The following is a 50,929-nucleotide window of genomic DNA, read 5'->3' on the forward strand; positions in this document are numbered from 1 at the left end:
TTTTTCCATTTTTCTTGTCCTCTCCTTGGTGATAAAGTGTTGTGTGGCAAGATTTAAGGAGTAGTTGGACAGCTAGCCACTGTGTTTAGGAACTGCTAGTGCATCAAGATGGCTTTCTGTAACAGACAAAGTATTTTGGATAAGACTGTAGCCTACAGAGAAACAAAGGGAGGGGAGAAATATAGCAAGCTTTTGTTTGCTTGTTTACAGTCCGGTCATATCACTTCCATTCCTGGTATGCACTGTACTACTTCCCTCTGCAATGCATAATATGTAGATATGGCAACTTGTAAGGTGGCAAACATGGTAAAATATCAAAGCTGGATGCTATGTAAGGATATGCAGTGCTGTTACAGGTAGTTTGGAGAACCCAGAATCACCTCTCACCCAAATAACACTGTGTTGAGTATCTGATCTGAGTCACAGCTCTACTTGAGCAGCACTCTAGGCGATTTAACCCAGCCTTGTGGGCGTGGTATTATGTAGCTTAAATTGCTGACACTCTCGACAGGCCAGAAGAGATGGCTTGTGTTGCTGGCAGCTTGATGCTGAAAATCCAAGCCTTGATAATGCCATGCCAATATTCTGCATCAAACTCAGGAAGTTGTTCAACTAGTTGTTGCATATTGAAAGGCTGCTTGCCTCAGGATTGTGGTACGATGTACCACATCTCACAATCCACTGTTTAGACCCGCCACTGCTCAGACTTACTGCCAGCCTTGGCTTTTGTCAGTATGTTCGTGCTGTCTTCAGAGAACAGTGAAGAGGTCGCGTTGGAGATGGATGGCGCTTACTTTATTGCAAGATACAATCCAGAACTTCTGATTAGTATTTCAATAACCTCTGCGTAACAAAGTAGCAGAGGTTTGATTTATATTGTGATACTTAATAGCCAAAAGTTAATAATCTTTTAACTGTAATAGTTTGCATGTTAACATAATTTCCTACAGAAGACTAAAAACCTACTTGATTTATTTTTTAACATGGTACTTCTAGTACTCATCAAAAGTCAAATGATAAATGTCTGTTATCATACCTGATGTTTATTTTTCTAGAAGCGCTCTTAATTTAAAGGGCAAATACATGTTTTTGAGATAAGAAAAAAAATTTTCATCCAACAATTACGTTTTGCCAGTGGAGAAACTCATATACTCTTTTCACTGATAACTACTCTTACTGTAACTCATATCATCCACAACTAAAATATGGAAACCTTTTCCCTGAGTCACAAAAGAATAGCTGCTGACTAGCTTCCAGAGAAGTGCTTGTGCCTCATTGACATGGCCGCACAAAGCAAGCGTGCACTGTCTTTATGGTTAAGAATGGGGAGAAGAGGAATTTGTTTCTGCTTCTATTGTTATGTAGTTTAAAATGCTTTTTTTTTTTTTTTCCCTAAACCTTTTATCCCACCCCGTCTGGTGCTGCTTATTAATGACTGAGAAGCTCTACCTTGTGTTATTAACCAACTTTGTCTTCCTCCTTCACTTGCAATGTTTCTTATCTCCTTCTGCCTACCCAGCTGCTACTGAAAACCTTGTTTGAAGAGAGGCTTACCCATCAGAATTGTACAGGATTAAACAGTGTTTGCAACTTCAGAACAGTTTCTTCTGGCAGCTTGATGTGCAGGCAGAGGTGGTTGTTGCAGAGGTGTTAGCTTCAATAGTCTAGTCATCTCTTTCATGAAGACATATATGGCCTGATAAGCTGGAATGAGGAAAAGAGGAGAAAACAGTCTTGAGTTCTTGCTATTGTTTAAAATTACCTTTCATTTTTATTGTGACAAAAAATTCACATAGATTTATTTGGGAGTATGTGAAAAGAGGATCAGCCACTGCATGCAAAAGCAGCAATGACAGAGTCAGTTTAGAGTTAGTGTCTTCTAGAGACAGTGGAACTAAGTCTTACTTTGCATGAAAACCATGTTCCATTATTCAGTTCTGTTTACAGGAATGGTCTTCCCAAACAAAATAAAAAATAAAATAAATAAAAAAAACAAACCAACTCTGTCATGGCTGTTTCTGGCTTACCAATTCCTTGTCTTGCTAAGAAATTGCAAAAGCCACAGAGTGCTTCCACCGCATCTTGAGGAGCGTCTGAGGTACACAGAGTCGGAAAGCACAGGAGCACTATTACAAATGTCTCTTTCCCTGGTTCCTTCTAAATACTTAATTAGACATTGTGGGCTTAAGAAAAGGAAGAGACTGAGAAAGAGGTAGTCTGTAAAGCAGGCAGTTCCTGACCCATTTAACATAAGCAGTTAAGAGTTAAAATTTTAAAAATACCTTTGAAAGGCCAGTCAAGCCACCAAAAAAACCTAGAGGTTTCATTGCCAGAATCAAAACATGTAGTACTCAACTCTGCACTGAGCAGATTCTTGTTTTTTCAGTATGTTTCAAATAGTAGCAAAGGTCTGAGAAGTACGTTCTGTGTTGTGGCCATCTCCACCTTACAGCGGTCCCAAGAACAGGATTCTGTGCTGTGGCAGCAAGAGTTCCCTCAATGGATGGCCTTTGCTTTTTGAAAGAAGTACCTTGTAGGTGGCTGTGTTTACATCACAAGTAAAAGAAGTATGCACTGCTAATAGTCTTTTAGAATATAAAGGCTTCACTAGAGCGGCAAGCCTTTGCATTGCTTATTATAGTCTTCTACTGACTATCTGTAATGTTTTTAAGTTCCCCTTAAACTGCTGCTGTTCATCTGTCCATGCTGGTGCAGTGTAGGTCAAGTCACACCACATCACTGGTTGATGCAGGAGTTGCTGGGCAAGTATTTTTATATGCTTCACTTGTTATTTTTTTTATAGTTCCAGATTTTTTTCTTAACAGCTGTTTAACTGCACTTCATGTAATAAAAGTTAGATCCCTACCAACTACATACTAACATTTTGAAGATCAAACTGTGGGCCTCTGGCATGAGCCCAATCATTCAAGTCATACCGGTTTAGTAGTCCGAGCCACATGCATGGCTGGATGCTGCCCAGTGCCATGCCGATCGGGCGTGCTATGTGTATTTTTTCCAGATAATGGGGGGTGTGGAGCCCTGTTAATTCTTTCTATCCTTCGTCTTCCTGAAAAAACAGTCAGTCTACACCTTAAGGGGGAAAAAAAATCAGGGTGTAGTTACAACTTGTGTTCAACACCTGTGATGGTGGTTTTTTTCCATAGGGCCTGTTATCCCGGTGAGGACATTAAATCAACAGGGCAAGAAATAGAATTCAGAGTATGCAGGCAACTGCACCCACTGTTTACTGTCTTCTGCAGCCTTGAATTGAGAATGATACAAAAGTTTAAGAAACTGTTCTCCTTTATATAAAATTGCTTCAAGGTGTCGAGGAGTATTGTGCTGTACATTTTGGAGCTCAGATACCAGAATAATGAGTATTCTAAACTTTAATAAGAAACAGACTCTTTTAAAAAGCAGTATTGGTTTTTTGCAGCTAACAAAAGAGGGCATCAGCATTCATTCACAGATTCAGAAACAGTCCATTTGTCTCAGCTTTGCCAGGATTGTGAAATTTCATATACTCTGTCATTATTTAAATAATTGGCTTTTTTTGGTTTAATACTAATGGTAAGGAAAATGCAATACTCCTCTAAGCTGTGGGAAGGGTGTTTTTCCAGCACATGGAGAAGAGTGGGAGTGTAAAATCCTTTTAAACTGCTTACGTTTCCTTACAGCTTTAAGTGTTGCTACGTCTCGGTATCTCTTTAAAGATATTTTAGTACTGGCTTCTTGAGAATTGTTGTACAAGAGCAAAAGGAAACTCTTCCCGTGCGCTCCCAGAAGTACACTAGGGGAGGAGGTGGTGTGCAGGACAGAAGTCAGACTGCAGACTGGGGAGGGAAGAACTGTATGTGAAGAGAGGGTGAAGTGCTGTTGAAATGTTAAATTTGGAAAGGCTTGGAATTTATCCAGAAGGCATCAATGAATACTTCTCGTCTAGAATTAATAGTTCTTTCAAGAAATACTAATGTCAAGGAAGAAAAAATTAATAGCCAGAAGAGACTATAGGTAATGAAAGAATACGGTCAACAAAGGGAAAATCGAGAGACAATTTTTAGTTTAAAAAAAAAAAAAAAATAAAATCCAACAACCACAAAACAACCAAACAAAAAAGCACGTACCAAACAAAAACCCCTTCAGGAATTAGTCACTTGTTTTTCTTCAGTGCTCTTTGTATATGACTTCTCTTCCTCTTGCCTAACTGGAAGGTGCAGATGATATGGCAGTGCTAGAAATGAACAGAAGATTCCTCCCCACCCTCTGGCGTGCATACAGCTGGCAAAGTAAATGCCTGAGAGTTGTGTTTAGTCTAGATCATCTCGGCTCTCTCTCTAGCCGATGGAGAGAATGTACTCTGGAAGGTGGTTTACTTCATCTAAAATGTGTCTGGAACGTGCAAGTGAATCCCCAAAGGTGCCTTACTGGTGACGGAGTCTAGAAACTGGGACATGCCCAGTCTGCATAACTAAGCTAGGTGAGGGGAACCCTACCCGAGCTGCTTGCATCTTTTCCAAGCAGCCCGGGAAGAAGCTCTCCTCTGAGTTAATGGGAAGCAGCGTAGCAAAGAGGGGCTATGAGCGGGAGAACGACACAACTGCAATTTTAATTACTGTTTCTTCCTTTTGCTGGGAAGTAAATATTGCTAATGTAGAGGTAGACTGGTTTACATCTGTGGAATGCAGTAGCACAAAATGAAATACTTCAGTGATCACTATCTAGTGAAAAGCTGCATTAGTAGTAGAATAATTCTGAGTCACGATGGCAGAGCTCAGTACATGCTAATGTGAGGTCTTACATGCAACTGATGCCAGACTAGTCTCAATAACAACAGCGATCACACGGAGTACAAAAAAAGGGTTATTTCAGTGCAGTCTTACTAGGTTTTTGAATAAATTTAAATTTACAAATGTCTGGTGCCAAAGACCTTGGTTTATTGATAAATGAGGAGAGTTGTTCATTATGACAACACTCCTCAAATAACACCCACGGTGCAAGTCCAAGAGACTTGTATGAATTATCTTAGATTGCTCTAAAATGAATGAACAGTTAAAAGTGTTTGTGATGCAAAATAAATATGGGAGTTCAGCAGCTGTTCAAATTTATACCCTTCCCAATGGGAAATAACATTCTAGTTGGTTTATATTGAAATTTCTGTTATTTATATAGAAATATTTTATATAGAAATAACATTATAGTTATATTCTACAGAAATAGACAAGTCCTGGACAAAACTTGGGTCCTTTTTTTTTTTGCTTTTGGTATGCTTTTATACAGTAGAATTCAGTTACCATCTTCAAAGAAAGTACTGCTTTTCTTTTTTGACTGTGGAGTACGCACAGCGTAAAGGGTAAAAGTATGTAAATACTGTGGCTTGTGGTTCACTCCTTGTAGTTTTTACCTAGGGAAAAAAAGTGTGTCCTTACATTACAGGGCAGGTGATAAGTAGCAGAAATTCAGAGTAGGAAAGATTACCAGAGATGAATAATAGAGAAATATTTCCACGTGTACTGTCCTTCAGGAGAGGTGTCCAGCAGTAGCATTGAATCTAGCACGTGGGTAGCTGAAGGTGCAGCCGATGATGTTGCTGGTGGCTGAGGGAGCTGAGGAAGCTTTGTGGCTTCTCAGTTCTTTCATAAAACCATACAGGTGATAATGCAAGGGGGTGGAGGGCCATAAAACGTATCCTGTGTGTCAGGCTTTAACATGCCTGTGCATGTCTTCAGTGGCGTACAGTTAAAGCTAGGGTCCCAGAAAACACTTTGCTTCAATAAAAGCTGGGCATTTGGCTGCTTTTGCGTGAACAGAAAGCTCCCCCTTAATGTGCCTTTTGGTACAGTGATGCTTAGCAGAAGCGTGTGCTTTCCTAAGAGATCCGTGTATTCTTAATAGTATGTCTGAAAAGTAACAAAACGTGTCCCTGTGGGAATACCAGGAAGGTGATCCCAGTCACCGGTGATCTGGCAGGTGATCATTATCGCAATATTTCAGTGTGTTTAGAGGGGTCATAGCAATTGGAAGAGCGGTCCTGCTCGTGTAAGGGGCAGGCAGGGCCAGGGCCAGCTCCAACAGGCTTCTTAAGGAGCCGCATGTACCGTGTTGACTGCGGGGTGGAAAACCAGCTCCAAAGGAAAAGCTCGAGTGCTGCAACCTTTGTTGTTTCGGTTGGTCTTCTTCAGCAGGGTGTCCCTGGGGCTCGGGGGGTGGCGGGGCTGCAGCCCACAGCCCAGCACAGCAGCAGTGCCTGCGCAAGGTGCGGTTACTGCTGCACTTACGTGTTGTAGTCGAGTCCCACTCAGTTGTCCTCACACGGGGCACCAGTTGTTGCAGCACAATCAAACTAGCAGGCTGCAACAGGGCTTTACCGTTGTCAGATTCTACTGTCCGTGCTGTAGCACCTTCCTCCAGAGGTCAGACCACACTGCTGCTCCCCCATCTGACCCCCCCCCCCCCCCCCCCTCCCACCATCCTCAGGGCTATTTAACCACTTAGCTGGAACGAGCTACAGCTGCACATCGCCCATGTCAACCAACCCACTGCCTCTGAGGCAAGGCCACAGCTGCACGTTATCAATGCTGATCAACCCACCGCCCTCAGTCCTCTACACTTGGGGGTCTGCCCTCGGCGTGGAGCGGGTGTGCCAGGCCATCTGGGGCAGAGCGGAGCGGCTGCGGGACAATCTCCAGCAGCAGGGGTGTGGTGGGAGAAGCACAATATGCTCATTGTCAGCTCTAGGCAGTTTGCTGAAAATATTTTTTGGGAAGTCAAGAGCCTCGTGATGGTTTCCATTCTGTTGCAAACAGCCGTGCCCTGGGGCTGTGAAGAGGACAAGATAGCGAGGACAGAAGGGTAGTGAAAAGTTCCCTTTGGCTTCCCTTAAATTAATGAGCAAACAGCACAGATGGGATAACTGAGGCATAAGAAGAAATCTAGCTTAAACATTCCCTGTAGAGTGCCTAAAATGAGTCATTCTTTGTGTGGAACAGGACAGCCACCAAAAGGCATTTTCACCTCTTTCGTTACTGTTTTGGGGAGCGCTCTCCGAAGACCGTTCAGGTCTTGCTATAGAAGGGGGCAGCGTCAGTAATTATCAGCCCTGTAACCCTCCAGATGTTGTTTCCATTCTCAAAACAGCACGCTGCTTTTCACACCCCTGCCACCAGCCCAGCGGCCCAGGGTGGAAGGGGCGGGTGCTGGCGTGGGCAGAACCAGGCAAGCCCGGCGTGCTGTGCTGCTCTCAGGCTGGTGGGCGACTCGATATGTGTGACCTGTCCAGATTTCCATAGTCTTGAGGTTGTGATGGAGTCGCCTGGCTTTAAGACTTAACGCTTGTCAGGTGTGGTGATTTTTAACTTCAGACCCAAGGAATTGCTAATAATAGGCTAGTAAGTAACACGCAGTTAACTTTCTCGGGCTGTTCATTAATTTTACTTAAACCACTCACTGTTAAAAGCAGCTTGTTTGCCAGTCTTCAGTCAGATTTCATCCTCCAGTATAATACTATCCAGCTTTTATTTTAAGTGTGTTGTACTGCATACCACTACCTAGGTAGTAAGTCATCCCGGACACATTCCACGTGAATGAGACAGTCTCATTTGCACTGAAAATGGTAACTGTAGTATTACCCCTTTGTCCATCAGCACGTCCTGAAATTAAGTCTTAAATTAGTGTGTGCTATAAGCATGTATGGCCTTTGTGGTAGTGCCCTGTACGTGAACCTCATTTGTGTGTGGAGTCATTGCTACCACCACAGAAAAATCTAGGAAAATTTAAAGAACAGATTATTTTTAAAAGCGACTCATCGCAGAAGTACAATGGAAAGGAACAGGTTACAAAAAAAGCAGAATTGATTTTTACGTAATTAATAGTAGAAATAAAGATAAATTAATTACAGGCAGGTTAATGCTGTCATTTGTAAATCACTCTGTAATCTTTATCCAGATTAAACTGCAGATCTGCCTGGGATTGAAGTTAACAAGATTTGCTCTGGACTTAAAAGCCAATCTTTATTGTCCTGCTGCCTGCTTGTAGGGGTGTCCTGAAAAAAAATTAACATTGTTTTCTCAACAGGAGAAGTGCTAACGGTTCAAGATAGCTTTCCCTTCTGTTTTTCATTCTTACACCCTGGTGTTTGCATCACTCCGTGTATAGCCAGGCAACAGCAGAGTGCTACCTTCAGTCGTAACATACCAAGGAAGGACTAACACGTAATGAACAAGAACTGGCCTTGCATACACCGTACCTGAAGATACGGCAGTGAACAGTCTGGGGACAGTCATTTGAACGGCACTTGAATGTGGTCTCAAACACGTTCCTTTTATAAATTATGTTGCAGACGTTTTAAGAGTTAATTTTTCAAAGAACCAGCTAAAAATTAAGTCTTCCCTCACACAGTAGGTACATTTAAAAAATCTCCTGAAGACAACAATGAAGTGCTTTAAAATACATTCTCCTCTTTTCTTCTGTTAGTGCCCAGTGCATCAAGTTCATCATTTCCTACAGAGTAAAATTATGTTTGAGATCCTGGAACAACTGTGTTCCAAAGATTTCTATTTTAGTAATTCCTTGTGCTCCTCATGTAAAAGGAATTTGCTATTTCCAGATTTTTATGCTGGGATTTTGCATTGGACTTGCAGCTGGAAAGCTGTAGCAAGCCATACCTTGTAATCCACAAGCCTGAAGTAGCAGGTGTCTGTACTCAGACAAAATTACAAATAAAATTTGCATCACCAAGCCTTGAGCTGAATGGCGAAACAACTCCTCACGGGATTATCTAATGTGATCTGAAGACACAGCCTAGACACAAGTAAACTCACCATGAGCAGTGCCATTGAAATTCAGGCATTTTCCTAGACAGTGCTGAGCACTCTGTGCCCAAAGAGTAATGTCATTTAAGCTTGTGAGTAACCCCCTGCACTTCACAGACCTTTTGAACGTGATTTGAGAAGCAAAGGGAAACTGTAGATCTATTTATGTCAAGAGTTTCAACTTTCTCTTTCCGCTTCTTTTTGTGCAGTAGGTTAGGGATGTATGCAGAAGGCCTCGTGGTGTTTGAGGAAGACACTGACTCAGCGAACCGAGTCACTGAATGTAAATGTAGACAACTAACAGTATGTTAGAAGTATGAACAAGCCCACCACCTTACATGGAGTCAGAACTGTGGGGCTCTCAGTTTACTTAACTCACTTTAAAGATTGGGAACTGCAGAACTCGTTAAGAACATGAGAAATTAAATCATCCCAGTTTCCAGTTTAAGGTTTTCCCAAACATTAACACTTAAAAATATATGTGTACTGTTTGCATCTGGAAAGTCTAGTTCTAACAACATTTTTTGACACTTTGAAAAGCAACAGCTGTATGTGCTACAGATACAGCCTCTGTATAAGGACATTATCCACTCCCCACCGACTGCTAAGGAAGGAATCCCATTAAAAGCTCAAGAGGTAATATAATTAAAAAAAAATAATGTTATTGTAGAAGAAAAAAAAAAACAGAAAAGAAAAAGAAGTGCACTGTCTTTACATCTGTGTATTTGCATTCATTGGGGCTGAAAATATTTAAATTATGACCTTCAGTCAGGGGCTTATTGAATCTCTCCCCTTTTAACAGAATATTACAGATGTAATGCACATTTTTGAACAGCTGCCTATGTATTTAGTGGTGGATGTACGCAGTGTAATAATGCATTAACACCTGAGTGGTTCCATTAGCACAGACAGAATGAGACAGGTACCTCAGCGATTCTTCCACCTCACCAACATCTGCGTCAGCAGTGCCTGGGGAGGTACAGACCTCCCTCTCCCTAGCAAAGTAAGAAATTCCTGCACGCCCTCTGCAGTGCCTCACACTGATCAAATGTATTGCATTGAAAGAAGCTGCACAGCCTGATTTAACTCCCATTGCCAGCAGTTTCATGCCATGTATTTTAGGCTTTGTTAGGGTTACTCCTGCTTTCTATTGTGTGGTGCAGAGCAAGGTTTACACAGGCACCTTGTTTCTTTGTTCAGATAGTAGTCAGGTGTTCGGAGGTCTTATCAGGGTAACTGTTAAAAGATTGGTTTTACTATGATATTCCTTTAATTTTTTCCAGTTTCATTTCTTTTACTGATTAAAGATGTGTGTGTATCTTACATGCAGGTAAGAAAAAAGATTGTGATCTAATATTACAAAGACTAATTTTCCTTTTGTGGCTTTAGGGTCATGATGAACAACTAATGCTCACAGATACTAATTGAATGTCCGAAGGGCAGCATCAGATTTTCTGTAGATATTACTTGTCTTGCTTGACTATTTTTTACTTTAGTTTTTCTTCTAATGTGAACATGTCATTATACTACTTTAATTCTGCTCCAGCAGAAGCCTTATTGAATAACCTAAGACCGTAAGTTTTTTCCATCAAATATGTGTTGCTGTTACTGTCATATATCTAGCAGCTTGTGAATCAGCATGGAAGTTACTCATATGCTGTAATTTTCTCTTATCAAAAATTTAACAGGTACCTGTTTAATGTCTTACAAATGCCTTCAAAAAGTCTATTACATAAAGTAATTATTTCAGAGTTTATCAACCAAATTTGTGCTTTGCCCAGATGTATTTGATACAGTTTGCTTCAGATAGGAATTTCTGGGTTCCTGGTGTATCACCTGGTCTTCTCTTTGGCTTCTCAGCGAAATACATCCATTATTAGAAGCCACAGAGACACTGTGGCATTACGCAGAGCTGGAAAGCCTTCGGTTCCTGCCAGCAGCAAACATTACATGACCTGATGTTAGCAGGGTTAGGAGGAAGTCGCATCCATCCCACAGCCTTCCTACAGGAGCAGTGTCTGCCCTCAGTTGTTGATGAGCATTAGTCATGATCCTGTACGCAGCATGTCCCCTACAATTGCTCCTCAGTGCGGACTGCATGGCCTGTAGTTCCCCATGTCATGGCACTCACCCAGTTTAATTATGAGTAAAACATTTTTTTCCAGACTAAACAGAACTTCTTCAGGTTTCAAGCAGTTGTTTAAGTTCAAAATTATTCAGATTATTTTTTAATGAACTCCTTAATAAACTCTCTGCAGATTAACTGGCTCCCTTAATTTGGTGGGGTTTTTTCACGACTGGTTATTTTTTAACAAGCTGTAGTAGATAATGATGGGATATAAAGTATCTCCCCCTTACTGCAATGTATTAATTTTATCTTCCTGCTACTTTCCAAATAAAATGTTAATTTAGTGTAACTCCATTTTCTGCATCATGACTGACAGCTTTACCCTCCCTGCCCACTATCTGATCTGTTCGGCTGTTAGTTTCATCTGTTCCAAGTTTGTATCAGGAACTTCGCCACTTGTCTGTATCACCACAAACAAAAGGGCTTTGATCAATAACTTAAGCTTCTGGCTTTAGGCATAGTCTAACTGCAGCAGTAGGGGCTTATGCCAAAATCAGTATTTTATAATACAAATTAAGCATAATGGGGATTATTAAACTATTGATATTCTCTGTTCAGATGTATGTAGCTCAGTACAGTCAAGTTAATATTGGGGACTTCCACATTATTACACCAAGATTGCAGCAGTGTCCAGCGAGAGCTCGGCCAGACTGGAGCCCGCTTGTGCTAAATGAGGTACAAATGCAGACATTTGCAAACGTGTGCAGTGGCTTAGCCTTACCAATGTGAATATTTGCACTTTTTGTAGTATGGCTGGCTGTGTAGGACTATAAAATTAAGAATGTGTGTCAGGGTTTACAGACCCAGCGACACAACCAGCAACACCTGCAGGTTTGCCAAAACTAGCAGAGCAGCACATGAATTACAAATGTTTTGCCCAAGGCTACGTAAGTTAACATTCGTAGGGTTACAGGAAAAACCTGTTCTGTTGATAGATGAGAATCCAGCTCTTCAGAGGATGTGTTGCGTGTAATCTTAGCCTAATAGCTCTTAGAAAGCAAAATGTTTGCAGCAGCTATACGGCACTTACACCACAGTAGCTCTCAAAGGCATATTTTCTTTCTAGGTTTGGGCATCCTTCCAGATACAACAGAGATGCGAAATGCTACCTATGTAACAAAAGGTTATAGAATAGATTTAGCTTGGAAGGGACCCCTGGAGGTCATCTAGTCCAGCTGCCCTGCTCTGAGCCCAGCCAGCAGGGTCAGGTTGCTCAGGACCGTGTACAGTTGGGTTTTTAATAGCTCCAAGGATGGAGAGTCCACAGCTTCGCTGGGCAACCTCTTTCAGTGTTTGGCTATCATTGCAGTATTTTTTTTTTTCTTACACCTAGTTAGAATTTCTATTGTTCAAACTTGTGTCCTTGCCTTCTCATAGGAAGGTGAAGACAAAAATGTTTTTTCGATAGTCTTCTGAAACAGGACAAATAAAATAAAGCCAAATTAAAAAAAAAAATTGTCTAAACTGAAACAATCAGAAATTCCTTACAACTTATCTGGGAGGTTCTGTTTGCAAGTTTGTCCTTTACTGGAGGACTGATAATTACTATCTATGTCTGGAACAAGACAGAGTTAGTATTACTTCAAACCTTCATCAGCTTAGTTTGCCTTATGATAATTTTAGGCATCAAATTTGCTTACACACCATTTTAACATTAAGTCAATAGAACTACTCAGAGGATGTGAATTACTGAAAGTTTATTTATTTTTCAGGTTTCAAACTGTTGTTTTACTTAGTTCAGGGGCACGATAGGCAAGGATACTCCAGACAGATAGCCCTAAAATCTAGATAACATAGCCGCAGACAGCAAAAATGACAGTCACACTAATGACCCTGCATGGCACTGCCCAGCACTCCAGATTCCTGGGGAACTAGTTCCCGTTTCTCCTCAGCCCAGGCAAGTTTCTTGCCTTTGTCCCACGCTGTATGTGAGCTACTAAGCCCTGTGAAGAACCAGGACGAGGCTACTGGATGAACTAGAAGTCCACTGACGTTTACTTCTAAGTATCGGGCAGCTTGCAGCGATGGTTCGGAGCCGACTGCTGGGCGTCCTGAGAAAAGACTATTGGGCATGCACAGACCAGATCTGCAACTGGGGACACCGTGAGTGTGCAGGTGCAAACGCTGTGCTGCAGCAGGCAGCCTGCATAGCAAACCTGACTTACTCAGGACATACGGGACTGAGCAGGCGATAGGTGCAGCGTGCACATAGAAGCTGTGAGGAGTCTCACCTCTGCCAGACTTCATGCGCTTCTGTCGGGGAAATCACAGAAACACTGCAGTCCTGCTGCAGGGTGCAGTGCAGATGCTGCCTGCTGCTGCTGGATTCAAGCTGGTTCTGATCGGCAAGACCGTGCTTTCACTGTGCTACGGAAGGCAGTATCTGTGGCACCAGTACTGATCATTGCTGTTGAGCATTGACTCTATTTCTCGTATATATTTGTATTATAACGTTCTTGAGAAATGCTGCAAGAATCTTTCTTTTCTCGGCTCTTTACTTCAGTCACTTCTAAATTGCTGGGCTGAAGCCAAGCCAAAATATTCATGTATAAGCTATAGTCAAAGCGCATTCAAACGGGAAAAGATCATTATGAGTTCCTGAGTAGTAAATCCTGAGATTATTTTCTATTTTAACTCATTCTTCATTGCTACATTATTATTAAAAACAGCTTTATTATTAACTAGGAAAAGCACTGGTCTTACTAGGAATTTTCATCCAATCTTGTTGTTCCAGAAATAAATCTTTTGACATCCTTGAGAATATATGCCCACATCCGGAAATAAATGCCAGGAAATCTCCATTTGTACATGCCCACTTGCAAACATTTGACAGCAAGAGCCGCTGAAGATTGTATTCTGGTTCTGCATTACCTTTTCTGTGAGATTTTCTTCTAACAATGAAGAATGTCACCAGCTGAAATCTTCTAGACACTAAGTCCTTCCCAGATCTGGTTTGGTTTACACTGGAACATCTCTTGAGGATGGGCTGATGCCCAAGTTCATACACAGCAGCATCTGCCAAAAGATGTGACAAAGGCTGCCTGACCCCTGTAAGTCGGTATAGAAAAAATAATTGACCTTACAAGGCAGGTATGTGTTAGGAAGTATCCACACATACAGACGTCAGGCTTGAGATGGGTAAAGTCCCTTTGCTCCCACGCACGCTGTCTTGCCTAACAGGCTCCGATCAATGGCTGTCGGTGGTCATGCTGTGCCTAACGGCTTTATGACAGTCGGTAGGGGCAAATCCACCCTCTCCATGGGAATGCAGATCTATCTGTTCCCAGGAGGACACTTCCCTGTTGTGCATTGTGAGACTTGTTTTTTCTTAGTAGGCTCAAGGGCAGAAACTGTGTTAGTCTGCCAAGGCATATGGCTTTGCAGGGCGTGCACGCTGTTTGGTTCTGTGTTTACTAGCAGTTGTGGTTTGGGATGCTAGATCAGAGAGACAGTTCATCATTATGTGAAGGCCTTGCGTATGGAGACTGAACACAGAGCATATGATAAATCTGGCACAGAAGATGAATGGTGCGTTGTAATCCATCAGCACTTAAGGAGCAGCAGAACAAGGCACAGCATGGTAGGTGGGATTGCACTGCCTTGCTGACACGGGATGACCAGTAATGGCTCCACAATGTCTGGAGGATGTCGTGGCTGTAAGGGAGGTACTCCAGTCTTTCAGGGCCATGGTACAAGACTGAAGAAATCCATTCAAGTACTGAAACAGACTCAGCAATTTTACTTGCAGTCCAGTACATTTAGAAGAATCAGGGTAAGGTTGGCCTGTGCATGTGCCACAAAACCAAAATGGCACAAAATCACCTGGATGTCAAGATTGCACAGTCTGTAACTGGAAAACTAGAGGTGGATATTTTTTTGTGGAGCAGAGCCCACATACTGATAGATCCCTTGACCAAACAATGTGCCCTCATAAGAACTATAGACTTACAGTTAAAGCAGGCACTGGAAATCAGAGATGCCATATGTGTTCAAATTCATTCCACGCCTGACAATTCTAATGAGTAATTACTTGCTGCAAATGCATGTGCTGTTTTGTGGATTGTGAACTGTTGTTAGACATGTTGTGCTGATACCTTACAGATTTTAAAGTGCTTCTTTTGCCTTTTGGGGGTTTTGGGTTTTTTGAGCGCTCCTGGGATAATGGCAGTATTAATCTTTACAGAGTACTTTGTGCCTAATTAATTGTAAGGAATTATGTAGCTGAGGGCTTTTATTTTCATTTACAGAATAAAATATCAGTTGAAGTGTAAATCTCTGCAATTGCTGGCTTGGGGACATGGGGATCCCTGTAACTGAACTGCGTAGGTTACTCACTGTTTTCATATACATTAATAATAATAATACGTTGGCACAGCTGCTGCTTCTCGTTTCCTTACAACTAAATGGACAACACCGAGTGTTAAAAACAAGCAATGGTCTGTATTAATTTTGCCAATGTATGCAAGAGGATTAAAATAGTTATGTAGTTAGAAAAGCTGATTGATAGTAACAGTTAATGGTCCTTATCAAAAAGACTGCAACCTGCATGAACAGAAACTGATGAAAAATGCAGGAGTTTCACTTACCTCCTTGTCTCTCCTCATTTCCTTTCCCTTTCACATCTTTACTTGGACATGTGATGCAGGACTGGCTAGAGACTACATGGATGAGAACTGTTTCTCCCCTTTCAATTGCTTGAGCTGTCCGACTCCATGGAATCATTCTCACTCTGCAGTAGCAAAAATGAAAAGGACAGATTAACTCCCTGTTAAGCATCTGCGAAGGAATCTTTGCAGTGAATGGCACATGCCTCTCTCCAGAACAAGACACAGAGGTCTGACCCACGCTGCAGGGAGAGAGGAGCTGTGTACTCATAACACTGTACGGGATCACAGACCTACAAGAAAACATGCTGGAAGTTGCTTAGGGTAGTTGTGAGCCAGTGTTGCTGTCCCTCACCTCGACACTCCTCCTTATTACAACAAACCTTTCCAAGTTCTCTGCTGCGTTCCTTCTGCATTTCTCTACCTCCTGGAACATGGCTTCTTCTTTTGCCTCTGCGCCAGTACCTTCCACAGCTCTCTTCCTGAAGTCCTTTCAGGGTAGCAGCAGTATGCCCAGCTTTCTGGCAGCACAGTTTATCTTGCAGATCTCAGAGCTCCATGCAGAACCCACTCAGCTAGAACTCCTTAACAAACATGCAAGAGAAGGAATCCCTCCAATACTACTTCTGTATGTCAAGATGTAAGGTTAAAACCATCCTTCCTTTTGATATACTATTTATTTGAAGGCTGATGCATAGAAACAGCAAGACAATTTAGCATAACTGAACGCTCTGAGCAACTGTAAAATTACAACATTAGTATTTTCATTTATTTTTCATTAAAGAAATTTCTAACATCCTGTAGCAGATGAGACAATGTGGTATCCTAGGGGTTAGAGCATTTCCCTGGGAAGTGAAAAATCTGAGCTTTAAGCTTTCTTCAGCCTAAAGGATTTGAATCTGTACTTGTCAATAAAATGCCTAATCATGCTGCAAAATCAGTGACAGCACTGGTGTACTCCATCCATCCTGCTGAAGCAGACCCAATGTGCAGCAGAGAGTCCAAGATTAATGGGACCAGGAAGAGAGGACAAGCAATAGGGGACCGGTGCATAGCACAGCGAGATAAGGACTCCCAGCAGTTTGGGTCCTGGGGAGTTTTGTTCTTTGCTTCATTTTTGTATTTGTGTATTTTGGCTTGTGATGCTCAGGCAAGCAGGACTAGCAGCAGAAATCAGGGTTCTTACCCCTTCACTTAGGGCTTACTAATAAAAAAAAAAAACAAACCACACAAAACAAAAAAAAAAAAAACAACCAAAACACATCATCATCTCACCTGTACTTCCGTGTTTATTTGCATTAAAAGTTTAGTGCAACTTTAAATGTTTCTGGCTACACTGAACTGGAATTATGACGGCCTTCCATGTGATACTTAATACCACCGCCTGGCAGGATGAAGCCTTTACTTCGCAAGCTTCAGATTGGAATTTGAAAGAATGTTGCTGATTGCAATCTGTACTGAGCAAAGCAGTTAAGCATGTGCTTTGCTTTCTTTTTGTCAGAATTTGAAATTTTGAAGCAAGAGACTAAAACAAGAAACAAGCTGTCTTCTGACAAGGGAAGGATACAAGTATAAAGATACCCTCAACTCAGTACTGTCATGGTTTAACCCCAGCCCGTAAGTAAGCACCGAGCAGCCACTCGCTCACCCCCCACCCACCCCCCACGGTGGGACGGGGGAGAGAATCACAAAAGTAAAAGTGAGAAAATTCATGGATTGAGATGAAGACAGTTTAATAGGTAAAGCAAAAGCTGCACGCACAAGCAAAGCAAAACAAGGAATTCATCCACCACTCCCCGTGGGCAGGCAGGTGCTCAGCCATCCCCAGGGCAGCAGGGCTCCGTCACACGTAACGGTGACCTGGGAAGACAAACGCCATCGCTCTGAATGGCCTCCCCCTTCCTTCTTCCCCCGGCTTTATATGCTGAGCATGATGCCCCATGGTCTGGCATATCCCTTTGGTCAGCTGGGGCCAGCTGTGCCAGCTGTGTCCCCTGCCAGCTCCTGGTGGGGTGGGGTGAGAGGCAGAAAGGGCCTTGGCTCTGTGCAAGCGCTGCTCGGCCGGTAACGAAAACATCCCTGCGTTATCGACACTGCTTCCAGCGCAAATCCAAAGCACAGCCCCAGCCTAGCTACTATGAAGAAAATTAACTCTACCCCAGCCAAACCCAGCACAAATACACCATACATTTACATCTTTAGTCTCCTCTGAAGTAATACAAACTGCCAAAATTAAATTCAGATAAATGTTTGAGATGCTGTTTTCTCTGTTTTTTCCCTTGGTGTTAGTTTCTGTACTTTGGTGGGCTTTGTGTGAACGCCTGTTCAGTCTCACGCTGGCAATTTCAGCTCCAGGTCCCATGCACCATCATGCCCAACCTTTCCAATACTACATGCATTCCCTGCCAGGAGCAATCTCTATGCAGCTGCAGTCTCTGGTACTGAAGCATTTCAGCACCATGTCTCACTGTCACCAGCTGCAGTACTGAGCCCCCCAAAACATCCACATTTGAACTCTGTGCAGCCTTTTGGCTTGCACCACTGTAAGCTGTCTCAACTCCACAAGGATCAGCGTCATAATGACGTTAGAATAAAAGTACTAGGTCAATGCTGGAAAAGTCCCACATCACAGGACACAAAAGTACTCCCTGTTTCATTTTCTTGGTTGTTGTGCATAACTAGTTTGGAAGTCTTCAGGAAATGAAATGGGTTTAGCTTTTTGCATATAAAATAGCTTTAAAAATAATGATCATTGTATATTATGTGTCTGACTTCTCCTTTAGAATGGAGACCTAAGATGTAACTGATAAACAGTTACGATATTTACTGATTAATCAACACACTTGTAAGAGACTAATAATACCTTAACTGGCCAAGGAGCAAATGTCTAATATTAGCAGTAGTCATTCACAGCCGCATCACTACAAACACAATTCTGAGTTACAATTATATTGTCTGTTACTAGTAGAAGTAATTCATAATTGTATTACTATGAAGAAATATCACATGCAAGCTCTACCACATTACAATTCTATTGCCTTCCCTTCTCCACTTCGTATGAGGGCACAAGCCTATTCCTTGTCAACCCACCTTTGCACACCAAGTCTTTTGGACGCAGACCTGATGAGAGTCCAGCGGGTTGTCCCAAGGCTGTTGTCCAGCACCCTGATGGGCTTGGGGCCACAGGTCATCTTTACCACCGGAGGTGTCCACAATTCTGTGACCCAAATATCACACCCTTCTGTCTTCTCCACTGGATTATTCCTAATGCCTATTATTTTAATTATTTCCGGGGGGGGGGGGGGGGGGGGGGGGGGGCGGGTGGTGTCCTATTAAATTATTTTAATTCCTAGTGTTTATTTTCCTAAGCCCACCTTTTCACCAACCCTGCACATCCCTTTCTCTGCCTAGACTTCTCCCAGACAAATGGGACCCATTTAATGACCTGCTCCTAATTATTTTTTCCTCATTGGTCCCAAGTCTGCTACATCCACCCCCAAATTTGATGTTTCTAACACTATCTAGGCAGTTTTCATACAATATGGTGTTACTCATACTGTTATCTAGATAGTTCCAAGACTGCTTTCAGACCCTTTTGCTCAAGCTGGTTACATTTAATCTATACTATATGCTTTTTGGACAGAATTATGTGACCTTACTTTAGCCTTGACTTCCCTATGAACTCTGTTTAAGCCAAGCAGTTTCTTATTTTTCAAAGAGACAGCTTGCATACCATAGCAACAGAATAACCCATTTTGTGCTCACAGTCTTTGCCCTTGAGCAGTTTCGGTCGCCCTTCTAGTTCCCATGGCCACGTTAGCTGTTTTCTAAGCCCAGTGTTTGAGCAGGGGCTCTTACTCACAGTATGGCCCCGCACATGCCAGTGCTTCCACCCCAGCGCATCCCTGCTCATGGCAAGCAGAGGGTGCATGAGTCGCTCAGAGAATGTCTTGCTCACTATGGGCCTTTCTTAGCACAAGACGATACAAGGAGGAAAGGACATAAAGAAGGAGGCAGAAATCAGTCTCCTGCATCCTGCGCTGCTGACACGGTGGCAGATGACGGCAGTGGGAAAGAGCCCAGGCCACATCAGGTCTTCCTGCAGCAATCCTTTCCTTCCTCTGCCCGGCAGGGAGAAGCTGAAGTAGAAGCAGAAGGGAGAGCGAGCAGCCAGCCTGGCCAGCACCCTGCTGCCACAGGCCAGGCCTGCAGGGTCAGCACCACCTCAGCCACCGGCACAAGCCTCTTGTGCTTGAACACGTAACCAATACTCGGTAGACAGGAAAGGGACCTGGAATCAGTACCCCTTCTCCAATCATTTTAATGAGGCCGGTTGTATAATCTCTTCATACCTTCTCACTTCATCTGAACAAAAGGGAGCAAAATTTGCTTTTGATCACTCACTTCTGCTTGAGAAATAACATACAGCACAGTGAGCTGAAACTTTTTAAGTTCTACTTGAACTGCAGGACTGGGAGGACTAGGGACATAAAAAAGAGGAGGCCTAAGGAAAACACTGGACGGATACTTGTTGAAGATGGTCATTGACTGATAGTGATGAAGAAAAAGTGGAGGTATTCAGTGCTGGTTTTGCCTCAGTCTTTAATAATACTGATAGACCTTGGGTTGCCAGGTCTCCTGAGTCAGAGGACCACAAGTGCAGGAACAGTGACCTTCTGTTTGTGGACACTGAAATTGTAAGGGGCCAGCTGTGTCAGCTGAATGTTCACAAGTCCACGAGGCCTGATGGGATTCATCCCAGAGTTCTGAAGCAGTTGGAGGCTGTTATGGCAAGATCTCAATCATCTGCTAAAGGTCTTGGGTGTCTGGGGACGTCCCTGCTGACTGGAAATTAGCCAGTGGTATTCCAGTCTACACACAGGGCATGAGGGAAGACCCAGGGAACTACAGACCTGTTAGTCTAACCTCAGTTCCTGGAGAAGATTATACTGGGTACTGTTGAAAGGCATTTAAAGAATATTGCACTCACCGGGCACAGTCAATAAGGGTTCACAGAGGGAAAGTCCTCTTTAACTCATTTGATACCCTTCTATCACAAGGTCACTCACCTAGTGGATGAAAGGAAGGCAGATGGATGTAGTTTTCTGGATTTTAGTAAGGGGTTGATACTATCCCTTACAGCATCGCTCTGGACAAGTTGTCCAGCTGTCGGATGAGCGGGTTCATGGTGCACTGGGCGGAGAACTGGCTGAAGGGCAAGGCTCCAAGGGTTGTAGTGAATGGGGCTACATCTGGCTGGTGACCGGTCATCAACCGTGTTCCTCAGAGTTCAATTCTAGGGCCACTTCTGTACCATACATTTGTCAATGATCTGGATGCAGGAGTTGAATGCACCATTAGCAGGTTTGCTGGTGATACCAAACTGGGAGGTACTGTGGGACCTGTGGGACAGGAGGTCTTGTGGAGGGATTTAGATAGGTTGGAGCATTGGGCTATGATTAATGGGATGAAATCTAACGAGTTGAAATGCCATATTCTGCACCTAGGATGGAGTAACACCAGGCACAAGTATAAACTGGGAGAGGAGCAGCTAGAGAGCAGCCCTGCAGAAAGGGAGATGGGGTGCTGGTTGACAGCAAGCTCAACATGAGTCAGCAGTGTGTCCTGGCAGCCAAGAGGGCAAACTGCATCCTGGGGTGCATCAAACACAGCAGAACCAGCTCGTCAAAAGAGGTGATTATCCCGTTGTATTCATCATTGGTGCAGCCTCACCTGGAGTACTATGTGCAGTTCTGGGCCCCACAATTTAAGGAGGATGTGAAGGTCCTTGAACGGGTCCAGAGGGAGGCAACAAAGCTGGTGAAAAGGCTGGAAGGAATGCCCTCTGAGGAGCAGCTAAGGACTTTGGGTAGGCTAGTTTGGAGAAAAGGAGGCTGAGGGGCAACCTCCTTGCTCTCTGCAGTTTTCTGAGGAGAGGAAGCGAGGAGGGAGGTGCTGACCTCTGCTCCCCGGTATCCAGCGACAGGATGTGAGGGACAGCTCAAAGCTGCACCAAGGGGAGGCTTAGGCTGGACATTGGGAAGCATTTCTTTACCGAGAGGGTGGTCAAACACTGGAACAGGCTTCCTAGAGAGGTGGTCGCTGCCCCGTGCCTGTCAGTGCTTAAGAGGCATTTGGACAATGTCCTTAATAACATGCTTTAACTTTTGGTCAGCCCTGATTTGGCTTAGGCAGTTGGACTAGGTGATTGCTGAAACTGGAACAGTCTAGTCTATTCTAAACAAACCCAGAAGAGATCCACTAGCAAAGAGACATGCATTGCTGCAAAAAACATTTCATCAATGTCAGTAATAGTATCACATCTTACTATTAAGAGTCACTTTTTCTTAACAAGGAGCACAGACCCTCCTCTTACTGCCAAAGCTTCGTCTCGGTGCCAGCAGCCACAGCCAGGCTGCATTGCCAGTTGCCGCTTTTCACTCTCATCTGGCATCTCGCTTCACTTTACTGCCAAAACCCTCACCTTAGTGCTAAGACCCACTGTCACAGCTCACTGCCATCTGCCAGTTCCCATTGCCAACCCTACAGAGTCTCATCTCGCTGGGTGCATCTGCAAAGGCATGCCTGCTCTCACCAAAGGCATGACTGCCGCTCACGCAGGCAGACAGCAGTACCTGCAGAGCTGTATCAGCACTAACGGCACACCTAGCCTAGGCAAGAGCATCCATGCAACCATGGCAGTAGCTGGTCTGCGTGAGGGCCACGCTGTCCCCACGCCACTGCTCCATGAGTGATGCAATTCTCAAGGTGGGCTGATGGGATAAAGGCTATATGGATTAGAGTCACAGCCTTGGCTGTGACCCCATAGCTCCCTCCCGGTCATTATCCCAGATGTTATCAGGGAAGCCGCATCCTTTCCATAAAGACATCCAGGGGCACTACATGAAAGATTCATGGTAGCCTGACAGATGTTAAAATCACCAGATCAAAAGGCAGCGGTTCCCAGGTGACTAGGAACTGACAAGGAAAAGGACAGCATGTAGTTGCCCTTGGGGAAATGGCTAAGCTGGGACAAGCTGTAATGCAAGAGACAGTGAGTGGGATTCATGTGTAAACTCTGGACACCTACAATGGGAAATGATTCATCCCATTTTGAAGAGGACATCTGCACTGAGTCACAAGAACTACACCATTACATCTAGTTATTTCTCCTCCTACATGATTCAGGAATAGTGCTCTGCATATCTAGCTCAGATGCCTTCACATTTGAATAGATAAATCTCACCCTGCATCTAGAGGTAGTGTACCCTCTGCTTAGAAGGCAAATTCTAGATGCTATAGGTCTCGTTGTCAAAATTTGCAGTCTCTCACTTTTACTCATTTGCTTTTAAATTTCTGAACTTTCAGAACTTCAGAAAACAAGATTTTAAAAAGCCGTTCACTCTACCTTCAAGAATCAATATATGCTATAACACCAAATGATTTATTCAAGCTGTCTAAAAATAATACTCCTTTTTTGATCTTTTGTTAGAATTAATTAGAATTCATTCACACGACTTTCCACTTTGATCTGTAAATCAATTTCTGACCCTACCAGGAGTTTGTGAAATATTTATTAGCACAGGATTATTATCACAGCCTGATTATTTTCTAGATTATCCAGCAGCATACATGCCAGCATGTTATTGCTGAGAAACTTGGCTATGTTATTTGTCTGTCAATTATGACAGTAATTTTCCTTATCCCGGTCTCTGCCCTACTACAGGTTTCTGTTTACTCATGTTTTGGTCTGACAGTACTCTTCCATCTTGACTGTCTCTTTGGCTTGCTATACAGACATAATCTTGCCAAGCAAGATTACAAAAACATCAAATAATGGTATTATAATGAATCAAGCTTCAAAAGAGAAATTTAAATTACTCATGGATGTCATATTTATTTTAACAACGGAGTGTCTGATTTATGGTTATTTTTCTGTGCCAGTAGGACTCTTTGCATATTAAATGTGGAACTAGATATAATATAGAGGGAATATACAATTGTTGTCTACAAAAGTGTATGTGTCATGGAAAAGATGGATATGGATTGGTCCAAATACCTTCCCATAACTAAGGCACATCAAATTAAATTATGTTTGAAACAAACCGAACAAGGTGGGTTTGACACAATAGGTTGTAAGCTTGTGGAATTCCTTAATAAAAGAGGCTTTGGATGCCAGAATTTTGCACAGTCCCAAGAGGAGGCCAGAAAAAAATACTCTGAGAAGAGACATTTTTGGGGTTTTTACACCATCACAAGCTCAGGAAATTCCCCGAACAAAGCTGGAAGCTGGGGCAGTGTTAGGGAAAAGGCATCAGTACAGGTTGCCTCATTTTTACGCTTCCTTGATTGTCCAGTTAGAGCCACACTTGGAGATATAAGGGACTGGACAGACCTAGGATGGCTGCTGCTACGTTCTTAAAGTTTGTAGATGTTTACACTGAGCTTCCTCAGAAATGGTTACTAGAAGATGGCATTATTTCCTCATGGGAAAACATGAGGAAGCATCTAGAGCCAGCAACTAGATAGCAGACAAGTGGTAAGGACTTAGGCAGGGGAAGATAGGAGGAGAAATACCACAGAAATCCTCTGAAAACAAAAAGCAAGCAGCTAGTTTTGAATTGAGCAATTGGACAGGCAAAAGAGAGGATTCAAAAAGGAGATGACAAAGTGCGGATCAGGAAAATGGCCTTTCAGCAGCATTCTCAATGAGGAGGACAAGACTGTCAACAGCAGATAAAAGCATGGTGAAACAATTACAAAACTGAAAGTCTGAGCAAAAGTTTTTTTAGCAGATTAGCTGTACTGCCTCAGGCTGTCAGTCCACCTTGCTCAGTATCATTCCTCTGGCAGCAGCAATGACAACTGCGGAAGGAATGTTGTTGGAACGGAAAGCCTCTATATTAGGAGATGACAAAATACAGCTATGGCAAGAGAATTTGGTGCATCCATCCCTCACCATAGGTAGGAAGGATTGTTGAGGCTTGAGGCCTGACCCAGCAACTGTCCCCAACCTCTCCTCACATGTGGGAATGACACAGGCATTCCCATTCCATTCCCAAATTCACTGCACCAAGCTCCTCGCTGCTCTGTGTCCTACCTTGCCCTGCCTGCTCTCCTGCCTGGGATAAAGCTGGTTACCGAGAACTGTCTGCTGTGCTACATCACAAGTACCCACTGTACCTGAACAAGGGGGTGAGAAGATGGTCTCTCTTCTCCCTGTCATCTGCCCATAAGACAGATACTGCGTGTTGGCCCTTACAGAGGACCAACATAGCCACAGAGACTACAGAGGGTGAGGAGCAGGAAAAATGAAAGAAGTGATGGTGGCAGCTTCAAGTTTAAGCTCTCCTGCCTTCTCATCCTCAGCAGTCTTCAGGAGCATGTGGCACTGACAGCTTTGAGTCTGCTGCCTGGGATCCTTCATCAGGGCTGCTGCCATCAGGACATCCCTCTTGCCTTGCTCATTACATCCCCGCCTGGATGGAAGGACCCCTGCCAAGAAGTATTATTTAAACCTTGCACTCAATATTTAAACTTGAATAACAAGCAGGACCATCATATTGTTCACAGTGACTGGGGAAAGGGAAATTTACTCATGCTGTGTTGCAGATGACAACTGCAAATCTTTGAGAGAAATGTCAGTAGTATTTGTTTAAGTGCATCTCTGGTTTTCATCTAGAGTACTACTAAATATAAAACGCATAAACAACTTGAGGAGGAACCGTGACCTGAAGCTTTTGTCAGAGTGCCATAGCTGCTGGCTATGATGCAGCATGTATGTCCTTTGATGCTGTGTGGTCCAGCTTTTGCCCAGAGAGTGCTCCACTCCCAGCCCATTCCAGAGATGGACAGCAAGGTCTGGTCACCTCTGTGAAGACACAGGCCTGAACCCCATTAGGCTGAGGCAAGCTGAAAGCTGTCCTTTGCATTCCTGGCAAGCTCTCTGCGCCTCGGGCTGTTTTATCAGGTGTGGCTGACCCCACAGAACTTTAAAAAACAGGCACCCGGACGGGTTTCTAAAGGGAGCACCTGCGTCCTGACGTGCCCGAGGCCCAAGACCTGCAGGGCACAGGCCGCCTGGGCGAGGGTGTCGCCGCCGCTCACCGCTACACCCCGCTCCTCACCAGCGCCCTGGGGCGGGAGGCGCCGCCGCAGCCGGGCCTGCGCTCCGCCGTGCGCGCTGCGGGGCGGCAGGAGGGGGAGCCCGCCCGGCGGCACCCGCTCCTCCGCCTCCGGGTCTCCGCTCCAGGGCCTCCCACCCTCCTCCTCCCCCTCCCCCTCCCCCCGCCCGTCCCGGCGCCCCTCAGCGGGCACTAACGGCCACCAGCGGCCGCCGTCCCCGGGCCGGCCGCGCGCGCCCCGCGAGCCGCGCTGGCGCATGCGCGCTGCCGCCGCGCGGTGGCTCCTGCAGGGACGCGGCCGTCGCCGCCGCCCGGGGCCGCCGCCGCAACGTGTTGCACGGTGCAGCCTCGCATGTGTTGTGCGTGTACCGGCTGCCTGCGGCCGCCTCGGTGCGGCCGCTCCCAGCTCCGCAGGCTCCAGCTGTTCGCTTCAAAACCTTAAAGGACCTCTGCGTTTCCGCAGTTCATTCCGGTGCTGCTCTCGCCTCCTCCTCCCCACGGCTGCTGCAATCCCCTTCTTGAATTGCTCTGCACGTTACTGCTGCTTGGTGCAGGCGGGCACTTCCATGCAAGCGCCAGCCACCCACTGCAATAACAAGCATCAACACATCGTTCGCCTCCCGCTCCAAATCCGGAGCGATTTTCTTACTTGCGGAGGTGCAGGGGCCTTTTTCCGGCAGGAAGGTCCAGTGTAAGTTTATTTGCGGCTTCCGCTGTTACTTACAAGTCATCGGTGTTGCTCACCATCCCCTGGGAACCGAGGGAACCGAAGTTGCCAGGTAAATGCCCTCTTCCTTGTCTGCAGCACTTTGAGGCAGCTCCAATCTGTCTTGTTGCATGGCTGCTTCACCGCTATCTACAGCATGAATTGCAGAGCGGAGGCAGCGTTTAATTGCATAGCTGTCGCCGGGCAGCTCGCGCCGTTGCCCGCCTCTCGTGACATTTCTCCGCCGGGCCCTGGGGAGAGGGAGGCTGCCTCGTACCGCGCAGCTACCGCTGCACTGCTGCTGGGGTGGCGGCTGCCCCGCCGCGCCGTTATCCCGGCCCGCTCGCACCGCTCCCCCCCGGCGCTGCGGGGGGCGGGCGGGGGAGAGCCCCCGCGGGGCTGTCGGCGAGGGCGCCGCGCTCCGGGCCCGGCGGGAGGCCGGGGGTAGCGGCAGGCCCGGCGGGGGCAGGGTCCCGCCGGCCCTAACATGGTGCCGCTGCGGCAGAGGAGCGCGGCCGCGGCCCCGCCGTTACCGCTGTCGGTGTTGTCCCCGCAGGCCGCGCGGGCGCCGCCCGCAGCCAGCCCGCCGCAGCGCGCCGCCCGTCCCCGGGGAGGCCCGGCGGCGTGAGGCCGCCCGCCGCCGCCGCTTATGCAACACATCATCGATAACCACCCCGACATGGCCACCGCGCTGCTGGCGGGCGAGAAGCTGAAGGAGCTCATCCTGCCGGGCCAGCAGGATGACAAGGCGGGCGCGCTGGCGGCTCTGCTCCTCCAGCTGAAGCTGGAGCTGCCCTTCGACCGCGTGGTCACCATCGGCACCGTCCTCATCCCCATCCTCCTCGTCACCCTCGTCTTCACCAAGAACTTCGCCGGTAAGGGCGGCGGGGCGCCGGCAGCAGCGGGGCGGGCAGGGCTGTGCCCTAGTGGCAGCTGCGCGGGACCGCTGGTGCTGCGGGGGCGGCCTGGGCGGGCGGGGGCAGCAGCATCGCGGCGGCAGCCACTCCCTAACAGCTGCCACCAGGCTGAGGAGGCGGCCGATCCCTCGCCCTCGCGTCGTGGCAGGTGGGGGCAGCGGTGGCGGCCGGTCCCTGAGGGCCACCGGCGCTGAGGGGGCAGCAGTGGTGGCCGGTCCCTGAGGGCCACTGGTGCTGAGGGGGCAGCAGTGGCGGCAGATCCCTGAAGGGCCACTGGCACTGAGGGGGCAGCTGCTGCCTCTCACCTCAGCGGGCGAGTGACACCTGCTCCCACGTTGGGGAAGGGACCCCAGCCACCCCACCTCGTCCCGGGTGGCTGACCTGCAGGCAGCAATGACGTGGGGAGGCACCTGCTGCCCTGTGGCAGCCAAGAGCTGGTGTGGGAGGCACAGGGTGCGGTGTTATGCCTCCCGAGGTGGATCCTGGACAGGCCCTGAGCTGGACCCTAGCTGACTTAAAGCGTTTGTCCTGACATTAGTTAAGGCGTCTAGAGCACGAGTGTTTTACTGGCGCCCTAGGCAGAGGCAGTGCTCTCAGGGAGACTGATGCAGGATATGGAGGCACACGCACACTGTGCTTTGCCATATTGTAATAGTGGAAATCATGGATGTTTGTATCTGTTAAGGGCCTGCGTCTTGCATATAGCCGGTAACAGTTTAAAAAGCCCACTTTAATTACCTGTCACCACCAATGTGGAGTCCTTCCCATCCAGGAAAGTCAAGTTTTAATGAGCCTTGGAAATTAATGACCCAATAAACTGTTACGACACCTTTTGGGCCATTAGCGGGTAGGTAAACATTGTTCTACTTTGTGAAGTATAGGCTTGATGAGTGTAGCTGCCAGTGCATGACTGCTTTTAAGGTACCCTGAAGCTCCATACTGAAGATCCATGTGAAAGCACTAGTGCTTTAACATACAGGACCAACCTGGCAGTCTGTAGCTTGTAAGTCTAGTGAGAACTGGCTGTGTTCAATCAGTCTAAACGTACCAGAATCAGGCTCTTGCTTTGCGCGCTGCTTTGGGATTGACTTCCAACACTTAATATCCTTAATACTTGTTTTCATTATGAGATAAAGTTGCATTACCTAGAAGAATAACTGCTTGCAAAGGTAGTCTTGAGATTTTTCTTAATTATAGTTAAAACTTTTTCAGTCTACCTCAGTTTTTAAATATATCATTATGTAGCTCAAGATCTTGAGCCACAGCCTCATTTTTTGGATGGTCATCTAGAGATGTCTCAGAAAGACCATATTTTCAGGCCATGCTGAGCTTGCCGAACATCTGAAAACAATCTTCATAGCAACTGAAAGGCAAGATTCAAGGTCACCTTTGGGGATCCTCGGTAGAATGCAGAGGTTTTGGGATCTCTTCCTCTGGTTTGTAGAGAAGTAAACTAGCAAAAGGCAATCCTACAGAAGCTCACAAGAGTGCATACTTACATATGTGCTTTCATACTGTTTGAGGTGTACAGGTTTGAACCTCAGTAGGCCTAAAGACTTGGGTGCAGTAAAGGTCATGCCCCCTCATGTGTGTTCCTTTACATAGTGTAAGTTTCCTAGAAGAAGCCCTTGGATGACTGTTTGTGGAGACAGCAGTAACTTGCTCCGTGCGATCAAGCCCTCCGAGACTGCAGATTGCAGAGGAGGTGCCAAGTCTAAAAGGCTCAGATTTATACAGTGGATATCCCCTCTGCAAGGCTAAACCGTGGTCCACACAAGTACATGAAAGATAGGGTATCTACTGAATTTGCTCGCATCTGCCTACATCGCTGCAATTGAGTTTATTTTGTGCTGTGGAAGACTATTATCTAGGCTGACAATTGTGTTCCAAATTTGTTTTTCAGAAGTATTAAAAGCAATGTCACTTGTGTACACTTATGGACTGCGTATGCTTATTTGCCCCAGTGAGATCTAGAGCAATAGCCTATTGTGTCTTGCCTGGGCAAAGCTTGTAAGGCAACACAGAAAACACCCTTATGTCTTTGGAAAAACACGAGATAAGACTTTTTTTCTCATATGATGTCATGTGTTTGTTCAGATGGTCTGCAGTTAGAAACATAGTATGAGAAAAAGAAAAAAATTAAAGATACAAGAGAATGTAATAGAAACACTTAAGTGTCTGATGAAGCTAAATAGATTCTTTATTGTGGTGGAGTTGAGGAGTTCAGGGTTAGTGGATTCAGTTCTGCTTCCACAGAGTTCAAGAGCAAAACTTCTATTAATTTTAATGTGACCTGAATCAGATGTTACTCTGTTAACAAAGTAGTATTTACTCAGACATCTTTACTAATTCAATCCTGTCCAGAGAGTGACCCTGGTAATAGCAATAGTCCAGCTGGATACAAGCTTACTACTGATACTGAAGTTTGTGTTATGTTTTCACCCATGCACTGGCACTGATTTTGGAAAAAATCTGACTTTGTTTGATGGCTTTGGATATGCTCCCTGTGTACAATTTAAATACTAGGTATGAAAAGTACAAACTTTGCTGATGAAATTGAGTAAGGTTCTTCTGCCCCTTAGTTGTGAATATCATAGTAGCTTCCCAACTTTGCTTTGGGCCCTTGTGTGCTTATCTAATACTTACCATTTTAGTGATATCCACTGCAAGCCATGGAAAGCTACTGTCATGCCACTAAACTTAGAACAACCCCCTTTTCTGGGATCTATACCATCTTATTAAATCAGTGTTGGTAAAGCTCTTGGAACAGTGGTGTGTGCACTTGAGACATAAAAGTGTAGTTACCAAAAAGCCGTGGTTTCTCACAAAACTTTTTGATGAGGATTGGAACATCTGCATGACAAGTGCATAAAGGAACTAAGAGTCTTTTATCTCTCTGATCTACCTTTGAGTTTATGTGCGTGGGATCAAGTGTAGCTTAAAGCATAGTCAACAGCAACTGTATGGTCTGTGCAACAAGTGTAGTGAGAGCTGCTTGGTCAAGCAGCATGGATGTCCTGCCCCGGGAGTGTGCAGAAGGCACCCCATCGTCACAGGAAGCTGGGGCATCCCAGGGTGGCACTAAGCCTTCTAGAGCCAGAGGCTGTGGTGAAGCACGTATGAAAGCAGAATTCAGCCTCAACACAGGACAAAGAAAGAGTGTGTTATTTATTTAAAAGGTGATCATTAACAACCTTAAAAATCATTATATCTGTAGTAAAATATATTGTATACTGTTGTTTACCTGTGAGTGAAGATAAAGTTATTAGCTATGTTTTAGTATCATGAGCAAAGGCAGTTAGGTTAATGCATTTGCTATTCATGAGAGTGATTTGTTTGTCCTCATATTGGAGTGTTCTGATCTTTACATCACTTTTCAGAAATTAAATGATAAATTACTGTTGCAGTAGCATCAAAGGCAAGACCTAATTGTTTAGCAGATACTATGCTGATTTGCTGAATTAATCACAATCCATCTGAACTTTATGTGTTACAAAAGGCTTTAAATTGAGTATAGGGCATTTCTTCTATTACATGGATCATAGAATCATAGAATGGCTTGGGTTGTAAGCCGTCTAGTCCAACATCCTTGCCATGGGCAGGGACACCTTCCACCAGATCAGGTAGCTCAAAGCCCCATCCAGCCTGGACTTGAACACCTCCAGGGACGGGGCAGCCACAACTTTTCTGGGCAACCAGTTCCACTGTCTCACCATCCTCATCATAAAGAATTTCTTCCTCATGTCCAATCTAAAGCTACCTTCTTTCAGTTTAAAACTGTTGCCCCTTGTCCTGTCCCACAGGCCCTAGTAAAAAGTCTGTCTCCGTTCTTCTTATAAGACCCTTTAAGTATGGAAAGGCTGCTATAAGGTCTCCCCGGAGCCTTCTCTTCTCCACCCTGAACAACCCCAATTCTGTCAGCCTATCTTCATAGGTGAAGTGTTCCAGCCCTCTGATCATCTTCACGTCTTTCCTCTGGACTCGCTCCAACAGGTCCACGTCCTTCTTATGTTGGGGACCCCAGAGCGGAGCACAGTACTGCAGATGGGATATCACCAGAGCCAAGTAGAGGGGTAGAATCACCTCCCTCAACCAGCTCATCACACTCCTTGTTATGCAGTCCTGGATTCTTAGTGCCCTTACAGTCTGTCTCAACGTGAAAAAATGGGCTGTCATCCTTGGTTCACTTTTTTTGCCCTGTAAATGAATCTGTAACATAGCCAACATTTATTGGGAGAAAATTCTTTTTCCAAACTTCACTACTAGATGGCAGTGCATTTTGGGTGAAATTGAGCTCTCTGCGGAGGGAAGGCCTGGGGCATACACACCGCTAGGATGTGCTCGAGGGTTAAATTCAGGCTGCAAAAGGGTCAGTGAGAGTTTGACTACTGATTTCAGTGAAGACCGGACTTCACGTTGATCGCTGAAGTAAGATACAATTCTTGCACAGGTCCCTCTGCAAAGAAATGCATACAGCCTTTCTTTGCACTTCCTAAACTTTCTTTCATAAGAGAAAGGAAAGCCACTCAGCTAACCTCATACATCATAATTTCTGAGTCTCCAAATTCTCCCTTATTGTTTTTCAAGAAAACTAGTGTGATTCCAGAAAGGACACACCTAGAAAGTTAATTAAAATAAATCCATGTGCCATATTTATACTGGGCATAAGATCATCATCAAGTAGTTTAGGAGCAATAGTCAGCTACCCCACACGAAGAAAGCCCACATGAGCACCAACAAGAGAAGAATGATATTGTTTCCCTTTCTAAAACTCACCCACGGACAGACTTCATGTAAAACCAGGACATCGTGTATTTAGAGGCCAGTATATGTTGACCTTGAGAATGATAAGGAAAGTTTTGGAGGCATGTTTCTCTGACCCAGTGGGTGGGTCAGGATTTAAGTTTTCTGGAGTCACAGGGTTCAGCCCTGGTGAAGGTGCGTACAGAAGGTAGCACAGGCTAAAGGAAACCTCCCCTGTAGCAATGTCTGTTGAGAATAACAGTGCTCACAGCTGGTAGTCCCAGGGGACCTTTTGCTCTGGGGCTGGGGGGTTTGGAAATTACTGCTTTAAAGACAGCAATTAGATTTTTTCTTCAAATACAAATACCAGTGTGTTTGAATTTCTGTCAGAACAATGACATGACCCCCGTCACACCCTATACATTCTTAGGTATCTGCTGGATATGCAGATATATATGCATATGTATATGCAGTGCTTTGCAAAGGTCCATGCTTAGATTTGGCTCCTTGGAGGTTTGATTTCCCATGCCTAAAGATCCAGGAGCCTGACTTTTCATTCCCTAGCAGCTTGAACAGTTAGTTATTCCTGTGCAGACTAGAAGTAAAATGCAGCTAACATGAATAGAGAGTTCAGATTTGGTAGTACTGCACTGCCCAGTGCCGGAATGGGTGACTATACCAGGCACTGGCTGGTGGAGAAGCAAATTGTAAGCCTGTGAGTACAGGTTGTCACTTTTGTCCTTCCATTTTAGCTGCAGTGGAGCCTGCTGGATTGTTCCTTTTCTCACAATAAAGGTTTTGGGTTTTTTTAATTTATTTATCTATTTATTTATTTTTAAAGAAAGTATTTGAAGTGTTTCTTTGCTGAAGCAGACTAGTCTTAGGCTAGTATTTAGTGAAAAAAATGGTAAACCACCCAACTCTAATTGTTAGTAGGTCAGGCTCTAGTGCAGCTATAGTTCAACACAATGAACAACACTGTGTTGGTGTTCAGCAGTTGGTTTTAGTTACGATGTTTCAGTATCTCGGGTCAAGGCCTGGTAAGTCAGAGGAGATACGGATCTAGATAAAAAGGGATTACTCCTTTAATATACACCACGTTTCCATTTTCACTTTCTAAAATGCACAGAATGCAAAGTATTAGACCACAATATTAATTATCAGTTTGATGTTCCATGTGTTTTTCTATTATCCTCTGCTATCCCTGTTTTTACCATGGAACTAGTACATACAAACCACAGCTACAAGTAAGATGCTGCTGGGTCAGCAAGTACTGTATTCTGTCCTCTGTGACCAGCAACGATGCTACGAGCAGTGAGTGGTAGCCTTTTGTAGTGAAGCATCTCATGGTGTTCACTGAACTTCCAAGACACTGTTCTGCAATCCAGTTGATGAAGAGATACTTGGTTTTCATGATGTGCTGCTTTGTTTGTTTGTATTGTTTTATGTTTTCAGTAAGTGGTTTAAATATTCCAGTTCGGTGTTGTGCTGTGTTAAGAAACAAAACTATCAGTAATGTCTGTGGGAGTTCTCTGTGTAAGGGACCAGAGTGGTGGGCCCCAAAGGAGAATACATTGCTGTTTCTGTTATGTGTTATCTTCACCATACTGAAATATTTCGGTTTCCAAACTACAAAAGTTTTAGAACTGATGTGGTCAATTACAGGGATTGCCAAGTCATATCCCTCTTGTGTAGTGCCTTGTGCTTTCTATTCACAGTGAATTATTCTTGCCATTTTGCAATCATGTTTGCTTTTCCCTCAAAAGCTGTTAAATACCAGTACTTTAATAAAGTAAAGCAAAACAATCATCCAGTTGACTTCTGTACTTTAATCAAAAGCCAAGCTTTGGCATTGATTTTCTTGCTAGGTATATAAAACAGTGCCTACAAAATACCAAAAAGTTGCTCATAAATACTGTATTTCTATGTCTCTTAGCAGTTACGTAGCTCAGCCCTCTACCACCCTTCTCCTAGAAAATTCTCATGAGGAAGTAATGGAAGGAGACAGTAAGTTAAATGACTGAAGGGTCAGTTCAAGTTTTTCTGTTTTATTTTCTGATTTGTAATCATTTGCATAAGCAATGCTTACTTCACAGTGTAATACTGTATATGAGTGAGTTTAATGTCTTTTTACGCATTTCACCCTACAGTATATTTGAAATAGTATATGTTGAGGATTTCTGTATTATGAGATGGAGTTCTACTTTGTATTTGTGTTGCAAGTTGAGGGCAAGATATTTACATATGCTGTACTTATGTGACTTATCTGATGGATGGTTTTTGATCTTGTTTTCCACTTCAACTGCACTTAAAGCCACATACAGTAAGAAAGTGAAGATGACATTTTTTGAGGATTATTTTTTGTGCGAAAAGTACAGGGCCAGATTGTTTTATGTACATGATGACACCAGTGCAGAAATTGGTTCTGAGGTGGCATTAGCAGTGAAAAGAGAATTTTCTAAGAAGTGTCTCAGTACCACTTGTGTTTAAGTGCTTTCTAATCACATATTTTTAAAAAGAACTGTAATAGTACAAGCAGCCACAGGCTGGCTGCAGTTAAGCTGCTGGCTGTTTGCACTGCTGATGGAATTTTTCCCAAAGGGTAAGGGCAGTTCACACACAAACGTGAGCTGTGCACAAGATATGCAAGCTGGCTTTCTATGAGTTTTGATCATTTAAAGATTTGCAGTTACACAGCTGAATGTTAAATAGAAAGGTATTCTTGAGGAAATGCTTGAGCCTCACACATGTAATCATTCCACTGCAGTTCCTAGTGGCTACAGATATTTTTCTGTCATGAATTCCATTTCTCAAACTTAATTGACACGTATACATAATCTTTTTTTTGTATGCACTTTAATGACCCTGTTTGCACTATTAACCCCTTTATCTTCTCAAGTGTCATGTACGTGAAGGGGTCCAAAATGTGGATGAGCTTTAACTTAGTACATGCTTTCAGATAACTTCAACAATTTGAACAGATGGTCAGAAATATTTTTGTGTAAGAGGTACTTAATTAGTTTTCACCTTTGTCAAGAAGAAATCTTGTGAATACATAAGAATAAGGTAGAGACTCTTTTTCAAAGCTACCCTGAAGTATTTGAGGGGATTTTTTTGTCCCTAAATGAGATAGAAATTATGCGTCCATGATCAAGAAGAAATCTCAGCTTGTATTGTTTCTTAGAGCTGTACAACTCTTCAAGAAGAATCTGCATCATTACTGAGTTCCTTGGGTTCTGTCAGTGTTAAAAATGACTGCAGTGGGCATCTTCAGTAGGTATACACATTTAGTTACAAAAGCTAAATAATTTTTCAGTAGACTGGCATGATTCTTGTGGAGGTTTTATTCTAAGAAAAACACTGAAATCATTGCAGATATTTACATCACCAGAGATTTTGTCCCAGGTATGTATTATACTCTTCCATTTGAACTGGGAAATACAGCAGTTCATTATGATAGCGAGTTTTGGGGATTTGTTTGCTTTTCTTTACTGGCACCATGCCTGTCGTGCAGATTCTAAGGAGCAATGATGCAGCCAGGTGCAGAGACATGTGGTGTGGGTTTTGCATCTTAGAGCTCAGTGGCTATTTCTGGAGCATTTTAGTTAAATGCTGAAGTAAGTATTTCAGCATTTTGAGTTTGAGGTACCTTCTGTTCTGTGCCATCCATGACCTTTCAGGAGGGCAGAAGACCTCCACACTGGAACTGGCAGAGCCCCTGGGAGCCTTGGGACGCTGATTTTCCTGGCTCTGTTGTGACAGATCAAAATGGTTCTGTTACTTTAAAAACCCAATTTCTTTGAACATGGAGGAACCAGTTCTACAAAAAGCAGTAGACCGGCCATCTCTGCCTCCTAAACACTATGTTATTATAATAACATTATTACATAATGAGCAAACTATTGGCATTTTTTTTCCTTTTCAATGACATTTTTGGGGTGCTGTGTTTATGCCAAGAGGTACTTAATACAGGCAATCTTTTTCATTTCTAGTCATTAAATAACAATAATGTAATGGAACAAACCTACTGTTCCATATTGCTTGCTGTATTTGTATTTTGTACTTGACTCATGACTTAAGAAGCCACCCTCGTATATGTATCATCAGTTTCACTGGATTTTCATAATTCATTTTACTTTGGCATTTGTATGTTTTCGCGGTTCACTTCAGGTGTTACTCTAGTCCACATTATCATACTGTCTGGGTGCTTTTGTAATTGCTTTGGGGATCCATCTCCAGAGGGGATTTTTTTGAATTGCCAAAAAATATTTTTTCTTCTTTGGAAAACATTAAAACACTTATTTTCACACATTACTTCTCCTGTACAGAAGATCTGTACATCACCAAATTCCACTCATCTCCTCATGTAAGCGCTAAATTTAGAAGTAAATATTATTCAGATCTCTTTTGTAGGACTGTGTGCATGGCTGAATTTCATTAATTATATTTTGATGAATGCATTCTTTTAAATTCAGATCTAACCTTCCCTTAAATCTTAACATAATACAAAGCAACATTATAATACAGAAACACACCTCTATGTACAATTACTGGCATCATCATTTCCTTCTTAGGTTATTTTCTGTGTTCTCACAGAGCTCTCCTGAGCACAGGAAGAAATGCTCCTAGTGATGTTCAACAGTACAGTCATTGTAAATAAGCTCTCTTTCCAATGATGTTACCATCATACCGCGTGGCCATCACATGGCAGATGGTAGCTCATTATTGAGGAAACATTCCTCTAGAGTAGCAACCTAAGGGATTTCATTTAGGTGTTTCTGCACCTTCTGCATAACAGTTGCCATTTCTGGAATAACCTTCTCCAACAGACTTCAACATATCAACCAAGTAGGAGTAGGTATCTTTCTCTCCTGAATAACCTGGGCAGGTGTTACAAGTCTTTCAGCCTCAAATTGCTGGTAAGTGAACTTCAGCATGCCAGCTAATTTTAGAAGAGCTGATGTTAATTACATCCAAGGAATAAAGTTCTGTAAATGTATATATATACACTATATATATATACACTAGGAAAGTGCATTACTAATTTATTGATTCTGCAGATCCAAAATATATGCAGTTCAAGCAGCAGTCCTGCAAGGAAAAAAACCATAAATTGTAAATATGGGGACACCTGCTGCTGCCCTTACATTGCCGTTACCCCTGTGGGTAACCCATTACCTATCAGTCATTGAAACTGCTTATCTACATCTCAGCCATTACGACTAATCCTTGTAGAGTATAGGCCAGTAAAATTTACTAGCAGCAGTGGTTTCCTATCTCATTTCTTTAGGGACTTTCTTTTCAAGATTTTTTTCTTAAACAGGACAAGTGGTTTCAGAGAGTGGGCAAAAAAGGCTATACCTTACCTTGTTAATCATGGAGAAGTTTGTACCTTAGGACGACTTCCTGGGCATGGAACCTATATTCAGATTTGGAAAGAATATTCCCTAAGAAAGGTAAAGGTATTGTCTTTTTGTTTTGATAAAAGTAATAATTATTAATAATTAGCTTGCTAAGTTAAGGCTTAGTTTGTTGAATGTTTTCTTTTCTTATTCATATGACTTGGTGAGTTAAATAGGACTGTATGACTACAGTTGATACACAAAAGTAATTTCCAGAATCCATCCTCATGCTGTACTGATTTCTAACCTTTAAATAAAGTAGTTGAAATAAACCACTTAAATTAAGAGAGTTTTTCCTTTGGCTGTGAATTTGTTGAAATCACATTCAAAGTAGAGAGTTACATAGTCCTTGCGGACTGTGTGACTGAGATGGAAAACCTGTATACTGCTTAGATAATGTTATACTTCCTTAGACTACAGGTTCAACCTCAGTAACATGAATGTTTTTTGTTCTTTTTTCCAGAGAGAAGAGGATCCAGGACATTTCTTCTTTTCCATTTAAACGTTTCTGAAAAACTACTAAATAAATTATTTCTGTTTCTCAAAATAAACAGTTTGCTACCTGCTTTCTTGTGCAATGCTTTTAGTACCCAAGATGAATGAGGCATGTATGTCTGATTGCTTACACATATGTGACACAATGTAAGGAGAGCAGTATGATAAGGACTACCCTTGCCAAGTACTGGCATTTATTGCTGAATTTAGGGAGTTTCTCATTTATCTTGGCTGTTAGAAACTTGTGTTCTGGCATCTGATGGGCAGGGAGAATCAAAGATTCTACCTAAACACTGAATTTCTTCTTAGAGTCAAATGGAGGGGACTGTACAATGAGTGCATCAGAGAACTTGACTGGAATGCCAGCTTTTCTTCATAGGCAGGTTGGGCACCAGCACAAGGATGATTTAGCAATCCTCTTCAAGAGGGCAGAAAGCCAATAGCTAGGAAGCACTAGGCCCAGGGTGAGTCTGTTACATAATTAACTCAGTAAATATATCTATCAATATACTCTACCTGATACTTAACTGGGGTCTCCAGCATGAGAGCACTTGTCCAGGAGCTGGGAAATCCAGCCTGTTCAGCGGCACCTAGGCACCACTCCTGCTGCCTATACACCGTGGTGGTCAGACTGAATGTTTACTCCTAGATCTTCGAATAATTTTTTGCACAAGAGAAGAGGCATACTTACTTTCGTCTTGGTGTAGCAAGCAGAAGAATTTTCATCTTTTTTCGTTTTTTAATTGTATTTTCTGAAAACTGGGTTCCTTTTTTTCTGTCTGTTGTAAGAAAATTGTGCTATTCCTTCTGCATTACTGAATTACAGCACTAGTATGCTGAAATCATGCAGTTCAATTGGAAGATTAATGAGGTGTGATTTCTTTTTCCAGAGTAAATTCTAAAAGCTGGAGGTCACAAGAGGCATACACAATTTATTATTATGGTTTATACTGTGCTTTAGGTGAATATACTTTATTTCACTGGGAATGTGGTAGGTGTGAAAGGTCATTTGCCCTTTTATATACGGGTATATACTGTTTATTACTAGTATTTTCCTTTCTTACTTTCTAATGTCTACCCAAAGCATTGTAAGGTGTTGTCATTATTTCTTTAAATAACTTTTTATCGTAATAATATTTTAGAAGCTTGAAATTGACCCCCCTACAGCATCAGTTCTTCAAAGAGAGATGCACGTGCCAAATTCTCTGCACTGTGAGTAATCCCATTGGCTTCAAAGGAACTGTCCAGTGCATGAAGTCACTTATGTCTTTTTAGGAGCAGATCGAATTTTTTAGTGTTGAATATTAAGAGATTGGCATTGTTATTTTTATTCTGAAGGGGCAAGGGAATGTTTGTGTTAGATGCAATTCACTCGCTTTCCCAGGAAGACTTGTAAAAACTTAGTTTTGCAGAGGCAATGGAGAACGATACATATTTACAGCTTCACCATGTTTTCTTGACAGTGTCGTTTCTGTTTCCCGTACACCAGCTCATATTTTTTTGCAAGGTTTTCTTTTTTATAGATAGGAAAACAGACATCCACACACATGCATGCACACACATACCCCAAAGAGCGTCTTTGGTGAACTGTGCTGTTGATCTATTCCTTTGACTGAGATGCAATACTGAGGCTCACTTGTATTTCAATGATAGCCTTCTAGCCATATTTTACTTAATGTGTTCCTAGTGCAACTGGCCATTGCATTCATTTTTTTAAATGGCTATTTCCCAAATGTGAAAAAAATCACTCCTGTGTGAATCAGCCATTCTTGCTAGATGTGACCTAAAGAAAAAATGTTCACCTTGAAGACAATCAAGCATTGGAGCAGGTTGCACAGGCAGCTTGTATAGTCTCCATCTTTGGAGGTTTTCAGACTGACAAAACCCTAATCAAACTGGTCTGAACTCAGTCTTGGCCCTGCTTTGAGTGGGATGTGGCACTTGGTAACTTCCAAGGTTGCTTCTGGCATTTCCATCATTGTGCATAGGGGTATAACTTCCGGGAGTGGTCTAAAAAAGCAATTAGCAGATTTTCCCATTGGTAACTCCATTTCCAGATCTGAGATTGATTTTTGCAGTGGGAAGTTTCACAGGGGTTCCAACCCCGAACCTCAGCACCCCAGCCCCTTGATAGAGGAATTTCAGAACTTACAATACTGTATTTCCTGGTTGAAATTAAGCAGGAGATTTATTTATCTAACATATTTTCATGTCTAGCACTTGCAGCCTGACAAACGGTGTTTAATTCAGGGCCTCTTGAAGAGAGCAGCTGAATGTATACTGAAGTATATGGAGGTTGGGAAACCACTGAAGGGAGGTGGCTGACCTTGGACTGGGAACAGTAGGAGTGGGAGTCTGTGCCTGCAGGAAGCCCACAAGCATTTCTCAGAGCCTTTACTAACAGGCAGCAGACTCGGCATCTCCTAGCTTCCATACTTCATTCCTTCTTTCCATATTGTCTTTTCTAACGAGTTGTTTGATCACAGCCCCTTCCTCCATCTCCCTGTCTTGCCTATCTTCTCACGACCATGCACTCTGTTTCATTCCCATAAACTATGCCTTTTATACCACATGACTTCCTGCAATTCATTTTTCTCCACTGAAGCAGTACTTAAGCTGATGAGATGAGATGATACAGAATGGAGTATGTGAAAAACCTTAGCTGCCAAGGGATTTCAAATTTTTCAGGTGGCATACCACAATCAATTGTATTACACAACTGACTCAGTAATCCTGTCTTGTTTATTTTAACTTGTTTGTATGTCCAGAAAATTCAGTGAGATGTCTCTCATAGCTTATCCACAAGAATAATTTTGTGGACTTCTAGAAGCTACTTACATTCATAGTGAGCGTTATAAAATGTATTTATATACAACTGTTGAAAACATCTGATGTAGTGCTCCTGTGATCATTAATATTATTGAAACAAGGGAAGCTAACCTTCTTAGTATGCATCTTTATACTCGTCAGTATAAGATAAAGTATAATATACTATACAATATGTTAACATCAAGGACTTTTTTTCTGATGTAGTAATTATTTCTGCACAGCATGAGCACAGGGTTATTTAGCCTCTTAAAAATTATTTAAAAGGAACATTTCCTGGGAATGACAGTGACTGTGGGAAAGTATTACTGAAGACAGGACTTGTTCTTAGGTATTCCGAGTGATGTTTTTTTGAAACTGTGTTGAACTTTGTATTCTGGCACGTGTAGGTGAATCTAAGGGCAGACCTTCAGACTTTGAACTTAACTGAGATTTTATTCTGAACATCAGAACTAAAAAATCTTGCAGCAAGCCATCCCATTTAATGCAGAAAAGTTGAGTTTAGTATTCCAGCCACCAATAAAAATGGCAGCTTAGTTACCGTACTTTTTTCTGTCTTTGCTACAGATGCACACGTGTACAAATCACAGATACATGTCTACCCTGAACTGCCTTTTCAGTGTTTGGAACTGGAAAAAAAATTATTTTGGAGATGTTGACCTTGCTGTCAGGGTTGTTTTGGGGTTTTTTTTGTAGGAATTTCTGTCTCTTTGGCTCACAAGAATGTAGCTATCAAGGAGAGTGGAGGGATAAATTGCATTTATGGGCTTAAGCCTAGACAACATTGAGAAGATGACCAATCCACTCAGCCATAATAATGTCCCCTAAGCTTTTCCAAAAATGTTCTTTACAGCATCTTACTCTATTGTCTTTTCCTACATAATTGACCAGTTACTCCTTATGCAATTAAACTGTGGAGTCTTGGGGGAAAAGCTGCATTTCATGGTGGCTGGAGTGGTTATATGAAAAAGAAACTTATTAAACTGCTAGAGCATTTTCAGGGTGAAATAAGAATATCAGTAGAAACTTTATATATTTATGAATATAAAGCTAAAAGCAAATACATTTTTTTATATTACATGATCCCATGTCAGAACTATGATTTTAACACTGTTACAGCCTGTTTCTTTAATGCTACTTGCCTAGCAGGGGAACATTGTAAAATAATAAAACAGGCCTGCTGTGCCTTCTTGAAACTGCGTTAAGTAGGGCCCTCACAGCTAAAGTGAGCTATGTGTGTGAGAACAACTCATTACTCCCCTGTCCTCATCAGATCTGCGTGTTGAGATCCAGCTATATGTTACTGCCATCTTTCATAACAAGCAAGATTAGTTATTGACCTAGTGCTTTTCTTTTTCATTTATTCCTGATGGACAGAGATTGCAGTAGAGGAGAAGCAGGTCCATATCCTACTATGATGGGGTCAAACACCTTCACGGTGTTAAATGCCAGGTTAAATGCTGCCATCCCCTAAGAAGCAGCATTCACAGATGCTAGTTCAAGCCTAGTGGCATCTTGCTTGGCAGCCTTTTGTCAATGAAGAGAGACAGGCTCCTCCAGGCAACAGCTAAATTAGTCTTTCGCTTTGAAACATTATCTGAAAGGGTATTCCTCTCTTCTTCGTTGTCTGGATTAAATGAATGAGCTTCCTAAGCTGATGTTATGCTCTGTGAGTCAAGTCCTATGCTGAGAAGGTTAAGCTAAGTTCCGTTGTGGAATAACCACCAAAATTAGAGGCGTTCACTGATGGTGAGTATGGCTCAAATATTAGAAAACGCCATTCGAATAAAATTGCATTGAAACTCACTTGCCCCCACTTGAATCAGTTATCAGAAGTCCCACTGACTTGTCTGAGAATTGGGCTTCATCTGAAGGGTCTTGGGATTTATATGGCATATAATGAAAATCATGTCAATTTAACAAATGTGCAAAGAAAATACTGAACTAGCGTCAACAAGTAACAAAACATTGAATAAGAACAGGACACCATGCTCAGCTATCCCAATAAGTGAGAGATCTCTCACAACTTACCAGGCAACCAGGAAAAGCAAAAAAAATTCCTGTAAAATTACATTTGCTTTCTCTACTGGTCTGGGCAGCCCCATTTTTAAAGTAGCCTCTAATGAAGTTGCTCAGTCCAAACCGGAGTTGTGAGGCTCTTCAGACTGGAAGCAGTGGCAGTGGATAGAGGGCAGAGTGAGTCTCTAACTGATCTATCCAATGTAAATGTAAATACATTTTTGTATTTTTCCTTTTTGAATGTATAAAATAAATATATATTTGATTGTTGTTGTATGTATGCCATTTTGGGAGAAGTCATCTTAACTTTCAGGTATCAGTGAAGAGAACTACTTGCTGTTTATTTGGTAGTAGCAACTGATATACGAATCCAAAAATAATCCTGATGGATGATTTATATGAATGCTTGTTACTGTCTTCCCAAGTATTCATGGTGTTGAGACCTAGGGGAAATGAACCCATGTCTGTCACAGGAAACTAGGTTTCATATTAGCAGGTTCTACTGAGCTTAGGGACACCCAATTAAAAATATTTATGCTCATGAGAAACACACCACGCTTCTTTGCCTTTTTTCCCCCATGGGAACGTTTTCACAACAGAATCTATTTTGTCTCCTGGGAAATCATACAGTAACTCTCTCATAGGAGGAGCTGAAATTTTTTGTATGCATCCCTTCATGCGTAGGGTTGGGAGGACATACATGTAATTACCAAAACCAGGAGAGTCAGTGGGCATTTTTCTTGTAGCACATGGCTGTAAATACACAAAAATAGTCTAAATGGGAAGCTGTGTAACATTACAGTGCTTTAAGCTCTCCTCTGAGGTTGAAGTTAGATCGTTTAAAAATAGTCTTCAAAGAATTTAAAGAATTTAAAGGTCTTTAAAGAATTTGCAAGGCTTACTTCACATGCTGTCTTAGGTAGCATCATCTATTCTGTCAATTTGGTTTAAATTGGTTGTATTTTTAGAAAAGATTCCTCACTGAATCAATTAAAAAAATATTTTTTTGTGCAGTTATCAGTATGTAGCTCTCTGTAGGTCACAGAAGAAGTTTAAACCCCAACATTTTACCAAAGAAGTAGTAAATGCTTTTGGTTTGTTTGCATATGAGAAACAGTTGCTTAAGTAAGGAGTCCTCTGTTAAGTCAAAAGGATAAGGGTTTTCGTCTACCTATTTATTTTTAATATTTTATTATTATCAAACACTATATTTTAGTATTTCTTTTATTGATTTATATTATTAAGAGAACAGTACCACCACTGTCTTCCAGTGAGCTGTTCTCAATCTGAATTGTAGACTGCATTCAGAAATGGAGCAAGCTGGGTGTTCTTGAGCAATTCTCAATTCAAGAGAACATGCCTTCCTTCTTCCTGTGGGTCTAATATTAGAAAGTTTTTAAAAGGTACACCGGAACACTGTAAAATATATTCTCTTTGTTCTACCTGCCAAAATATGAAGATATGGTCTTCTTCTTTGAAGAGGGTGTTTTGATAATGGTCATTATTCTTTGGGCAATTAATACTGTTCTAGCTTTCACAAGTTTTTCTATCTTATTTTTATGTATTGCTAGAAAAATGTAATTGTGTAAGAACATAATTTATCTACTGGGTCGAGACAAAAGTCCTTTTAGCCCAGCACTCTGTCTCTGATGATGGCAAAAAGCAAATGCTTAGGAAGGAGTGTTAAAATAGACAAGCATATGGTATTAATTCCTTTGATAAACCCTTCCACCCTCCAGCAGCCTGTGACTTAAACATGTCCTGAGAGAAAAATTACATCACTGTGCATTTAATAATCCTTGCTATACTTTTTCTTCCATTACTTTGTCTGATTGCTTTCTTGATCCACAGTATTTGTTTCTTCCATAATACTGTATGAAGCAAGTTCCAGCATTTAATTGCACATTGTATAAAAAACAATGTTACAATTTCAAATGTAGAATTAAATTTTCATAGTGATAAGTACAGTTAACACACGAGATTCTGTCCTGGTTAGTCACACTTTAATTCAAGAGTGTTAGCTGGGAGGGATGCAGTTGACTAAATGCTTGTAAGTCTTTTAAGTTTCAATTTTTTCTACCATATCCAATGAGTAGACTTTGTTAATAAGGATTAAAAACATTGCCTTCAGCTACATCTAACTTTTTTTTTCTATTTAGAATATTTAGCTGGGGTGAACCTTAAATTTCACCTAAATGAGCCTTTCAGCGTTTGCACATAACATCCTCAGCTGCTGTATAGTAGTTATCAGGTCTTTTAGCTTTACAGAGTTTAGGTCACAGTTGTTTAGGATTTTGTTCTCAGGGAGGTAATTAAACCAAAATATGTATTTCTCACTGAAATTTCTAGCTCAGGTTCATTCTAAAACTTACAGGTAAATAGTGTTGCTTGGGGGCTTGTGAAGATGTGTGCAGGCTGAGCTGCCTAATAGACATGGAGGGCTTAACGGTCATGTAAAGATACAGTAAAAATTGATATAATTTGAAATGTTTATTTTCCAGAGCTCCTTTTGTAGGTTAAATGCACAGCAGTGACTTTTCTCTCTGTTATACAGAGGAGCCAATATACTGTTACACACCACACAACTTCACCCGCGATCAAGCCTTGTATGCCAGAGGATATTGTTGGACAGAATTAAAAGATGCCTTGCCAGGAGTTGATGCCAGCCACTGGCCCTCCTTGTTTGAGCATAAGTTCCTACCTTATGCACTGCTGGCTTTTGCTGGGATAATGTACATTCCAGCTCTGGGCTGGGAATTTCTGGCCTCCACCCGACTGACTTCAGAGCTTAATTTTTTGCTTCAGGAGATCGATAACTGCTACCACCGTGCAGCTGAAGGGCGGGCACCAAAAATAGAGAAACAGATTCAGTCCAAAGGCCCAGGGATCACTGAGAGAGAGAAGAGAGAAATCATTGAGAATGCAGAGAAGGAAAAAAGCCCTGAACAGAACTTGTTTGAGAAATACCTGGAAAGAAGAGGACGAAGTAACTTTTTAGCTAAGCTTTATCTTGCGAGACATTTGTTCATCATCTTTTTAAGCATCATACCAATCACATACTTATCCACCTACTATGCTACACAGAAGCAAAATGAATTTACTTGTGCACTAGGAGAGCCTCCAGACAAAACAAGCAGCTCCAAATTGCACATTAGAGTGAACTGTAAACTGCCATCTGTCCAGCTCCAGCGGATTATTGCTGGTGTAGATATTGTTCTCCTCTGTTTCATGAACTTGATAATCCTCATCAACTTAATTCACCTCTTCATATTTCGCAAGTCTAACTTCATATTTGATAAACTGAACAAAGTTGGAATAAAGACAAAGAAACAGTGGCAGAAGTCCCAGTTTTGTGATATCAATATTTTGGCCATGTTTTGTAATGAAAATCGGGACCACATAAAATCACTGAACCGTCTGGATTTTATTACAAATGAAAGCGATCTGATGTATGACAATGTGGTACGCCAGCTGCTTGCAGCGTTGGCCCAGTCCAACCATGATGCCACTCCAACCATGCGTGATTCAGGGATCCAAACAATAGACCCTAGCGTTGATCCAGCAGACATTGATGCTAATGAGCAGCTCATCATTAAGAGACCAAGGAAGAAAATGAAATGGATCCCAACTACCAATCCCCTTCCTCAGCCATTCAAGGAACAGTTAGCCATTATGAAGGTTGAGAACCATAAACCTGAAAAACCGAAGCCTGTGCGGAGAAAAACAGCAACAGACAGCCTTATAGCTCCTTTGTTGGAGTCTGCTGCAAAAACCTCACAGCAATCGTCTGCTCATAAAACTGAGCCAAATGCCATCCCAAGCACAAGCAGTGAAAAAAAACACACGCGACACTTTTCCTTGGATGTTCATCCATATATACTTAGTAGCAAAAAAACCAAGCCAGAGATTCAAGCCATCCCCTCGATGCCTACATCAAAAAGCCAAGAGGGTGGATTTTTAAACCAGGAAGAGAATGTCGTAGTACACGTTACCTCCTCTCTCAAAGGTACAGTATGCCGTAATGCCTATACCACCTCCACAGACCATAATTTGCATAGCGAACTTCGGGAACTCAAAGCTTATCTGAACTGTTTGACCTACCTTGCTAGATTTTGGGATAGCAATAATCTTAGGTCTTGCAAGCCTCAGAAATGGAGGTTCTCTCTCTTTGACAGCTATATGGAGGATAAGGATAGAGAACAGGTATCGCAAAACAGCATGCGAGGCTGTAGGTGCAGGTAATTTTTCAAGTGTAACCAGATTTTCACAATTACGAATATGGTCATGCCTTGCCAAGGAAATGAGGAGAGTTTGGCCTCCATGGTACCTTTCCTGCTACACAGCACCTGGCATGTTTCAAACCTGCCTTATTTTCAAGTCATATGGGAACTGCCATGGTAGATGACCAGTAACAGCCACTTAGCAGTCTGTGAGAAACTGTGCTAATGGCAGTTAAAGCTGCCTGTAGAAAAAATTCTCTTTAACTACCAGTTCTTAGGAGTTGGCATGTGCTTGCCACCTAGGAAATTACAACTCAGACTACTGGTATTGTTCTTCACGCACATAAGAGATGTTTTGAATTGCCCTTTGTCTCATGTGGACCAGAGGATGGATGGTCTGAAGTGTGGATGCTGGTCAGGGATTCAGGAATTCTGACATTCCCTTCCCATGTAGCCTCACAGGAGATGCTCTTTCTGTGCCTCAGTTGCCTGTGTGTGTCTTGGAAATTCTGTCCCTTTCTTACCTCAAAGGAGTGTTTCAATTATATCAATAATTGTTGTATGCTAGAGTGATGAGGAAAGCCATGTGAGCATTAAGAAAAGTGATAGATCAGTAGATAAACTGATAGACAGATATCTTCTTGTTTATTTTTGTAAGCTACTGACATAAGAAAGAAGCACTATGCAGTTGAAGTTGCAGAAAGATTTGTATGTACTTAAAGCAATGGCTCTCATCTCATTACAAGCTAAGACCTCCCTCTGGGCTTCGACAGACTGACAGCTACCGTCACCCCACTGCCCAGCAAAGAAGTGATTTGAGGTATAAAAGTTTCTGTCACTTCCAAATCCCTATGCTCCTTAGAGCCCTCCAACTCCCCAATGTGCATGTGAGCTATTCTACACATTCCTTATCCAGTCACCTGCTCTGATTTCAACTCCTCAAAACTACTGGGGTTTTCTGGTCTCAATTACCTTCATCTAAATTAGTGCTTGAATATTTTAAGGGCAAAAAATAATTACTGTAGTTTTGGGGCTCTGTTACTCCCCATTCCCATTTAAAATTTTCAGCTTTGCTTTTGAGTTAGACCTACATTGCAGTCCATCAGGTAAGGAAGACTTACAATTTCTGGAAAGAGACATCAGTTAATGTCAAATTGCTGAGTTCTTTCTAAAGACGAGTGGCTTACAATGTGTAACCACTAGTTTTTCCCATTGAAAATATCAGTGCTTTTTGTATTCCATCCGGTGGATTTCAACAGTCATAACGTTTGTCAAAACATTCAATCATAACATTTGAAAAACACCTGCCAGGCTGTAGAGGAGAATAAAAGATACTTTTCAGTTGTTTTTTGTTCATTTTACGAAAACACCATTCATGTAAGGAAGCATGAGCATGCTAACAAAGAGCAAGATTTACAAAACCCATCTGTTGTTTGTCCTGTTTCCCTGACCTCACAACCCTGTTGTTTTGAAACAGTCCTGTTGGATTTCTCAAAGGGTCCCAAGACAATTCATTTTTGTGTCCACTCCTGCTCCCACTGAAATCAGTGGCAAAACTGCCAATGCCTTTTATTGGTCCAGAACATTCCTCTCTGATGGACTGGAAAGGTGAAAGACTACCTGTCTTTTAACTGGCTGGTTTTGGTTTTTTTTCTTTTAGACACCTCTCATCCTGCAAAAGAGATCCTATACTCATCTGAGACATGCAGAACTGTGCCTACTGCTGGGGCTTTTGTCACATGTAACCACAACCATATAGCCACAACCTCTGCTGCAACAAGTATGACTTTGAACCAAGTCAAGCCAGAGCCAACACCTGCACTGAACTGCAACCCAGCCCACCCTTTGCTGCACATCAACACGCTGTACGAGGATCACGAGGAGGAAGTTTCAAACATAATAGACAATGGTATTCACTCACCAACTGACACTGGGGAAATTCTCTCCATCCCTACTCCAAAGCAGATAAGGTTGGCAACATTTGATGAACCAATGGCAATTGTGAGCTCGGTGGAGTACTGAAGACCCTGGGCTGTGCAGCTGTGCCCCCGTGGCCAGGCCCAAGACCACTGCAGTGCAGGCCACGGTCCCCCGCAACGATGCAATTCACTGCATGAGCATGGAGAGTTTTCACACAGACTTATAGCTTTTGGTAACAACACCAAACAGTTTTTCAGGATCACATCATGAGCACTGTCAGTCATTTGCAAAATAGAATAAAGAAAATCTGGTGGAAATAGACGTTTAACACCAAGACAAGCATTAGCTCGAGCTCTAAACTATAGCTTCCTGATTTAGGTGGGGATTAGCACAATTTTTGAACATTAAGAGTCTGACGGCATGCCACAGTAATTTTAGTGAGTGTTTAAATTCTTTGTATTCAGAATCACTGATTAAAGTTAAAACAACATGGAGGTGAGGTATACTTTTTTAATGGCAGCAGTTAAATAAGAGGTTTTTTCTAAGCAGAGAGGATTTTTTTTTCAATTCAGGATTATGAAAAAGGTATATGCAAGCAAAATTTTCGTTTGTTTGTTTCTTTAGCTCACTAGTGTTGGGCTTGATGGAGACTTAGCTGAAAGGGCCTTATGACCACCAGCATTTAAGTGCAAAAAGATTGGTACACTCAGTCTCTTGCATTTATAAATGAAAATACCTGAGGTATGCCCCGCCCTTTAATGAGCTTATATGTTTGATGGAAGATTATGAAATGAAGAGTTTATTTTTTTAAATATATTTTACCATGGGAAAAATTACTTTAATAACTTTTCAAACCAGGTGTTGCTTTTAACAAAACATGTAGAAGAGAGTCATTGTAGCTGCTTATTTTTTCATAGTGTATTTATGAACCAGGTTAGAAACTTTCATGGGTGCTTCACTGATACGAAAAATCTTACGAAGGTCATTACAAAATATCTTACAAAATAGGAAACCAGCAAAACTGTTTTCAGTTAACACACAGTTAAAGAACTATCAACGGAGGTCTGCAGGCGTGGCTAGTCCTTGATTCAGCAAACATTTAAGGCCATGGATGACACTGGAACGACTCACACGTCTAAAGCTAAGCACACACTGAAATGGCTTTGCTGGATCTGGGCTTTAGTGCAGGCAGACAATAAACCTGCAGTATGTGCTATCACTCTTGATTCAATATTTGCCGTCCTTGGCTCAAAGCACATCTTCATGCCCATCTTCCTATAACTATGGTATGTGTGATTTAATAGAAAACTCTAGTATAACTAAAACATCTATTAAAAGTGTATCATGCAATAACCATTCTCAGCAAAATTATAGTGGAACAAAAAGTGACTGTGTTAAAATAATATTCCTGGCTGCATTCAGAATTATGGACTATGTGTGTTTGCTTCAAAACTATGTATAATGGTAGAAAAAATATGCAGCAAAAATATGGGACTGAAATCTTGACTTTATTTTTAATTTATTACCTCAGACATGGATCTATTATACCAATATTTAATGAAAATAGCTCTGAAAATAAATACCTATTATTCTGAATAGTTTAATGTGTACTACTTCCTAGCTTAGTCACGTACAAGTGGGATTTTATTATAAGCAGTAGGCAGGACATGTAAAGCTACCATTTCCCCCCATACATGACTTCATTTATGCCTAACCTTTTTGGCCTGATGTCGTGGTGTAACCCCAGCCGGTCACCAAGCCCCACGCAGCCGCTCGCTCACTCCCCCCTCACCCAGAGGGATGCGGAGGAGGATCGGGAAGGAATGTAAAACTCAGCAGTTGAGATAAGAACAATTTAATAAGTAAAGCAAAAGCAAAACAAGGAGTTCATTCATCACTCCCCATGGGCAGGCAGGTGCTCAGCCATCTCCAGGGCAGCAGGGCTCCGTCACATGTAGCGGTTACTCGGGAAGACAAACGCCATAACGCTGGATGTCCCCCTCCTCCTTTCTTTTTTC

General features: G+C 42.7%; 1 protein-coding gene and 1 long non-coding RNA gene across 6 annotated transcripts; one reads left to right on the forward strand and one right to left on the reverse strand.

Moving 5' to 3' along the window:
* Window positions 1–9,493: 9,493 nt before the first annotated feature.
* On the reverse strand, window positions 9,494–26,146 carry LOC129784747 (uncharacterized). The gene is made up of 4 exons (XR_008747805.1): window positions 26,033–26,146; window positions 15,522–15,664; window positions 13,807–13,983; window positions 9,494–10,737 (listed from the first exon to the last, which is right to left on the reverse strand). It is a non-coding gene; the product is annotated as an uncharacterized LOC129784747 (long non-coding RNA).
* On the forward strand, window positions 25,855–50,486 carry PANX2 (pannexin 2). 5 transcript variants are annotated; one of them, XM_055808364.1, is made up of 5 exons: window positions 25,855–26,442; window positions 26,926–27,244; window positions 45,326–46,777; window positions 47,738–47,811; window positions 48,652–48,764. In XM_055808364.1, exons 2-4 carry the CDS (start codon window positions 27,019–27,021, stop codon window positions 47,767–47,769), a joined length of 1,710 nt encoding a protein of 569 aa, XP_055664339.1. In that variant the 5' UTR covers window positions 25,855–26,442; window positions 26,926–27,018; the 3' UTR covers window positions 47,770–47,811; window positions 48,652–48,764. The 5 variants fall into 5 exon arrangements, with proteins under 5 accessions (XP_055664339.1, XP_055664335.1, XP_055664338.1 ...); XM_055808360.1 differs by lacking the exon at window positions 47,738–47,811 and having other exon boundaries at window positions 48,652–50,486; XM_055808363.1 differs by lacking the exons at window positions 26,926–27,244; window positions 47,738–47,811 and adding an exon at window positions 37,353–37,485 and having other exon boundaries at window positions 37,895–46,777; window positions 48,652–50,486.
* The last annotated feature ends 443 nt before the right edge of the window (window positions 50,487–50,929 follow it).

The sequence above is a fragment of the Falco peregrinus genome, chromosome 6 (assembly GCF_023634155.1).
Source record: "Falco peregrinus isolate bFalPer1 chromosome 6, bFalPer1.pri, whole genome shotgun sequence".
NCBI lineage: Eukaryota > Metazoa > Chordata > Aves > Falconiformes > Falconidae > Falco > Falco peregrinus.

Bases quoted from the DNA above. Each gene is read 5' to 3' on its own strand.
- PANX2 (XM_055808360.1), top strand. From the start codon at position 27,019: ATGCAACACATCATCGATAACCACCCCGACATGGCCACCGCGCTGCTG. The intron at 27,245-45,325 runs GTAAGGGCGGCG...TCTGTTATACAG, and splicing joins CTTCACCAAGAACTTCGCCG to AGGAGCCAATATACTGTTAC. The intron at 46,778-48,651 runs GTACAGTATGCC...TTTTTCTTTTAG, and splicing joins CGTTACCTCCTCTCTCAAAG to ACACCTCTCATCCTGCAAAA.